Below are 70916 nucleotides of genomic sequence, written 5' to 3'. Positions count from 1 at the left end.
AGGTGATCCACCTGCCTCGGCCACCTAAAGTGCTGGGATTACAGGTGTGAACCACCATGCCCAGCCTACTTGAATTTCTTTCTTTCCTCTTTCTTTCTTTCTTTCTTTCTTTCTTCCTTCCTTCCTTCCTTCCTTCCTTCCTTCCCTCCCTCCCTCCCTCCCTCCCTCCCTTCCTTCCTTCCTTTCTTTCGATGAAGTTTTGCTCTTAGTACCCAGACTGGAGTGCAATGGCATGATCTCGGCTCACTGCAATCTCCGCCCCCCGAGTTCAAGCGATTCTCCTGCCTCAGCCTCCCAAGCAGCTGGGATTACAGGTGCCGGCCACCATGCCCAGCTAATTCTTTGTATTTTTAGTAGAGATGGGGTTTCACCATGTTGGCCAGCCTGGTCTTGAACTCCAGACCTCAGGTGATTCACCTGCCTCGGCCTCCCAAAGTGCTGGGATTACAGGCGTGAGCCACCGCGCCTGGCCTAATCACTTTCTTAACCATATCTGACTCTAAATACCATGGCACTGATATTTTTCTGAAAAATGCATTATTTTTAAAGATAGATTTATTATTTTTAATTTTTTGTAAAATTTCCTGCAATCCTCTTTAAAGTTGCATTTTAAAGTTAATAGATTTGACATTTTTGACACTTAAAGACTCTTCCCCATAGAACGTAATCTGAAATCAGAATTTACCCTCTGTGTAAGTGCTAAGATATCTGGTAAGAAGCTCAGAGAAAATTCTGCTAAATAGAGGATATTCTCAATTCTAATTTTTAAATTTAATTTAATTTTTATTTTTTGAGACAGAGTCTTGCTCTGTCGCTCAGGCTGGAGTGCAGTGGCTTAATTCAGCTCACTGCAACCTCCACCTCCCGGGTTCAAGCGATTCTCATGCCTCAGCCTCTGGAGTAGCTGGGATTACAGGCATGCACCAGCACGCCTGGCTAATTTTTGTATTTTTGTAGAGATGTGGTTTCACCATGTTGGCCAGGCTGGTCTTGAACTCCTGTCCTTAAGTGATCTGTCTGCCTTGGCTTCCCGAAGTGCTGGTGTTACAGGAGTGAGCCACCATGCCCAGCCTCAATTCTAATTTTTTATATTGCAACTTATAAATCTTTCATGGGCTCTGAGTTTCTTGTTTTTCTTGTATTTTTGTAGACACGAGGTTTCACTCTGTTGCCCAGGCTGGTCTCAAAGTCCTGGCCTCAAGCAATCCTCCCACTTCAGCCTCCCAAAGCGCTGGGGTTCCAGGCATGAGCCACCTCCCCCAGCATGCTCTGAGTTTCTGAAAGAACATTTAGCAGCTGGGAGGGGTGCAGCAGTGAAAGTACGGGCCTTTGTCGGCTGTGTGACCTTGGCAGGGAGCTTCATCCCTCTGAGCTTTAATCCCCTCCTCTGGGTCGACTCCACCCAGCCTGCTTGCATGGTGAGGGTTTAAGGACAATGGACGCAGCAGATCCCACACAGTCTTGATACTTACAGATTCTCAATGCCTCAGTGTTACTATCGTTCCCATGTGCCAGCCTGAACTTAGCATCCACTGCTGACTTCCTCCTTCCCACTCTCGGAATGGATCCATTGGATCCTGCCTCCATAGAGGCCACAGAAAGCTTCTAGGTTTCACACAGCCAGTCACAATTCACGTGTCTGGGGTTTATCCTGTGCGGAGTGCTGTCCTAAACACTACATGGATTAACAAACTTCATTCTCATAACAGCCTCTAGGATCAATATGATTATTGCTGGGTTCCAGATCTTGATGCCTAAGGAAACCCAGGTAGTGAATGCTAGAGCTGGGCTGTGCACCCAGGCAGGCTGGCCCCTCGCCCACAGGCCCTACCAGAGGTCATCCCTCCTCTCTTCCAGCTTTGTGCCCTGTAGGAGCTGCTGTGTGCACTGCATGGACGCCACCCTTGCCCTCTGGCCCCCTTTTGGTCATGGCCAGTGAGGAACCCAGCGGAGATCAAAGGGAGGGAAGGGGTGGGGAGTCTGTATTCATTCCCCTGCAGTCCTCCCCGCAGAGTCGCCCAGGCTGGGCTGGACCTAAAAGGAAGGTCACGGCCCCTCTCAGGCAGACTCTGTCCCACGGGGTGTTCCTCTTGCTCCCGTCCACCCCTCGTTGCTGCACAATCCCTACTTCTCCTACGCCCCTCACGGCTTTATAAATAGTGTCTTTGTAAATGAGCCAGCCACTCCCCCATGCTGCCTGTCAGCTACAGGCTGAGCAAGGCTTAGCTTGTCCTTGGGCCTTACCTGCTTACTGCTTCTTGTATGTTTAATTTCATTTACTTATTTTTTGAAAAGATTTCAATGTGTACAAAAGGATATGCAGTGAAAAGCCTCTCTCCCTCTCTCAAACATCCAGTTCTTCCCACAGGCAACTGTCAAAATAGTTTTTGGTGGGTTTTTAAAAATTGTGGTTAAATATACATAGCATAAAAGTTACCATTTTAGCCATTTTTCTTTTTCTTTTTTTCAGACAGAGTTTTGCTCTTGATGCCCCACACTGGAGTGCTGTGGTGCAATCTCAGCTCACTGCAACCTCTGCCTCCTGGGTTCAAGCGATTCTCCTGTCTCAGCCTCCCGAGTAGCTGGGGTTACAGGTATCTGCCACCAAGCCCGGCTAATTTTTGTATTTTTAGTAGAGACAGGTTTCACCCTGTTGGTCAGGCTAGTCTCAAACTCCTGACCTTAGGTGATCCACCCTCCTCAGCCTCCCAAAGTGCTGGGATTACAGGCATGAGCCACCGCACCCAGCCCATTTTAGCCTTTTTTTTTTTTTTTAATTTATTTTTTTGAGACCGCGTCTCTCTCTGTCACCCAGGCTGGAGTGCAGTGGCGCGATCTCGGCTCACTGCAAGCTTCACCTCCCGGGTTCATGCCATTCTCCTGCCTCAGCCTCCCGAGTAGCTGGGACTACAGGCGCCCTCCACCACGCCTGGCTAATTTTTTGTATTTTTAGTAGAGATGGGGTTTCACTGTGTTAGCCAGGATGGTCTTGATCTCCTGACCTCGTGATCTGCCCACCTCAGCCTCCCAAAGTGCTGGGATTACAGGTGTTAGCCACTGCGCCCAGCCCCCATTTTAGCCATTTTTAAGTGTGCAGTCCAGTGGCATTAATTCTATTCGCATTGTATGCAACCATCGCCAACATCCATGTCCAGAACTTTCTCATCTTCCCCAATTGAGTCTACCTGTTAAATAAACACTGTCTGAAATGGGTTTTTGTGAATCCTTCCAGAGGCATTTTATGCACATTCAAGCAAATACGTAAATATTCTTCCTTTTTAAAAGCATGCAAATTATTATTTAAAAAAGTATTGTGGGGTGGGGGCCGGGCCTGGTGCCTGCTGCCTGTAATCCCAGCACTTTGGGAGGCTGATGCAGGAGGATCACTTGAACCCAGGAGTTCAAGACCTGCCTGGGCAACATAAGGAGACCTCGTCTCTATAAAAAATTTAAAAATTAGCCGGGTGTAGTTCCAGCTACTTGGGAGGCTGAGGTGGGAGGATCGCTTGAACCTGGGAGGTCAAGGCTGCAGTGAGCCATGAACACGCCACTGCACTGCAGCTTGAGTGACAAAGGGAGATCTTGTCTCAAAAAAACAAACAAACAAAAAAATTGAAACAACCCTACCAACAAGAAAAATTTTATTTAACTTGGATATCGTTTCACATCAATACATAATGCAAATTGTCATCTTTCTGTTCAGCCTCCTCATCGTGTGGATACTCGTAGTATTTAGCCTTTCCCACACTGATGGAAAGTGAGGGTGTTTGCAACGTTTTGCTATGCTGATAGCCCCACAGTCAATGTGGTTTACTTCTAACCTCCTGCTTCCTCTCCTGGCTCATGCTCATGGCCTGCGTCTTCTCGCGTTTCCTCCGCTCAGCCTCCCTGCAAGGTAGACCCCCAGCCATGACTTCAGGGCCTTGGGCCCTCAGGCTTTCCTGACCCTCTGCTGCCAGACTTGCCGTCCCCTTTCAGGAGACTCCTTGTTCCTTCATTTCTCGCTCTGCAGGTGGCCCAGCACATGTCTCCCTGGGGCCCTGCCTCCTGGGCTATTGGCCTGTGTTCCAGATGTGACAAGCCAGAGCAACACAGACAAGTGAAGAGGGCACCAATTGCCCGTGTATCCTTGGGTGCGGTCAGAGACTCCTGGGAGCGCCCACAGGGCATCTGCAGAGGTGGGGCTGGTCTCTTGTCCACAGAGACGAGGAGTCCAGCACTAGGTTTCCAAACTTTATTCCTTCACAACTGAATTTGCTGCCACCTACCCTGGGAGTCCAGGCTGCTGATCGCCGATTTATCTTTCCTTTCACACCCTATTCTGTTTTCCTCTCCAACACTGCAGCCATCATCCTCACCTTCTAATTAAAAAAAGAATTACATTCCTTCTGGTAAGAGACAGAAAAAAAAAAGAATTACATTAAAAAGAGAGAGAGAATGGGCTAGGCTTGGTGGCTCATGCCTGTAATCCTAGCACTTTGGGAGGCTGAGGCAGGCAGATCATGAGGTCAGGAGTTCAAGACCAGCCTGGCCAACATGGTGGAACCCCATCTCTACTATAAAAAAAAAAAAAAAAAAAAACAACAACAACAAAAAACTAATTAGCCGGGCCTGGTGGCGGGTGCCTGTAATCCCATCTACTCAAGCGGCTGAGGTGGGAGAATTGCTTCAACCCGGGAGACGGAGGTTGCAGTGAGCCAAGATTGAGCCACTGCACTCCAGCCTGGCAACACAGCAAGACTCCATCTCAGAAAAAAATTAAAAATAAAAACAAATAAATAAAGGGAGAAAATTGTAGAGAAAACCCCCGTCCCCCCAAGAAATATTAGACTCGAGATTTGTGCTAGATGAGGCAGGATCAATGACAATGAATAATGCTTTTCATGTAATAGTAACAATAATTGATAGCACATATGCTTTATTTTTTTATTTTTTTTTTTTTGAGATGGAGTTTTGCTCAGGCTGGAGTGCAATGGTGTGATCTCAGCTCACTGCAACCTCCAACTCTTGGGTTCAAGTGATTCTCCTGCCTCAGCCTCCTGAGTAGCTGGGATTATAGGCATGTGCCACCACGCCCAGCTAATTTTGTAATTTTAGTAGAGACTGGGTTTCTCCATATTGTTCAGGCTGGTCTCGAACTCCCAACCTCAGATGATCTGCCTACCTTGGCCTCCCAAAGTGCTGGGATTACAGGCGTGAGCCATCGCGCCTGGCCACGCATACACATTTTTTTTAAAGAGAGAGAAAAATCTTGCTCTGTCGCCCAGGCTGGAGTTCAGTGGTGCAATCATAGCTCACTGCAGACTCAAACTCTGAGACTCAAGCAATCCTGCTGCCTCAGTCTCTCGAGTAGCTAGGACTACAAGCATGTGCCACCACACCCAGATAATTTTATTATTATGATTATTATTTATAGGCATGGGGGTCTCACTTTGTTGTCCAGACTGATCTCAAACTCTTGGGCTCAAGCAATCCTCCTGCCTCAGCCTCCCAAACTGTTGGGATTACAGGCTCGTGCCTCTGTGCCTGGCCAGCACATATGTTTTATAAATATGATCATGATGCCCATGGAGCTTGCCACCCTGTGAAGTTGATACTGTTTTTTTTTTTTTTTTCAGTATTTTACTGATGAAGAAAGTGGCTCAGAGAAGCCAAGGGACCAGTCAGTCAGTGCCAGAAATGGGACTGGATCTGCCTCCTGATCCCAAAGCTTCACGAATTCATATACTTCAGAGATGTGTTTGGCCAGAGTCCCCTAAGACAGGCCTGCTGGTGGAGCTCCAAGATACCACTGAGAAGAGAAGATTAACTGAATAGTTAGAGGAAGAACTAAGAACTGAAAAGTTCTTAGAGGAATCAGAACTGAAGGCAGCAAGGTCCTGGGAGTAATCAGCACAGAGGCAAGGATGGGGCCCACACAACTAGGTCAGGCTGCAGAGTGAGCTCACGGGGGATGCTGGAGGAGACAGTTAGAAGTGATTGGAGATAAGGAGACAAGCTGTACGGAGAGCTGGCCCTGCTCAGGAAGAGAAAAGGGCACCTGCACTGCAATCGCCACTTTCAGGAAATGTGGGACCTCATGGAAAGAACCTAGTCCCTTAGAACTAAAAGGCTTGGAGGTGGAGCTTTGATTCTATGGGAGGCAGCGCAAAGGATGAACCAGGGAGTGTGGTTCCTTCCTCATGGGACAAACACACTGTGAGGAAGGAATTCGGTTGTGTCTGTAACCTAATGCCGAGTGCCTCCCCTACAGCTTCCTTCCTGTGCACACAGGAGTCTGAGGCCACTGGTGCCAGTGGGGCCATTTTACACTCTCCAGCCTTCTGGCCCAAAGAAACCCAGCAAAACAGGAGTGGAGGCTAGGGAGCAATGCACTGGGCTGGGGAGGCCTCATCCACAGAGAAGAGCGCTTTCTGGAGAAAACTCTTTCCCCTCACTGGTTCCTTGAGAGTGAACTCACGAAACTCTCTGGAAGGAAGCAGAAGCCTCAGAGGCCTTTTAAGGGACACTTTGAGGCCCCTGCCTTCCAGGCCTTCGCGGAGAGCACCAAGGACAAGTACAGCCTGGCTGTTAAACCCGCGGGCACCTGCATGCTACGCACCTGACCGAGGGCCCAGATGTGCAGGCTCACCGTCCGATGCCAAGCAGGAGAACAGGGCTGGCCAGCACCCCGTCAAGACCTTCCAGGGAAGCAGCACAGCAAGTGCACAGCCCACCGAGGCCCCAGGACCGCCGCCCCAGGCCCTCATGCCTGGCTGGGCTCTCCTCCCTTACATCCTTCCAGCTTTGGCCTGTCCCCTCCCCAGGAATCACATATACAGACACACACACTCACACATACACACACACTCTGACACATACACGCACACTCATACACTCACACACACATACACTCACACGCACATACGCACACACACGCACTCACACACATACACTCACATACATACGCTCTCACAGATATGCTCACACATACACGCACTCGCACACATACACTCACACACATATGCACTCACACGCACACACTCTCAGACACACACATGCACATACACTAGTCACACACTCTCAGGCTCACACATATGTGCACTCACACATACACTCACACATGTACTTATGCACATACACTCTGAGACACACATACATACACACACATGTGCACACACACTGACACACAGGCACACACACACACACACGCACACGTACATGTGCTTGCTCTTCTGGCCATTCCCTGCCTTAGGGAAGAGATATGAGGGTAGACAGAAGAGAAAAGGATAGAAAGTCTTCTGGAACTCTGGGTGTCTGAATCCTGACTCCTTAGACGGGTGTAAAAGACGCAGAAACAGATTCCGGAAGCTGCTTGATGAGAAATAGTGAGGTTTCCCAGTCTCTGCAACTAGAGAGAGGCCCTGGGCTTGGGAGGAGGGCAGAGCGGGGGTGTCATGAGAATGGGGCCCTGACTGAGTTTCCTGGGAAGAGCCGGGTGAGTGGCAAAAGTCTAGGTGAGAAATGGCCGTGTAGTGTGTCCAGGCAGACAGAGCTCTGCATCACTGCAGGCTGCAGAAAGAGTCCTGTGTCTTCGGAAGTGAATGCACATGGACCAAATCTGTGGTCCCAGCAACTCCGGAGGCTGAGGCAGGAAGATCACTTGAGCCCAGGAGTTTGAGAACAGCCTGGCCAGCGTAGGGAGACCCTGTCTCTAAAAAAATAAAAATACAAATAACTTCTTAACACATGATACACATTTCTCAACCATAATTTAGAAATGCAAATTAAAACCACAGTGAGATACCGTTTTTCACTGATCATAAGGGCAAAGGTTTACCATTTAATGCTGGTGAGAGGGCAGGGAAGCAGCTTCTTCTGATGGCTGTTGACGGGAGGATGAGCTGGCACAGCCTCTTTGGAGAGCCATTTGGCAATATCTTTCCAAATTAAAATACACATTTCCTTTGACGCTGCCATTCCAGTTCTACCCTGCAGGTACATCCCACATGTCCACAAGGATGTTTGTCCAAGTCACATTGTTTGTAATGGCAAAAAAAGAGAAACAACTCAAATATCCATTAATAGGGGACTGGATAATAAATAAGTATAGTCATTCCCCTATTCTTGGGGGAGTGGTTCCTGGAAACCCCTGGCCCCTAGCCCTGTAGTCACCAACATCCACGATGCTCAAGTCTCTGATATAAAATGGTGTAATATTTACATATAACCCATGCACAACCTCCTCCACACTTTAAATCACCTCTAGATTACTTATAATACATAATAAGGTATAAATGCTATGTAGATACTTGTTATATTATATTATTGTTTTAATTTATATTATTTGTTGTTGTATTGTTATTTGTGTGTGTCTGTGTGTGGTGTGTGTGTCTGTGTGTGTGTTTACAGACAGGGTCTTGCTGTGTTGCCTAGGCTGGTCTCAAAAGAGTTTGGGTTTGGTTTGGTTTTGTTTGAGACGGAGTCTCACTCTCACCCAGGCTGGGTGCAGTGGTACGATCTCAGCTCACTGAAACCTCTGCCTCCTGGGTTCAAGTGATTCTTCTGCCTCAGCCTCCTGAGTAGCTGGAACTACAGGCACTCACCACCATGCCAGGCTAGTTTTTTGTATTTTCAGTAGAGACGGAGTTTCACCATGTTGGCAAGGCTGGTCTCAAATCCCTGACCTTAGGCGATTCACCCTCCCAAAGTGCTGCGATTACAAGCGTGAGCCACCACCTGGCCTAAATAATATTTTCTTTTTTTTTTTTTTTTTTGAGACGGAGTCTCGCTCTGTCACCCAGGCTGGAGTGCTGTGGCGGGATCTCAGCTCACTGCAAGCTCTGCCTCCCGGGTTCACGCCATTCTCCTGCCTCAGCCTCCCGAGTAGCTGGGACTACAGGTGACTGCCACCTTGCCCGGCTAGTTTTTTGTAGTTTTTAGTAGAGACGGGGTTTCACCGTGTTAGCCAGGATGGTCTGGATCTCCTGACCTCGTGATCCGCCCGTCTCGGCCTCCCAAAGTGCTGGGATTACAGGCTTGAGCCACCACGCCCGGCCTATATAATATTTTCTATCCTGCAGTTGATTGAATCCTTGGATGGAGAACCAGCAGGTGTGGAGGGCTGACTGTAATGACACATTAGTGGAATATATGTGGCCATTTCAAATGAAGTAGATCGCATAGGCTGAAATGGACAGATCCCTGAGGAACATTACTATTTTTTTAAAGTGAGGTGTAGAATACTATGTATAGTTGTTTTCCATTTGCATTTTTAAAAAATAATTTATGGCCGGGCGCGGTGGCTCAAGCCTGTAATCCCAGCACTTTGGGAGGCCGAGACGGGCGGATCACGAGGTCAGGAGATCGAGACCATCCTGGCTAACACAGTGAAACCCCGTCTCTACTAAAAAATACAAAAAACTAGCCGGGCGAGGTGGTGGGCGCCTGTAGTCCCAGCTACTCGGGAGGCTGAGGCAGGAGAATGGCGTAAAACCCGAGAGGCGGAGCTTGCAGTGAGCCGAGATCTGGCCACTGCACTCCAGCCTGGGCGATAGAGCAAGACTCCGCCTCAAAAAAAAAAAAAAAAAAAAATTTATATACAAATATGCACAAGGTTTTTTTTTTTTTTTTTTGAGACAGAGTCTCTCTCTGTTGCCCAGGCTGGAGTGCAGTGGCACAATCTCAGCTCACTGCAACCTCTGCTTCCCAGGTTCAAGCGATTTTCCTGCCTCAGCCTCGCGAGTAGTTGGGATTACAGGCACATGCTGCTACACCCGGCTAAGTTTTTGTGTTTCTGGTTGAGACGGTTTTCACATGTTGGCCAGGCTAGTCTCGAACTCCTGACCTCAAGTGATCCACCCGCCTTGGCCTCCTAAAGTGCTGGGATTGCAGACGGGCGCCACTGCGCCCGGCATGACAAATGTTTCTAAAAGATCTCAGATGTTTAAAAATCTATACCTAGGCTGGGTGTGGTAATCTGAAGCATTCTGGGAGGCTAAGGCAGGAGGAGGCTTGAGCCTAGGAGTTCCAGACTAGCCTGGCAATAGAATGAGATCCTGTCTCTAAAAATAAAATAACAGGCTGGGCACGGTGGCTCACGCCTGTAATCCCAGCACTTTGGGAGGCCGAGATGGGAGAATCACTTGAGGTCAGGAGTTTGAGACCGGCCTGGCCAAAATGGCGAAACCCCGTCTGCAAAAAATACAAAAACAAGCCGGGTGTGGAGTGCACGCCTGTAGTCCCAGCTACCCGGGAGACTGAGACGCGAGAATCACTTGAACCCGGGAGGCAGAGGTTGCAGTGAGCTGAGATTGCGCCATTGCACTCCAGCCTGGGTGACATAGCAAGACCCTGTCTCCAAAGAAGAAAGAAAGAAAGAAAACAGCCCAGCATGGTGGTACGCGCCTGTAGTCCTAGCTACTCAAGAGGCTGAAGTGGGAGGATCATTTGAGCCCAGGAGTTGGAGGCTGCAAGGAGCCAAGATCACACCACTGGCACTCCAGCATGGGTGACAGAGCAAGACCCAGTCTCTAAAATCTGTCTCTCTCTGTTCTCATGGAGTGACGTAGTGCTGTTTGAATGGGTTAGCATCTATGACTATTCTGTCTTTCTGATGGCACAAAAAGGACGGGAATAAGCAGCAGCAGACACACACTGGGAGGAAAGCACAGCAAGCCCTTCTGCAGATCCAGAGCCAGGGCTGGGGGCAGGTTTGTGAGGGGAATTGACACTTTCCATGTGGACAGCCTTAGACATCAGGGGCTGAGTCATAGCCACCCTAGAGGCTGTGACAAAAGTCCACAAGTTTCCAAAGGCTGATGTGTTCTAGGACAGTTTATCCTTAAGGAAGGAGCACTTAGGAGGCTCCAGGTGGGGCTGGGAGGGGCGGAGACGGAGGTGTCCATAGGGAGAGGCAGAGAATCAGCCCTCTTGTCACTGGCTGCGTTGTTGTCACCCTGCCAGGTACCACAGGGATCATGACAGCGATTCCAGATAGATCCACACTGCTCCGGAAATGAAAACTCCTATTTCTCAACAAAATCTACATAAGCGCAAAGGTGAAATCAACAGAGTTTTAAAGATCATTTTGGATTATTATGAAGAAAGATGCAAATAACTGCACAAGACTGAAAAAGAAATTCAAAGCTCGGTAACATATGAGTAATGAGGAAACTAAAATCACAAATTCAAAAAGAACCAATTCACATTCAAACAAGGAGATCCCATTTTCCACTTATCAGATTAGCAAAAATGTTAAGGACTGTTACCATTCAATGTTAGTGAGGGTGTGGGAAAACAGGCGTTCTCAAGCTCCCCATGTGTCATAGAGGAGTGAAAATCAGCCCAAGCTTTTTGGAGAACAATTAGTCAGTAATAACATGTCAAATGTGGATTCACTCTGATTCAAAAATTCTGTTTCTGAGAATACACCCTCTGACATTGTCACACAAGGCATATGCAAGGATGTTCGCCACGGTGTTGATTATCTAGTAAAATGCTGGAAACAACTTAGCTATCAATTAGAGACCGGATAAATAACGTACAGTATATCCACACTGTGGAACCCTTAAGAGACTGAGGTAGATTTATCTACAGTGACATGGAAAATCTCTACAACACGTTGACAAGTGAAATTAACAAGTCAAAATATAACACATTAGAATAATTTTATGTATACGTATGTATTTAAAGTGCCTCCCAAATCCTAAGTCTATCTCATTCATAGGAACAGGTCTGGAGTCTGGGTGCAGTGGCTCATGCTTGTAATTCCGACATTTTGGGAGGCTGAGGTGGGAGGATCGCTTGAGACCAGGAGTTCTAGTCCAGCTTGGGCAATATAGCAAGACCCCATCTCTCCATTTCCAAAAAAATAAATCCATGAAACAATGTAAGAAGAAAAAACAGGTCTGGAAGGAGATACACACATGATGAAGAGTAGTTACCTCAAAGGCGAAAGGAGAATTGGAAGGAGGTGATAGAGGGAGATTATAAATTTTACTCCATATATTTCTGTGTTGGATTTTTAATTTTATCTTATTTATCTATTTTTCATTTCTTTGAGACAAGATCTGAGCTCTGTCGCCCAGGCTGGAGTGCAGTGGCATGATCATGGCTCACTGCAGCCTCAACCTCCTGGGCTCAAGTGATCCTCCCACCTCAGCCCCTGAGTAGCTGGAACTACAGGCGCACACCACTATGCCTGACTAATATTTTTAATTTTTGTAAAGATGAAGTCTTACTATGTTGCCCAGGCTGGTCTTGAACTCCTAGGCTCAAGGGATCCACCTGCCTCAGCCTCCCAAAGTGCTGGGATTAGCCGCTGCACCCGGTCTATCTTTGTTTTTAAACAATGAACGTGCATTCATGCATTACTTAGCGGCAGTATGCACGGTCATGGTGTTCCGTGTAGACCCTAGCTTCATTAGTTAGTAGGTGTGTAAGAAGTAAAGAAGAAAAAAAAAACTCAATGTGCCTTACTCTTTTTCTACAAAAATAGAGCTAATATAGGCTTGTTGTGAAGATTAAATAAATTGATAGAAGCAAAATGCTTGAAATAAGTGTTCCAATTATTATGATTTGTGTAATTAAACATAAGCAGTCACAAATAGGCTGTGTTGGCTTGGATGAAGAATCCCACACTAGTAAGGCCAAGGCTCACATGAGCACGAGCTTGAGAAGAGAGGGAAACGCTCGCTGTCCGTGTCGGCATCGGGATGAGATGCACATCCTCCAGCAGGGTAGGAAGCCAGGCTGGGAAGACACAGAGGAACCACTCTCCAGTCAGTACTGGGCTCTTCTGTGGGACATCATCACACGGATGTGAATTCACATTGAGCTTTGCTGATGCTGTCTGAGGTGGCTGGCATCACTGACCACAGCAGGTGAAGCCCGTCGGCTCCTAGGCACAGTTCTAGGAAGACACTGAGGCACATGTGACTTTGGAGGGTGGACAAATGTGTTCAGGCCCCTCCTGTAGGTTCTGGTCCAGAGCCTCTACCACCCAGCACCAGGAAAGAGATGCTGGGAGCAAAGTCAGCCAGGCCTGGACCAAGAGAGTGGCTCACAGAACTCGTGTGCTTTGGTGACCCATATAGACTGCTGTGCTCCATCAATAACACATTCCAATGACAACTTTAAGGACATTTCTAGTTGTTTGTAAAATTTGATGGCAAAATTTTCTCTTTCCATTGATAGAAATTAAGCACAATGTTTTTTTTCCTCCTCACAAACAAAATACTTCTGGAAAGAAAGTTCTTCAATAGGGGTGTAGCCCTCCCTGGAATAAGGATTTAGAAATACATGCAGAGTTGGGGTGAGAAAGATAAGCAACAGAAGGAGGATAGAAGGGTCCATGTGATGATGAATTAGACTTGGAGGAATTGGTAAGAACTCATACTTAGCTTAATATAGACAAAAATGAGGCTGGGCAAGGTGGCTCACACCTGTAATCCCAGCACTTTGGGAGGCCGAGGTGGGCAGATCACTTGAGCCCAGGAGTTCGAGACCAGCCTGGGCAACATGGTGAAATCCTGTCTCTACTGAAAATATAAAAATTAGCCAGGTTTGGTGGCGCTGGACCCAGCTACTCAGGAGGCTGAGGTGGGAGGATCACTTGACTCCAGGAGGTTGAGGCTGCAGTGAGCCAAGATTGTGCCACTGCACTCCAGTCTGGGTGATAGAGTGAGACCCTGTCTCAAAAATATACATGTATATGGACAAAGATGGCTTCATATAGAAATGTGTATAGATATACACATATTATATTAAATATAATATAAAATTATATATAATATGTAAAACTATATTATATTTAATGTAATATTATATATATATATATTCTGAAAGTGCCAGGACATTGTTTGAGTATATGAGTATATATGCATATACATGTTAGTAAATGCATATGTATTTCTTTACTCCGTCACCCAAGAGGCTGAGAAATGTCACCCTAGTAGCAATGAGCACATCTAGCACCCAGATCTTGGGTTTGTAACACCATTCTCCAAAGGTACCAGTCTCCTTTGAGAACTGGCTGAATCAAGAACTGGAGCAGAAAATGTACGAGATGAGCCTGGGGTATCTTGTGGTGCCAGAAGGTAAGAAAAATTGCTCAACAAATAAAGACACTGATGCAGTATGTCAGAGGGGCACAGCAATAGAATAAAAGAGGCATACCTTCTGTGCAGAACAATTTATAAACAGAAATGCATGCAAAGTTCAGAAATGCTCAAAACAATGTCCTGGCACTTTCAGAATATATAATATATATATATATAAAATATTACATTAAATATAATATAGTTTTATATATTATATATAATTTTATATTATATTTAATATAATATGCTGAGTAATATATTTTAACATGTTAAATATATAAATACATGTGTGATCTGGTTTGGCTCTGTCCCCCCACCCAAATCTCATGTGGAATTGTAATCCCCACGTGTCATAGAGAAGCCTGGTGGGAGGTGATTGGATCATGGGGGTGGATTTCCCCCTTGCTGTTCTTGTGATAGTGAGTTCTCATGAAATCTGATGGTTTGAAAGCGCGTGGCGCTTCCCCCTTCTCTCTCTCTCTTTTTCCTGCCACTATGTGAAGAAGGTGCTTGATTCTCCTTCACTTCCACCATGATCCTAAGTTTCCTGAGGCCTCCCAGTCATGTTTCTTATTAAGCCTGAGAGGCAATTAAACCTCTTTTCTCCATATATTACCCAGTTTCAGGTAGTTCTTCTTTTTTTTAGACGGAGTCGCATTCACTCTGTTGCCCAGGCTGGAGTGCTGTGGTGCGATCTTGGGTCACTGCAACCTCCACCTCCCAGGTTCAAGTAAGTCTCCTGCCTCAGCCTCCTGAGTAGCTGGGATTACAGGCATCTGCCACCAAGTCCAGCTAATTTTTGTATTTTTAGTAGAAACGGGTTTCACCATGTTGGCCAGGCTGGTCTCAAACTCCTGTCCTCAGGTGATCTGCCCACCTCGGCCTTCCAAAGTGCTGGGATTACAGGTGTGAGCCACCTTGCCCAGCCTTAGGTAGTTCTTTATAGCAATGTGAGAATGGACTAATACAATGTGTTTGTGTGTGAATACACACACACACACACACACACACAGATCTGTGATGCTAAACACCTGATGGAAAAAATATTCTTAGTTCCAGTTATTCAGGAGGCTGACATGTGAGAATCACTTGAGCCTTGGGAGCAGAAGTTGCAGTGAGGTGAGATCACATCACTGCATTCCAGCCTGGGAAACTGAGCAAGACCCTGTCTCAGAAAAAAACAAAAGAAAGAAAAAGAAAAAATGTTCCGTGACTGTTGGTATGACGTTCTGTAGCACCACTTTAAAAAGTCTCCATCCCAGCACTTTGGGAGGCCGAGGCGGGCGGATCACAAGGTTAGGAGATCGAGACCATCTTGGCTAACATGGTGAAACCCTGTCTCTGCTAAAAATACAAAAAATTAGGCAGGCGCGTTGGCAGGCGCCTGTAGTCCCAGCTACTCGGGAGGCTGAGACAGGAGAATGGCGTGAACCCGGGAGGCGGAGCTTGCAGTGAGCCGAGATCGCGCCACTGCACTCCAGCCTGGGTGATGAGCAAGACTCCATCTCAAAAAAAAAAAAAAAAAGTCTCCTAAGGACCAGTGACCCTGGATTCAAACTCGAACAGTGTCTGCCCAGGTCTCAGTCTCCATTGATGTCTAACGAAAACCATCCCACAACTCATACATCCTATTCAAAGTTTCCCTTTCTATCACATAGCCACCCATATGACTATCTCAAGTGAGTGCAAGAAAGCCCCTTTGTACCTTTATATGAAGTGCAGGATTTTAAAAGGTCAAGCAGTACTCAGAAAATAGCTGCTTAAAAAGCAAAACAGGGCCAGGCATGATGGCTCACGCCTGTAATCCCAACACCTTGGGAGGCTGAGCCAGGTGAATCCCTTGAGGCCAGGAATTTAAGACCAGCCTGGGCAACACAGGAAGACCTCATCTCTATTTTCTTTTACAAAAGCAAAAGGGTTTTTCAGGGAGATGCTTGGATTTTATCTGGAGAACCCAAGAATCTAGACACCCACACAGCTGGTCTAGTTTACTTCCAGCCCTGTTCAGGAAAAGGGGGCTGAGCAAGAGACCTTCATGATTTGGTGGGAAGTTGAAGTGGGGCTGGGACCAGGGCTGTCATCCCAAAGTTACCGCCTGAGGCAGCCCTGCCTTGTAAAAAGAGGGCGGGCACAGATGGAGCTGGCAGCGTTCTAGTGGCCACATTTTACAAATAGGTGAAACAGGCCGGGCGCAGTGGCTCACGCCTATAGTCCCAGCATTTTGGGAGTCTGAGATGGGTGGATCACCTGAGGTCAGGAGTTCGAGACCAGCCTGACCAACATGGTGAAACCCTGTCTCTACTAAAATACAAAAATTAGCCAGGTGTGGTGGTAGGCGCCTATAATCTCAGCTACTGGGAAGGCTGAGGCAGGAGAATCGCTTGAACCCAGGAGGCAGAGGTTGCAGTGAGCCAAGATCATGCTATTGCACTCCAGCCTGGGTAAGAAAGTGAGACTCCCTCTCAAAAAATGAAAAATAAATAAGAAACAGGTGAAATGAATTATAATCTGTTTTGTTTAATAAAAAATCATTAAAAGATTATTTCAACATGTAATTGATGACAATGACTGTTACTTATTTTACAGTCCCTTTTCCTCACTGAGCCTTTGAAACCCAGTGTCTATTTTACATTTACCGTGAATCCTATTTCAGACCATCCACATTTCAGTGCCCGCTAGCATTATGTGGGCATTGAACAGCACAGATCTAGAACTTTTATATCTCCTTTCATTTTATTGTTTCTTTCTTTTTTTGTTTTTTGACGGTTTTGCTCTTGTCACCCAGGCTGGAGTGCAATGGTGCAATCTTGGCTCACCACAACCTCCGCCTCCCGGGTTCAAGCGATTCTCCTGCCTCAGCCTCCCAAGTAGCTGAGATTACAGGCACGTGCCACAACACCCAGCTAATTTTTTTTTTTTTTTTTTGTATTTTTAGTAGAGGTGGGGTTTCACCATGTTGGTCAGGCTGGTCTCGAGTTCCTGACCTCAGGTGATCCACCCACCTTGGCCTCCCAAAGTGCTGGGATTACAGGCGTGAGCCACCGTGCTCAGGCTTCTTTTATTTTTTCTTTACTTTTCCCTTTTTCCCCTTCCTTCCTTCTTCCCTCCTTCCCTTCTTTCTCCTTTTTTAGAAAATCAGATCATTCTTTAGAAATTGAGACAGATGTCTACCTGCCAACAACATTCACCCAGGCAGATAATGCTGAGAAACCTTATTTTCCAGAATTCTCTGCTTTCCTGTCGCTGCTCCCTCCAGGCTAACTGCAGGCAGTTCTTTGGGCGTCTGGCAGGCTGCTGGTTAGCTGGGCACAAAGATCTCCCCTGGGCACATTCAGCTTCCCACGGGCTCATCCTGCATGGTTGTGGGCGACCAAGGTGAACCTTCTGTCTCCATGGAATGGTGGGGGCAGGCTCATGTGGGGCCTTCCTTCTTTTCCAGCAATGGCTTCAGTATTTGCCAAGACTCCCCAGGTCTTTTTCGTGCCTGGAGTTTCACTTTGCATGGGTGGCTGGTAGCCAGAAGGCCTTTCTACCTTGGAGAGTCCCTGCATCCATCTCTGGGCTTGAGGACAGCTGTGAGCCCCAAAATCAGGCTCTCATGGAAGTAATTCCATTGTCACATGTCCTGCAGCAATCCTGGAACACCGCTCTGGGAAATAAACTCCCGGAAAAAAAAATCGGGGAGGAATTTTGAGGAGGTGTGTGGGCTAGAGAGATTTGGAATGAAGTCATCTTTTAAGCATAAATTTACCAGAAGCCAGTACTTCTTTATTTGCATTTCTTTTCATTATTAAGTAAAGTAACACACACACATGCACAGGCACACACGCGCGCACACAGACACACGTGCACACACACGGACATGCGCACACATATGCACATGCATATGGACACACGCAGACACGCTTGCACACACGCAGACCCACACGTGCGCGCGCACACACACACTCTTGCACACACACACTCTTGCACACACACACGCACCCTGCTCGCAGTTATGCAATAGTTTGTGCAGTTGCTGTGAGCCCAGAAGCACTTGTCTGAGTGTGCACATCCCTGGCTTCCTGCACTGAGGGCAACGGGAGGCAGTGGGAATTTCTCAAATGTTCACAAGAATGTCGAGAGGGCGTTCTGAGTAATCACAACTCCTTGAACTTGTGGGAAAATGCAGTCCCAATTTCCTTTTCGAGACAATGGTCTTTGAAAGCTGTATGCCACGACAGTTTTCATTTGTTTATGGTTAGAGAATATGGTAAAATGAACATCTGTGGAAGGCCCCAGGAGTGAGAAATCCTGCCACAGGGATGACACGGCCCTAAGTGCAGGGCAAACTTGGATTCTCCAGCTGGCACTAGAGCCTGCTGCATCGCTGACCCACTCAGCTTCAGTGTTTTGGCCATTAGTGTGATCAGCCTAACAAAACTGTTATGTCATTCTCGTTATACTTTTCTCTCTTAGGAAGCCAACCCTCAGTGTCTTCCTCTGCTTCTGTTCTCTCATGCCCCTCAGTGGAAGCTTCCAGATGGACGCTCAGACACGGGAGGTCCAGGGAGATGAATGGATCTATTGCCATGTGGGTGGGCCAAGCTCTTGCCTCCACTGGAAGTCTCTGTCCGGTGCCACATCCTCCCTGGGTTCCAGTCCCCACCTGCCAGGTTGACAATTAGGCAATTTGATTTACTAAGCAGAAGACAAAGAAAGAAAAGGAGAAATGTTTCAAGAAAAAAAGACTGTGAAAAAGAAAAAGTGAAATAATAGGGAATATAGAAAACAAAAACCCCAATCAGGAGAGAGAAATAAAGAATTCCAGGATGTTGAGTCTGGCTGGAGAAAGGCTCTGCTTCCCCACTCCAGAAGTCTGAGTCAAGTGGACTCCTTAGCACTAAGGGAAGTGTCTCTATAGAGGACTGAACATGTCTTGTGAGGGGTGGGACAGGTGGGATGGGGGCGGGGCGGAGTGCTGTCCCAGTTAAGCCTTTAGGTACTAGGTACCCAAGAGGTCTCATTAACTCTGGAATCATTTTGGAATTTTAGGTACGCTCAAGGATGAGCTGTGTGCTGTTTATCTTGCTGTGCTATGTGGTCCAGGTTCCAGATTCCAGAGCCTTTAGGCAAGTCCAGAACTGTCCCCACAATCTCTGGGTGATAGCTGCCCCAACCATGGCTGCCCAACCTGCAGGAACAACTAAACGTGGGATTCCCAGCCAGGGAGGAGATGCTGTAGGGTGGCGGAACCTGCAGCATGGATAGCCACCTCCTCCATCTACTCTGTCAGGACAGCCTGACCGAGGCCCACGAGTGGCTGCTCACTCCTCCCAGCCTGACCGCACCGGTCTAGACTGGGCTCTTAACATCTGTCACCAGGCCTTTGTTGTTTTAAGGAGCACAATAATAATAACAATAATTTTAAAAAATACTCTTTTGGCCGGGTGTGGTGGCTCACGCCTGTTATCCCAGCACTTTGGGAGGCCAAGGTGGGCAGATCACTTGAGGCCAGGAGTTTGAGACCAACCTGGCCAACATGGTGAAACCCTGTCTCTACTAAAAATACAAAAATTAGCTGGGTGTAGAGACAGACACCTATAATCCCAGCTACTTGGGAGGCTGAGGCACACAAATCGCTTGAACCTGGGAGGTGGAGGTTGCAGTGAGCTAAGATCGAGCCACTGCACTCTACCCTGGATGACAGAGTGAGATTCTGTCTCAAAAAAAAAAAAAAAAAAAAGCCAGGTGCAGCGGTGCACAACCATAGACCGTAGTCCCAGCTACTCAGAAGGCTGAGGCACAAGAATCGTTTGAACCCAGAAGGCAGAGATTGCAATGAGCCAAGATCGCACCACTGCACTCTAGCCTAGATGACAGAGCTAGACTCTGTCTCAAAAAATAAACGAATAAATATTAAATTTAAATAAAAAACTATTTTGAGCCAGGCATAGTGGCTCATGCCTGTAATTCGAGCACTTTGGGAGGCTGAGGTGGGAGGATCACTTGAAGCCAAGAGTTTGAGAAAATCCTGGGCAACATAGTGAGACTCTGTCTCAATAAATAAAAGTTAAATAAATAAATGAAACTCCTTTGAGGATCTCAACCAACATGAGCTATTTGTAATTCCAGAAATAGCCCGGACACTGAGTGGCCCTATCCCCTCAAAGGATTCCAGGACAGCTCCCACCTTCTTTGAGGGATGTGGAGGGAGAGCCAGCCCTGGCATGTGAATTCTGTGCCCTCAGCTGCTGTTGGCTCACTCTGAGGAGGTCCAGCCTCCCTCCCATGGGTCACACAATCATCCCTCCTCTTCCCTAGGAGCAAGAACACAGGCAATATCTACGTCTAAAGGAGGAGCTTTAGGGTTTTGTGCCAGCTTCACTTCATTTCTTCTGTTGTTCGTTCATTCATCTAACAGAATTTATTGAAGTGGGGACACAGAACTGAACTCTCCTGGTCAGGGGCCCCTGCCTGAAAGGCTTGAACGGGGGAGGGCCAGGCCCACCTCCCGTGCAGCCCCAGTTTCTCCTCTGGGAGGTGGGCAGCCTCACTCGGAAAAGTGCTTGCAGAGCAGTTTCGTCCCTTTGTGAATGAGCTTTGGCATGCACAGGGGTGAGTCACGGCCTTGGTGACACAGAACACATGACTTCAAATTGCCCAGAAGTATGACTGGTGCCCTGGCCTGTGCTTCCCGACCCTGAGGGACTCGGGGGAGCCACTGTCAGCTCAGAACAAGGGATCCAAAGATGACTTTTCTTGTTTTCCAAAGGTCTGCTGTCAGCTGAGGCCTTTCAAGGCCCTGTATATCCATGGTGAATTCCTGGAAGGCAGCTTGCATGGGTTTGGTTTCTTTTTTCTTTTTCTTTTTAAATTATCTAAGCAAAGCACCTTTCTCCAAAAAGAGCAAATTCACTTGTGGGTCTCCTGTGTGAAGGTGGAAAATGTTCTTACTTGGGAATGGATGGGGAGAGCAGGCCCAGTTCCAATAGCCTGCTGGTGCCACCGAGATTCCTGAGCCTGGAGGATCCTGGCTGACTTGCTCCAGAGCTGGTGGAGGATCTGTCTCAGTCACGGTTCTCCCCACTGACGACCCAGAACCGGTTCCAGTTCCTGATATGCTCTGGGTCCAGAGTGACCCACAGTCAGCCTGGCCCATCCCCTCGGCGGGCACACCTTTCCTAGGGTAGGATGAAGCAGAAATGGTGGAAGCCAGTGGGCGCCGCTCCTGTGTCCACCGAGTCAGCTGGGAGCCATGCAGCTGGTGGCTTCTCAGTGGCAGGCCAAAACCTGAGTCATGTCCCCGTCACAGCCTTCGGTGGAGGGCTGACCCACAGAGGAAATTACACAGCACTCTGTGGCCCATGATGGAGGCAGGGGCTTTTCCAAGGGCATCAACTGGGAAGGCAGAAAGAAGTAATCACCTATGCTGAAGTCTAAGGCTTGCGGACCCCCACTTACTGCAGGGGAGAAGGCCTGGTGACCTCAGGGACAGCGAGGCCTGTGCAAACCTCTTCCACAGCCCTCCACTGGCCAGGAGGGTGCCCACAGTCCTGACCCCTCTGTGACAGTGCTGCATGCTCACTGAGCCAGCCTCGCCCCACACGGTTCCTTGGGCTGCAACCAGAAGTCCATCTCCAGCTTTTACCCAGATCCACACTAGCCCCAACCCTCAGTCAGAAAACACAGCACCACCAATGGAGCCAGAAGCCACCCCTCTCAGATAGCTGTGTGACTCTGGCAACTAAATTCAACTTTGTGGGCCTCAGTCTCTTCATCTGTAAAATGGGTCTTGAACACCTACCTGACCAAGTTGTGGTGAAGATGAAATGAGACTATGCAAAGGCCTGGCATAGAGCTGGAACACAGTGGGTGCTCTGTACGTGGTCCTCGCTCTCAACCTGCTCTGATGCAAAATCCAGGTTGGCACCACCCCCCAGGGCTCAGCCCTCAGCATTATCCCTTTCCTTCCCCATACCCAGTCTCCCAACCCTTCGTGCGAGTGTGTGGTGGAGGAGACTGAAGCTCCACATCCAAATGGAGGGGTTGACTCCTCTGGTTAGTGAGGAGTCAGCCTAGCTTGAGTCACTGGAAGACTGTCTTCCAGCCTCCCCTTGTCCACCCCAACCGGACACCACAGGGCCACCCTGCAGGGAGCCTGAGGTGAAGGGGCCTGGCTGCCTGTCTGCAAATGTGGAGCGAGGGAGGTTGGTTGGCAGAAAGGAAGGAGAACTGATGAGGTGCCCCAGGCCCTGTGCCTGGAGTCAGAGGGGCCAGCTCTGGGAGAACCTTCACCCCCTGTGGAGACGTTGCAGCAGAATGTTTGCCTGAAACCCAGCCCGCCAGGGCTGACACCTGAGGCCGAGGCTGCCATGCTCCTTCCACGCCAGGGGCTCTGCACTGGGATTGCTGTGGTCAGTTACGGGGAGGGGGGAACCAAGGTCATGCCTCTCAAGGAGCAGCCAGATGAATACATCAAGTAGATGTGCATTTCAGCTTGTGGTGGGGCCAGACACAGCTCTGTGTGTGTGTGTGTGCGTGTGTGTGTGTCTGTGTGTGTAAGGGGAGCAACATTCACTGTGCATCTACCATGTGGCAAGCTAGTGCTAGGCCCTGCACTTATACTATTTCATTTAATGAGTTTAATTTGCATGGCTGCTTCTGTGACATTCCAGAGCGGCTTTTCACACATTCTTAGGCTGGGGTGGGGGTGGGGAGAACTCTATTTCTATTTTTATCTTCCCATGGTGGGGTGCTCTACTCATGGGGCCCCTATCTCCCCTGGCACTTTCACCTACATCCGGCTGCAACTAGAAGCTTTCAGTGTGCAAAGGGGACTTGCAGCTTCATATCAGCCACCTCACCCGCCTCCTCCCAGCCCCACATGGAGGTCAGGCCACCTCTTCCCCAGTAGGACCCTTTTTCTCTTCTGGGCTGGATGGAGGCAGGATCTGTGCTTCTTCCTGGAGCCTGGGAACCAACTGGGAGGGACATCTTCTCCCTTCACCCCCTTCCCCCAGCAGCTCAGGGGTTCATTTGGATGAATGGGCCCTCCCTGTAGCAGCCTGGTATGGGGGCAAACCAGGACTCCACGTGGCTAAGGAGCTCCCCGGAGCCCCGGCACTCCACTGGGTTGACTTATTTTAACCCATTGCACTCCCAGCTGAGCATTAGAGGGTGAGGTTTGGGGTTAGCAGGTAGCCTTGGGGTTGGAGGTGCAGTGGGGACTCCGCATAGTGACTTGACATCTAGGAAGAGCTGATTGTTCTGTATGTGATCTTTATAACCACCCTGAGGCTGGTCTCTAAAGCTATGCTCTGGAAATGAGTCCAAGTGTCCCCAGTCTGTTTCCTCATTCCTCTGCTTACAAACAAAGGTGCACTTTTACTTGCTAGGTACAGTTGTGGGTAGTTGATTTTGTGAAAGCAAAACTCTTTGTAATATTTTATGATGTTGGGATGCAAAGTGTGTTTACTCTCATTTCTTTTTCTTTTGTTTCTCCCCTCATCCCAGAGAGGTGAATAGTCTCATTTTTAAGCAATGTGCAGCTACTGGTGCCTTCCTTCAGCTGGAACTGTGTACAAAAGTGGCCTGGAGAAGGATCAATGACAGGCAGCTTAAATTTCTAAGGGGTGTCAGGATGGAACGTGTGATTCAGAGCTTGCACCCACTCCAGGGGCTTTCCTGGACAGAGGGGCTGGCCTGCCCAAGCCTCCCGGTGACCGCGAGGGATAGGAGAGCAAATGCCTGGGGACGCCCGCCCAGACTCTGCCAGAAAGAAGCCCGCAAACCCAGCGCGGGGCAGGGCAGCTGGGGTGAGATTTTTTAACTCTTGTGATATCGGAATGCAGCTATTTTTCATTCGGTTATCTCTAAATTGCAAAGACAAAAGAAAACCACTTAAACGTCAGCTAGCTGTGCCAGACATTTGTTCTTCTGGCCATGTCTTGGGGACAGCGGCGCTGCAGCTCTGGCCCGTGGGATCCCGGTTGGGCTCAGCCCGGGGGAAACCGGCGGAGATGGGCGGCGGAGATGGGCGGCGGAGATGAGATGGGCGGCGGAGGGCGAGCCGAGGTCGGGGTTTATTCCGTGGACTCCCTGCGGGCTCTTCACGGGCGTTGCGGGTCACCTGAGGGCCGCACCGCGCTCGCGCCCGCACCCCACTTTCTTTATCTCATTGGGTTGCTTCTGGGTTCAGGCTCCCGCCAGGGCCAGGCAAGGTCGGGGCAGCTGCATGCCCCGGATCCAGCACTAACCCTCGTGGCTGCCCCACGCTGGGCCCTGGCCTTTGTAAACGATTCCTTTATTAAACTCTCTCCAAATACCCTCCGCATGCGTGTGACAGCGGACTCCTTCCTCCCCGTCACCCTGGCGATGTGCACAAAAAGTATCTCAGACCCTCTCCTCACCCCATCTGATCCCGTCAAAAAGGCCTTCATGAACGCCACCCTCCATGCTGGGGTCTCGGGGTCTGGAAGATCCCAGCTCAGTGGATTTGAGGGAACTGATGGGCCTGGAGTCTGGCAGTGTGAATGAATACATTCTGGGAGCAGGCCCCCCGCAAACTCCCGTTTCAGACCTATGGATGTGCCAAGCACATTCCTCCCCTGGTGGGGCCTCCGGAGGCACAGGGGATCATATGTCCATCATGGATCAGACTGAGACCACTGCTGTACCACGCCGGGTGCTGGGGCACCTGGGCACACAGGGCCCTGTAGGTGCGGCCGGGCTGCGGATGAGCCCGTCCTTCCGCACCAGCTCCACCCATGGTAGGGCAGAGATGACACTTTTAGCTCCTCGACCAGACTCCAACAAGCGGACCAGGGACCACACCGGGTCCTAGAAGGAAGAGGGGCGGCTGGAGGTCGGGGCGCACCAGGAGATGCTGCCTTTTTTGGCACACACCGCCCCAGGTTTCTGACAGCCAGTCAGCTTTCGGAGAAACAGGAAACGCTCTCAGGCTGGTCCAGCCTGGCATTCATGTTTTTTTTCCAGGTCTAGAGAGCAGCACGAAACGCATCCTGTTACCATAACATGAGTCAGATGAATCCTGTTGTGTCCTCCAGGTGTCCAGATGTACAGCCTGGGTTGGGGCGGGGACTGGAACGCAAAGGAAACTAGACTTTGCAAGCTAGAGGAGAGGTTGGGGGGCTTCTGACCAATTCTCTAATCACCCGAATTTCACAGACCAGGAAGGGGCCTGGGAGTTGGAGCTTGCTCATGAGTTGCAGAGCGGGACCAGAACCCAGGAATCCCAGCTTGGTGCAGCGCCCTTCCCTCTTAACCCTGCTCTCCTGGCACTCAGCATTCTTTGAGCAGCTTTTCTAAACCCTTTGCCAATAGCCTGGAGTCTCAGACCAAAGGGGCTTAGTTGAAAACTGGTTGTTCAGAAGCTGGGGAGGGATGACCCTTGGCATATTAAGAAAAGTAAATGCCACCTCCTCCTGAAGCTGAAACTGCCTTTGCAAAAAATTTAACAGTGAGGAAATGATAGTGAATGGGATCTGACCTAACCAACTCCATCCTGCCTTCAACCTCCAAAGTGCCCTTGGTCATTCTTAGGTGTGAACCAAGCTAACTCTGGGAGAAATTTAGTTTATAGTTTAAATGATAATAGCTCTTCTCCAAAATTAAACCACATTTGTAAAATGAATGAAAGGCCACCAGGTTAGGAGGACAAGAGGGACTTGAACTCTGCTAAGATGTACACATAGTTCAATGATTACCAGTCATTATTCCAGAAGTCACAAGATTTGTAGCTTCTCCAATTACTTTCTTATATCACATACATCGCTATTGTAGAAACTGAGATTGGCCTTCTGGGATGGCTTTTCAGCCATTTGCATTTCTGAAGACCAGGCCTCTTGATCCAACTTTTCTGTGCCCCGCACCCAGAAATGGACTCAGTGCAAGAGGACCATTTTCCACACCACTATGATTATATCCCCAGCCATTCAGCAGTACCGATTCCCTAGCCCTCTGCCCACCAAGCTATCCTTGAAAAACCCTAGCCTCTGAATTTTCAGACAGGCTGATTTAGTAATAATAAAATTGTGGTCTCTTATTTAGTCAGCTCTTGGTGTGGTAAACTCTTTCTCTATTGCAGTTCCCCTGTCTTGATAAATTGGCTCTATCTGGGCAGCAGGTAAGAAGAACCTGTTGGACGGTTACAAAGCCCTCCCTGATAACCCCTATGGGAGTGGTGACCGGTCCCTTTTCTGAGATCCCATCTCTTGGGATCTTCCAAAGTAGGGTGGAAATATAGCTATCAATACACACTGACTGTGTGATGCCAGTGTTCCTTCTTCCTGCACAGCACACAGATTCCTGAGCAACTTTCCACCTCCCCATTCATGCCTAACCTGAGGAGTGTGTGCTGAATGTGGATGGACGGTCATTCTAGGACAGAAGCCACGGAAATCCAAGTACTTGAGTGAAGAAGATCTAAGTGCTGCATATCTAGGCTATCTGGCTGAGACAAGGTCTTCTGCGGCCCAGGTGGTTTGGGGGGTGGGGGTGGGGAGTGTTGACTCTGATTAGTGAGACCAACTGGGATTATTTTCTGAAACGGGGCAGATAAAAAGTCTTCATAGTCTCCCCACTGCCCTTTTTTTTTTTGAGATGGAGTCTAGCTGTGTCGCCCAGGCTGGAGTGCAGTGGCACGATCTCAGTTCACTGCAACCTCTGCCTCCCGGGTTCAAGCAATTCTTGTGCCTCAGCCTCCTAAGTAGCTGGGATTACCAGCATGCACCACCACGCCTGGCTAATTTTTGTATTTTCAGTTGAGATGGGGTTTCACCATGTTGGCCAGGCTGGTCTCAAACTCCTAACCTCAAGTGATCCACCTGCCTCAGCCTCCCAAAGTGCTAGGATAACAGGTGTGAGCCACTGCACTCGGCCCCAACAAGTAATATTAGCAGTCACATTATTGAGAGCTTACCATGGGTCAGGCGTTTGGGTTACTTCTTTCCATACCATAGGGAGGAACTACAAAACCCTTCAACTGAAAGGTAAGTGAATTGAGGCACAGAAAAGTTAGGAGATGTGCTCAAGGTCCCACGGTTGGCAGGCAGTGAGGCCAGGAGGCCACCATGAACCACTGTGTTCTATTGCCTTCCCAGAAGTGACTCCGTGGTGGCCTCCCTCCCTTGATGGAGTATCCAGGGGTCCTCTGAGCAGGGACTCACAAAGGCTGCCCAGGCAAACTGGGCCCCAAGAGCAAGGAAGTTTTTCTTGGTTATTCACAGTGAGGCCTCCAACAGTTCCATGGCCCTGAACTGTGAGAAGGCCTTGCTCAGACCAGATCCTTGGCTGCCAGTGGGCAAGAGGAGACCACAGGGAATGTGTCCAGCTGAACCCTGGGCCCACCCCTGTTGCTGCCTGCTGGAGGGTGGGTCATGGAATTCTCACCAGGAGCTAGGTTGTTCAGACTGCACAACAATGAGGCTGGGCCAGGCACGGTGGCTCATGCCTGTAATCCCAGCACTTTGGGAGGCAAAGGCAGGAGGATTGCTTGAGCCCAGGAGTTATAGACCAGCCTGGGCAACATAGTGGGACCCTGTGGCTATAAAAAATAAAAAACAGTTAGCCAGGTGTGGTGGCATGCACCTGTAGTCCCAGCTACTCAGGAGACTGAGATAGGAGAATTGCTTGAGCCCGCAAGGTTGAGGCTGCCACAGTAAGATGTGATTGCACCACTGTACTCCAGCCTGGGAGATGGTGTGACCCTGTCTCAAACAAAACAAAAACAATGAGGCTGGAAGGCAAGCCAAGGTGCAGGACTAGCAAGCCAGAAACAGTAGTAAAAGTGCCTTCCCCTCATCAGGATATCAGAGGCCTGGGGCACTGAGCAGTCAGAACTAAAAGTTCCCATTAAGACGAAGTGGCCTTTTGAAGCAGACCATTTGGGTGGAAAGTCAACACTGTGTGTGCAGCTGGCCCCTCTTTTCCCAGGGAAGGATCCCAGCCAGCAGTCTTTCCTGCATCTGTGAGTGGAGCCCTTAGCAAATAGAAAGGGCAGGTTCTGGACCAGGTGTGGTGGCTTGTGCCTGTAATCCCAGAATTTTGGGAGGCCCAGGCAGGAGGACTGCTTGAGACCGAGAGTTCAAGACCAGCCTGGGCAACATAGTGTAGCCCTCATAGCTAAAAAAAAAAAAAAAAGAAAAGAAGAAAAAACAAAAGAAGAGAAAGACAGAAAGAGAGGAAAGAAAGAAAGAAAAAGAAAAGAAAGAAACAAAGAAAGAAGAAAGAAACAAAGAAAGAAGAAAGAAAGAAACAAAGAAAAGAAAAGAATGAAAAAAGAAAAGAAAGAAAGAGAAGGAAGGGAGGGAGGGAGAGGGGCCAGGCGCAGTGACTCACACCTGTAATCCCAGCACTTTGGGAGGCCGAGGCAGGTGGATCATGAAGTGGGCAGATCACGAGGTCAGGAGTTTGAGACCAGCCTGACCAACACGGTGAAACTCCGCTCTACTAAAAATACAAAAATTAGCCTGGCGTGGTGGTGTGCACCTGTAATCCCAGCTACTCAGGAGGCTGAGGCAGGAGAATTGCTTGAACCCGGGAGGCGGAGGTTGCAGTGAGCAGAGATTGTGCCACTGCACTCTAGCCTGGGCAACAGAGTAAGACTCTGTCTCAAAAAAAAAATAGAAAAAAGAAAGAGAGAGAAGCCAGGTGCTGTGGCTCACACCTATAATCCCAGCACTTTGGGAGGCTGAGGCGGGTGGATCACCCGAGGCCAGGAGTTTGAGACCAGCCTGGCCAATATAGTGAAACCCCATTTCTACTAAAAATACAAAAATTAGCCAGGCGTAGTGGCACACACCTGTAATCCCAGCTACTCGGGAATCTGATGCAGGAGAATTGCTTGAACCTGGGAGGTGCAGGTTACAGTGAGCTGAGATCATGCCATTGCACTCCAGCGTGCACAAGAGTGAAACTCCGTCTCAAAAAACAACAACAACAACAACAAAAAAAAGAGAGAGAGAGAAAGAAAGAGGTTCTGTTTCAAAGCCCCCTGCACTGCACCTGAAGGAGTCCCAGCTGTTAACACCTATGTCTTCCTACCTTCTGTGATATTTACTAGGCTACTGTTTTTTTTTTGTTTTTTTTTTTTTGAAACAGGGTCTTGCTCTGTCACCCAGGTTGGAGTGCGGTGGCACAATCTCAACTCATTGCAACCTCTACCTCCCAGGTTCAAGCAATTCTCCTGCATCAGCCTCCCAAGTAGTTGGGACTACAGGCGTGCACCACCCCACCCAGCTAATTCTTTGTATTTTTTGTAGAGATGGGATTTCACCATGTGACCCAGGCTGATTTCGAACACTTGAGCTCAAGTGCTCCTTCCTCTTCGGCCTCCCAAAGTGCTGGGATTACAGGCATGAGCCAACACACCCGGCCTGCACTCATTTCTTAATCAAGGAAAAATGAATATAAAAGGAGTCTTGGGAAATCTAGGAAGCTCATTACAGGAATTCCTCATAGAGGTGACTCAACACTTCATTTCACAAGGAGAACCAGAAGTGTCGCAAACACAGTGTTCTTCCCCCTAAAGAGGCAGATTGAACCAAGATCTCCCTGCGTAACTCTCTGTGGGAGACCCGGACTCAGTTACAAAGGACTCTGGGTTGGCAGAAACAGTGCTCTCACTTTTTCAGAAATGATTGGGTCTGGAACAGTTGAATTACATGATGTGCTTCTGCGAGAGCATGGCAGACTAGCTGGAGCCAGGTAGACAGTTCTACCTGAAACACCCGGAAATAACTATTAGTTCATCTCATGAACCAGAAGCAATACTGCTAACAGAAAATTTGCCTATAAATAGGTCGTAAAATCCCAGCCAAATTGTCGCACACAGCAAGATCAATGATGATGTCCTAGTTTTTTCATTAATATTCATTATTAATTTATTATTAATATTAATTTTAATATTCATTTGAGCTTATAAATGTATATGAACACTATAGTCAAGAAATTGAAAGGATGGAATGTCTTTATGGTAGCTTGTTTTGCCAAATTACTTAAGGGGTTTTTGTTTGTTTGTTTTTGAGGCAGAGTCTTGCTCTCTTGCCAGGCTAGAGAGCTTGATTCACTGCAACCTCTACCTCCTAGGTTCAAGCAATTCTCCTGCTTCAGCCTCCCAAGTAGCTGGGACTACAGATGCATGCCACCATGCCCAGCTCATTTTTGTATTTTTAGTAGAGCTGGGGTTTCACCATGTTGGCCAGGCTGGTCTCGAACTCTTGACCTCGTGATCTGCCCACCTCGGCCTCCCAAAGTGCTGGAATTATAGGCCCCAGCCACCACACCCAGCCAAGTTTTTTTTTTTTTTCTTAAGTACTTTCCAGGCCGGGTGAGGTGGCTCACATCTGTAATCCCAGCACTTTGAGAGGCCAGGGCGGGTGGATCACATGAGGTCAGGAATTCAAGACTAGCTTGGCCAACATGGTGAAACCCCATCTCTACTAAAAATGCAAAAATTAACTGGGTGTGGTAGCACATGCCTATAATCCCAGATACTTGGGAGGCTGAGGCAGGAGAATCACTTGAACCTGGGAGGCAGACGTTGCACTTAGCCGAGATCGTGCCATTGCATTCCAGCCTGAGGAACAAAGAGCGAAACTCAATCTTAAAAAAAAAAAAAAAGAGTACTTTCCCAGATGTCATGCCTTCCTTACCAATGCTGTAATTTTCCTAATTTCACACATGCCTCATATATGGTATATTTCAGCCAGCGAGAGCTCAACCAACTGCAGAACATCCGGCACTGCATGTCACATCGTGTCACCCACTTGCTGAAGGCAAGCCCAGAATGATTTGGTCTGAAGCTGACTTGAAGAGTTGAGAGTTCAAGACTCATCAATGGGTCCCAAAAAGGCCCTGTGAGCCTGGAGGCAGAACCCAGTCCTGTCTCAACCACTAGGCTCAGGACTGAGGGCTTTCCTGAGGATAGAGTCACACGCACACACACATACACACATGCACGTGCGCACACACACACTCATTCTGTTTGATGGTAGAGCTCCTTCCTTATGGAGAGACACTTTTCAATAAAAAGAAGATGTGGGTCGCTTCTCCTGCAAGCTGCACTTGCCTTCCGCTAGCCCCAGAACCTTGCCTTTCCAGGCAGTCCTTCTCTGGGCTGAAAGTCACCAGCACTGTTCTCAAGAGCTCCTTGGCACTACTTTCCCCAACGACTGGAAGTTCTTGACAACAGGAGCTATGACTGGCTTTTTGAAGTTTCTTACAGCACTTTTAAAGAAATATATACTTTAAAAAGTAACCCAATGAGCAGCAGACACTTCATATAATTTTAAAGTAGCTTCTAATCCCGGTTTGTGATATAGGTATGTATTTTTACAAAGTCTCGATTACAATGAACATCTTCCTTTGTATTTTAATTTCTGCCTTAGCATCCTACTGCGTCCACATTCCCATGTGTTTCAGTTACCTATTACCGTGTAATAAACCACCCCAAAACCCAGTGGCTTAAAACAACCTTGATTATTTCTCATGATCCCATGGGTTGGCAGGGAGGTTCTTTGGCTTCACGGGTATTGCTCATGTGCCTGCACTGAGCTAGGAGCTCAGCTGGGCCACTCTGTCTTTCTTCATGTGCTGGCTAGCTAGGACTTCCTTACCGCATGGCAATCGGGCTTGGACGGAGTGCTCTGAGAGAACAGACTTACGGTACAAGTGCTTATCAAGGCTCATCTTGTGTCTTGCCTCCGAAGAGTCCCATTGGCCAAAGCCAGTCACATGACCAAGGCCAGCCTGACCAACCTGGTGAAACCCTGTCTCTAATAAAAACACAAAAAAATTAGCCGGGCATGGTGGCTCATGCCTGTAATCCCAGCTACTTGGGAGGCTGAGGCAGGAGAATCTCTTGAACCCAGGAGGCGGAAGTTGCAGTGAGCCAAGATCGTGCCACTGCACTCCAACCTGGGTGACAGAGTGAGACTCTGTCTCAAAAATGAAACAAAACAAAACAAAAGCTAGTGATGGCTGAAAAGATGCAAGAATAAGGACAAGACACAGAGGGGCTCTCTGTGAAGACATGATGATTTAGGGAGTGAGGAGCTGCAGGAACATTTCCTTATGTGCAAATTTGGAAAGTAGCAAAGGTCTTGAAACATACCTGTTGTAATTGCCAGGAGACTACTGAATTAAGGTAACAAATCTTTTACTGATATTAATAGAATTTAAATAAAAGGGGAAATTGGACTGGGTGCCGTGGCACACACCTGTAATCCCAGCACTTTGGGAAGCTGAGGTGGGAGGACTACTTGAGCCCAGGAGTTCGAGATCAGCCTGGACAACATGGCAAAACCCCAGCTCTTTTTTTAAAAAATGCAAAAATTAGCCAAGCATAGTGGTGTGTGCCTGTAGTCCTAGCTACTCAGGAAGCTGAGTCAGGTGGATCATTTGAGCCCAGGAGGTCGAGTCTGTGATGGGCTGTGATCACACCACTGGACTCCAGCCTGGGCAACAGAATGAGACTCTGTCTCAAACACACAAACAAATAAATATAAAGGGAAAATAATTCACCCAGGGGCACCTCTCACTTCTCCAGATTCTCTTTGTTTTTGTTTGTTTGTTGTTGTTTTAAAGAGTTGAGGTCTCTCTATGTTGCCCAGGCTGGTCTTGACCTCCTGGGCTCAAAGGATTCTCCCACTTCAGCCTCTGAAGTAGCTGGGGCTACAGGATCATGCCACCTTGTCCAGCTCAGATTCCCTCTCTGAACACCTCTCAAAGGAGACAGCCGCCCACCTGCCCTGCAGCAGCAGTCAGGAATTTACTTTTACAAGCCTGCCGCTTGTGTCTTTGTTCCAATTCTGTGGTCATACCCCTGCATGATTTTATATAACTGTAAGCATAGAGTAGGTACATTTTATATTCACATCTGTAATCCACCTGTAATCCCAGCACTTTGGGAAACCAAGATGGGAAAATCACTTGAGGCCAGGTGTTTGAAACCCGCCTAGGCAATAGAGGAGACCCCATCTCTATTAAAAAAAAATTTAGTTGGCCGGGCGTGGTGGCAGGCGCCTGTAATCCCAGCTACTCGGGAGTCTGAAGCAGAAGAATCGCTTAAATCCAGGTGGTGGAGGTTGCAGTGAGCTGAGATCATGCCATTATTGCCCTCCAGCCTGGGCAACAAGAGTGAAACTCCGTCGCAAAATAAAAAGTAGCCAAGCGTGGTGGCATGCACCTGTAGTTCCAGCTACTCAAGAGGCTGAGGTGGAAGAATCACTTGAATCCAGGAGTTTCAGACTGCGGTGAGCTACGATCATACCACTGCACTCTAGCCAGGGCAACAAAGCGAGACTCCGTCTCTCAAAAAAAAAAAAAAAAAGAAGAAGAAGAAAAGAAAAAGCATAATATACACATTTCCTTCTCCTGTCTATGTTTGCTTAACTTTCCCCCAATGGTGGGTATATGGGCTTTCCAAACTGTTGCTATTGTAAATAGTGTTGCTATGAAAATCTTTGCAGGTCTTTTATGTTGGATTATTTCCTTGAAGATATAACCTCTAAAGTGGGCCAGGGACTATAAATATATTTCTTGTTGCAAATTTCCAAACAGTTCCTAGATCCACCCCATCAGAATAAACTCCAGATGGATTGGACTTAGGTGTAAAAAAAAAATAAACCAAAAACCATAAAATTTGGGCTGGACGCGGTGGCTCATGCCTGTAATCCCAGCACTTTGGGAGGCCAAGGTGGGCGGATCACTTGAGGTCAGGAGTTAGTTTGAGACCAGTGTGGCCAGCATGGTAAAACCTCGTCTCTACTAAAAATACAAAAATTAGCCAGGCGTGGTGGCGGGTGCCTGTAATCCCAGTTACTGAGAAGGCTGAGGCACGAGAATCGCTTGAAGCTGGGCAGTGGAGGTTGCGTAAGCTGAGATCGTGCCACTGCATTACAGCCTGGGCAACTGAGTAAGACTCAAAAAAAGTGAGTCTAAAAAAAAAAAAAACCATAAAATCTAAAGACAAATGAAGGAAAATAAGCAATGCAGTCACTAGAGACAAGAGGACTTTCTAATTATATAAGAAAAGATTGATAGATTTGATTATAAAGCATTCTGAGCCACATTGAGCTAAGAAAAGACTACTCCCTAAGGCAGTGAGGGAAACTGACCTGTAAGCAGATGCCTCTGCCTCTGCGTTGCACTAAGGTGTGAACAATAAAATCTCTCAGGAGTAACACAGGAGTAGTGTATACCGTATGGAACAAAATATCCTCTGCTTGGAAAATAGCAAAATGAGGTGTACTATCATGACTAAATGTTTCAATTAAGTCAAATATTGTGATTATAAATGTTTACTTATTTATTTATTTATTTATTTAGAGACAGGCTTTCGCTCTGTTGTCCAGGCTGGAGTGCAGTGGCATGATCATAGCTCACTGTAGCCTGGAACTCCTTGGCTCAAGTGATCCTCCCATCTCAGCCTCCCAAAGTGGTGGGATTACAGAGCCACCAAGCCCAGCATAAAGTTGTTAAAAATTAAAAGACTCGGCTGGGCGCAGTGGCTCATGCCTATAATCCCAGCACTTTGGGAGGCAGAGGCGGGAGGATCACTTGAGGTCAGGAGTTTGAGACCAGTCTGGCCAACATGGTGAAACACATCCCTACTAAAAATACAAAAAATTAGCTGGGCATGGTGGCGGGCACCAGCTACTCGGTGTAATTCCAGCTACTCGGGAGGCTGAGGCAGGAGAATTTCTTGAACCCGGGAGGTGTATGTTGCTGTAAGCCAAGATCGTGCCACTGCACTGCAGCCTGGGCAATAGAGTAAGACTCCATCTCAAAACAAACAAACAAACAAACAAAATCATTAAAAGACTCTGGGCCAAGCACGGTAGCTCATACCTGTAATTCCAGCACTTTGGGAGGCTGAGGTGGGAGAATCGCTTGGACCTGGGAGTTCAAGACCAGCCTAGGCAACATGATGAGATCTCATCTCTATGAAAAATTTAAAAAATTAGCCGGGCGTGGTGGCACATGCCTGTAGCCCCAACTACTCAGGAGACTGAGGTGGAAGGATCACTTGAGCCTGGGAGGTCAAGGTTACAGTGAGCTGTGACTGCACCACTGCACTCCAGCCTGGGCAACAAGAACAAGACTCTATCTTGGGGGAAAATAAAAGAAAGAAAAGAAGAGAAAATCTGGTAAAAGATATTGACAGACAAGATGATAAAGAGCTGAAATTCTTACTATACGATTAAATTCTAAAGAAAAATAATATTACTCCAAGAGTAATCACACACAAAAAAACACAATTGATTATGAAACCATTGAAAACAATATAATCAGGTCAGGTATGGTGGCTCACACCTGTAATCCCAGCACTTTGGGAGTCAGAGGCAGGTGGATCACATGAAGCCAGGAGTTTGAGACCAGCCTGGCCAACCTGGTGAAACTCCATCTCTACTAAAATACAAAAATTAGCTGGGTGTGATGGCACGCCTATAATCCCAGCTACTCAGGAGGCTGAGACAGGAGAATCACTTGAACCCAGGAGGCGGAGGTTGAAGTGAGCCGAGATTGTGCCACTGTACTCCAGCCTGGACAACAGAGCAAGACTCTGTCTCAAAACAAAAAAACAAAACAAAACAAAACCCAAAACAAAACAACAGCAAAAACAAAAAAAAGAAAAAATATAATCAAAGAAATACACACTTAAAATAAGATATATTTTCTATCTATCAGATTAACTGACTTTAACAATGTATAGCATCCAGGGTTACAGAAAATGCTGTTGTAGAACACGTGTCCTCACTAAGCCACTGCTGGGAGGAGGGAGACTCGCTTGCTTGTGTAAGGTGAACTGATTTCTCAATGTGTGTAAGGAACCTTAGCAACCTCATGCCCTTTGGCCCAGTAAGTGCTCTTGTAAACTCCATTCTAAAGCTATAACCTTCAGCTGGGCATGGTGGTTCATGCCTGTAATCCCAGCACTTTAGAAGGCTGAGGCGGGTGGATTACCTGAGGTCAGGAGTTGGAGACCAGCCTGGCCAATGTGGTGAAACCCTGTTTCTACTAAAAATGCAAAAATTAGCCAGGCATGGTGGTAGGCACCTGTAATCCCAGCTGCCAGGGAGGCTGAAGTAGGAGAATCGCTTGAACCCAGGAGGCGGAAGTTGCAGTGAGCCGAGATCATGCCACCACACTCCAGCCAAGGTGACAGAGCAAGATTCCATCTCAAAAAAAACAAGCTATAACCTTAAATACACAAGATGCTCTATAATCAACATTATCTCTAATCCAAAAAAATGGAAGTGGAAATAAACAAAATATCTAATAGAGAAGTGATCAGATAAATTACTAAATTAACTTGGCTGTTATGCAGCCATTAAGACTTATGCTTAATTAACTTTTATAATATGCTTCAATAACTTTTATAATATGGAAGCTGCTTATATTATAATGTTACATATAAAAATGTCTGCAGCAATACCTAGTAGTCACTTCATTACCTGGGACTTGCCATTTGATTTATTCCTGTTGGCAGAAGGGGGTCATTTATGGTCATTTCATTATATATATATATATATATATATATACACACACACACACACACACACATACATACATATATATACACACACATATACTTTTTTTGAGATTGAGGCTGGCTGTATTTTGGGGGCGTCCAGTGCCCCATCCGAAGAGCACCCTGACCTCCTTGGAGGAGATCGCCTTACACCTGCTTCCCTCAAGGAGAGCCAAAGGGGTCACATCCTTCCCAGCCAGCTCCAGCCTAGGACAGGAATGTGGCTTCCCCTGGCCAATTGGCTGTTCTTGCCTAGGACTTTGGCTCCTGAGTGAGTGAACTGAGGACACTGGGGGTAAGAGGTCCTTTATAAAAGCAGGTGAGGCAGGGGTGGCTGCCGCCCCGGGGTCCTGGCCACGACTGGCTTCCGCCCCCAGTGCCCTCACTTCCTGACTTTCCCAAGCCTGGTCTCCCCCTGTCTATTGTCCATTCTGTGAGCTCTCCCCACTGTGGACTTCCAATAAATTCCCCTCTGCTTAAACTAGCTAGAGTCAGTTTCCTGCTCCCAGACACAAGCATGGGCCTGAGTCAGCCGCTCATCTGACGGCCGTGGAGTCAGCCGGAGTCTCTGCAGTTTGCTCCTCACAATGCATCTTGAATCTGATTCATTCCCCTGACTTCTCCAGAGATCTGCATTTTCTTACTCCTGGGCAGCTGCAGCTGCTTCCAGCCTGGGCTTCCTCCCAGCTCTCTACGTCCTAAGTTCTCTTAAGTACCACTGCTGGACTTTTATCCTGCGACACCCCTGCTCAAGATGTTCTTGTGGCTCCCCGCCGCCCAGAGGTCAAGTCTAGCATCCATAACCTTCTGTAGCCCGGCCCTGCCCCTGCCCTGTGACTGGAGAAGCCCTGTGTTCTCCTTGAGGGGCTCCAAGCAGGTCGCCTTGCAGCCTTCTCCCGATGGAAAGCCTGTCTTCAGCTTGGTGAGAGTTTGGGGTGGGGGGTTGGCTCTCTGGATCTATGTCAGTGCTACAGGCAACTGCCTTAGTTTTGGGCAGTCACTGACCTCCCCCCGCCGGGGTTGCTGCCATCTACAGAAGGCCTGGGCTGGGTCAGGTGGCCACTGGCCGTTCCTCACAGTGGGACGGATGCTCTGCAAAGGCCCTCCTGACTTTTGTTCACTTCATCCCTTTGTGAGGCCCCAGCCCTGGCAGTGGTCATGAAGGGACCATCCAAAGGCCCCCTTTCTCCACCTTCATCATTGCAATCCCATGAGCCAGGTGGGCACAGGTGGCTTGCACTGTGGAACCTCAGGAAAAAGGAGACAGGCATTGATGCCAGCCCCACAGAGGCACAGAGCTCTTCCTTGGCGCCTCCTGTGTGGACAAAGGCCTGGCCAGTGTGCGGAGTCTGGAGTTCACAGGCCCTGCCTCTGTGTGAGCTGCTGCCTGCAGGGCCTCCCTCACCCTACAGTCTCATCACCTGACCACTGGTCTACCAACCAAGCTCTTGTGTGAGGTGGGCACCCCCTGGGCTGTCTCTCCAGCTTACAAGAATGGCCCTCTTTCAGGTCATTGCCTTGAGCTGTCGAGACCCATCCAGGGTTTTAGCACAGGGCTCTCAGGAGTTAAACATGCTGTGAAACATGCCCCACTTCCCAGGATATAATTAGACCAGAGTCCTCTCCCTGGGAGTGTGTGCATAAAGAGAGGGAGGGAGGGACTCGGAGATTGGCTGAGGGCCTGTCTCTGGTTCCGGGCCTGTCACCCATGAGCAGCTTGGCTCCCCGCCGAGCTCTCTCGCCTCTTGCCATTGGCAAGACACACGGAGGAAGGCTCCTGCAGAGAAGACAGACAGGCAAAGCTCCTCAGAGTGGAGCTGGCCAGGAGGCCCAGGCCTCACCCACCCCGTCACTGTCTTGGCTCTGAGGCCCTCCACACCCCTCTCTGCGGGGGCTTACCCATCCCCACTGGGTTAGGCTGCGTCCCCGACTGGCCTTTTTCCTCTGGGTATTTGGGGCATGCTCACCTGTGGATGAATGTTTTGAGAACAAATTTTAAATGTTAATAGCCTTATTTTTTTTTCTGATAAAGTAATAGAGGAAAACATTAAAAAGAGAGTAAGTCTCCCTGCTTTGTTTTGCTCTGTCGCCCAGGCTGGAGTGCAGTGGCGTGATCTCAGCTCACTGCAGCCTTGACCTCCTGGGCTCAAGGGATCCTCCCACCTCAACCTCTGGGGTTAAAGACGTGTGCCACGACACTCAGTTAATTTTGTTCAGTTTTCGTAGAGATGAGGCCTCACTATGTTATCCAGGCTGGTCTCAAACTCCTGGGCTCAAGCAATCCTCCCACCTTGGCCTCCCAAAGTTCTGAGATTACAGGCAGGAACCAAGGTACCTGGCCTATTGTTAGTTTTTTAAAGTGTGATTGTAGTATTAAGTTATAGTTTTATTTTTGTTTTTTAAAGAAGGTGGGGGGAGGGAAAGTGAGGAAAGGGGTAAAGGTTATATTTTTAAAGCGTAGTCCTTCTCTTTCAGGGATAAGTACTAAAATAGGGATGACCATATGATAGGACGACTGCTGCTTACTTTTGAAGCAGCTATGTTGTCTACGGTACATACTCTGGGGTTCTTTGTCTGGTGCCTGGAGAATTTAGGACACGGACACACACGAGGAGTTTAGGAATGGAGGTTTAATAAACAGAAGAGAAGAGAAAGAGAAACAGTTCTCTACGAGAGAGAGAGAGGTCTCCCAGAGGAAAAGACAAGCAGGCAGCAGATGTGCCACATTTTACAGGCAGGTTTGAGGAAACGGTGTCTGATTTACACAGGGCTCACAGATTCGTTCAATCAAGTATGACATTTACATAGCACGGGGAATGCTGGACACCCTGCCCTAATCTTATTATGTAAATGAACTCTCCTGTTGACCGCGCCGTTGTCTGCTCCTTACTGTCAACCTGGCTGATAAAGAGAAGGGAAGATGGAGCCGCCATCTTGAACATGACTGGCACAATTGCTGGCATCTATGTCCCTGCAGCTAGATTTTACAGGCTGCTCTTTGTTAGAAAGGAAAATAATTTGGCGCTGCTTTTCATTAAAAGAAATATTTTACCGAGGACTTCCCTACCCTCACTATCTGCCTAAGTAATTTCTTCTTTTTTTTTGAGACGGAGTCTCACTCTGTCGCCGGGGCTGGAGTGCAATGGCCGGATCTCAGCTCACTGCAAGCTCCGCCTCCCGGGTTTACGCCATTCTCCTGCCTCAGCCTCCCGAGTAGCTGGGACTACAGGCGACTGCCACCTCGCCCGGCTAGTTTTTTGTATTTTTTAGTAGAGATGGGGTTTCACCGTGTTAGCCAGGATGGTCTCGATCTCCTGACCTCGTGATCCGCCCGTCTCGGCCTCCCAAAGTGCTGGGATTACAGGCTTGAGCCACCGCGCCCGGCCAGTAATTTCTTCTTAACTCCTGTATCACTTTGAAATGGGGAGAGGGAGACGGATAAAAGTATAAATGAAATAAAATTGCTCTGAGGATACAGGAAAAAAACAAACCGAAGTGCTCTCCCTATTTTCTTACTAAACAACACAGATACTTCAGTGACCAGATGTGTGGGGGTATCTCCCCATACACCAAGCAAGTAGCAGAATTCAGCTCAATTCTGACACTGTCTACCTGGAAAACAGCCTCAGATCCCACTTGTTGGGGACTTAGTCCTATTAAGACTTCAGACGCCAATCGCAAGGCCCAGGTTGTTTTGCTTGTGCTTCTGACGGACAGCTGTAAATCTGGGTTCCCAATACCCTCTCCTTGAGTTCAATTAATTTGCTAGAGTGGCTCACAGAACTCAGATACTTATATTATTGGTTTATGATAAAGGATATTACAAAGGATACAGATAAAGAGATGTACAGGGCCAGGCATGGGGAAAGGGGCATGGAGTTTCCATGCCCTCCCCCGCACATCAACCTCCAGAAACCTCCATGTGTTCAGCTACTTGGAGGTTCCCTGAATCCCATCTTTTTGGTTTGTATGGAAGTGTCGTTATGTAGGCAATGCTTGATTAAACCATGGCTATTGTGACCTTTAGCCCCTCTCCCTTCCCTGGAGGTTAGGCAGGGGTGGGACTGAAAGTCCAACCCTCTCATCCTTCTTTGGTCTTTCCAGTGACTGGCAAGCTGCTAGGGGTGGCCAACCAGCAGTTAACTCATTAGTATACAGAAAACGGCATGTTACTTTAGAGATTCTAGGATTTTAGGAGTTGTATGCCAGGAAACCAGATGAAGACCAAAGATGTATATACATTTTTGTTCAAAAAAAAAAAAAAAGAAGTAAGCCTTTATTCCCTTGTTTCGCAAATAAAGCTGGCTGAGTTGGTTGCTTTTTGGTGGTCAAAGAGACCAAATCCCATATCCTCGTCCAACTCCTCCAACTCCTCGTCTTCAAACTTATTTGGGGCTGCCGCAGCAGCAGAAGCAGCCGTGGCGGTAGTGGCCACAGGGGCAGTAGCCACAAAGGCAGATGGATCAGCCAAGAAGGTCATGATCTTTTCAGCAGGTGGGAAGGTGTAATCAGTCTCCACAGACAGAGCCAGACCTCCTTTGTACCCACTGATGATAGAATGGGGTACTGATGTAACAGGTGAGTAGCCAGTGTGCTGACACACTGGCAACACTGCAGACACCCTCCAGGAAGCCAGAATACAGAGTTTCTTCTGTGATGTCAAGCACTTCAGGGTTGTAGATGCTACCATTGTTGAACACCTGCTGGATGACCAGCCCAAAGGAGAAGGAAGAGATGTTCAGCATGTTCAGCAGTGTGGCTTCGCTGGCTCCCACTCTGTCTCCAGTCTTGATCAGCTGCACATCACTCAGGATTTCAGTGGTGCCCCTGGAAATTTTAGTGGTAATGCCTAAAGCCTGGAAAAAGGAAATCTTCTCGGGCCCCAGACCAGTGTTCTGGGCCGGTACAGTGACTTCACATGGGCCAATGGCACCAGCACGGGCGGCAGCTGGCACCTTATTGGCCAGCAGCAGGTCCCTGATCTCAGTGAAGTCCTCTTTGGTGAACGCAAAGCCCACATTCCCCTGGAGAGGAGGCAACAGTTTCTCCAGAGCTGGGCTGTTTTCCAGGGGTCCTTGGGTGGCCTTGCCCATCATGGTGTTCCTGCCCGTCGGCACCACGGCCTTCCCTTGGAGGGAAGAGTGGATCTACTGTGTCTGCTTGGAGCCCACAGTGTCTGCTCCGAGCCCACAGTGTCTGCTCCCATGATGAAACATTTTGGATAATTATCCAAAAGCTGGATGATCTTAAGGAAGTAGTTGGACTTCCAGGTTGCCCTGTCTTCCCTGGGCATCACAGCAGTGGGTCAGGGATTGCTACGCAGGGTTTAAACATCATGTCACTTCCACAAGGACACCTGGTGAGAGAAGGCCCAAATATATATCTTCACAATATCACGATTGCCCGTGAGCTGATAACAAAGCTGGAGGTGGCATCTATTTTAATATTGTGTCTACATTTGTGTATATTTGAATTTCTAAATAATACTTTTTTAAAATGCCATAGAACACAACCACCCAGCAATAACCACTGTTGACATCTTGGGACATTTGTCACTCAAATTTGTCATCTGGACCCATTTCCTATGTTTAGGGGATGCACTGACTTGAAGCACAAATGCAAGGCACTCATTTTCCCAGCCTGCCTTGTGTGGCATCTGACGGAGGTTGCCCAGACCTCGAATCAGAGGCTAACAATGGGAAAACCTGTATGCATTCCAGGCACAGCATGAGGGGTTGCGGGAGGTCGGCTGTAGGAGTGAGCTCAGCGGATCTCTCTTGCTCTCCAGGTCACCTGGAGATTCTTAAGGCTCCCCGAGATCCTTTTCACAAATCTCTCTTTCTCTCTCTCTCTTTTTTTGTTGTTGTTGTTGTTGTTGTTGTTGAGATGGAGTCTCATGCACAATCTTGGCTCACTGCAACCTCCACCTCCTGGGTTCAAGTGATTCTCCTGCCTCAGCCTCCCTCCTGAGTAACTGGGGTTACAGGTGCCCGCCACCACACCAGATAGTTTTTTGTATTTTTAGTAGAGATGGGTTTTGCCATGTTGGCCAGGATGATCTTGAACTCCTGACCTTAAGTGATCCACCCACCTCGGTCCCCCAAAGTCCTGGGATTACAGGCATGAACCACCATGCTTGACCCACAAATCTCCTTTCTGTCCAAAGTGTCCAGCATTAGTTTCTTTGGCTTATAACCAAGAATCTTGGTGGGGAGAACACTTTGGCGTGGTTTTGTGTTTATTGGTAGGATTGCACTATTCTTTTATTTATTTATTTATTTATTGTTCTTTTGAAAAGGAGTCTCGCTCGGTCACCCAAGCTGCAGTGCAGTGGCACGATCTCAGCTCACTGTAATTTCTGCCTCCTGGGTTCAAACCATTCTCCTGCCTCAGCCTCCCAAGTAGCTGGACTACAGGCGTGCACCACCATGCCGGGCTAATGTTTGTATTTTTGGCAGAGACGGAGTTTCACTGTGTTGGCCAGGCTGGTCTCAAACTCCTGACCTCAGGTGATCCACCCGCCTTGGCCTCCCAAAGTGCTGGGATTACAGGGGTGAGCCACCAGGCCCAGCCAGGATTGCACCATTCTAACGGTGTCCAGCTTTCCCCTTCCGCTGAATAGCAAAGCACAAGGAGGGGCGTTTGGGGGGATGCAGCCTTCCTCCCTCCCTCTTTCTCTTCCAGCTAGTGCTGCCACTGGAGGAGGCTCTCTCCTTCCCCAACTTTCCCACCACTGGTAGAAGAAAAGGAAAGTGTTTATAATAAAAGCCCACTTTCTGCACTACAGAGGCAGGATGTGGAGGGCTGAGGACCCAAGGTTCTGCCTGATTTGTTGCCCCCCTCACAAAGGGCTCCAGGCAAGGCCCCAGGAGGGGGTGTTCATCTCTCTCTTTAACCAGGTCCGGCTTCCCTACTGAGTCGTATCCCCGTTACCGTCAGCAATCTGCCACCTGGCCCACTGCTGACCACAGGAGCAGAGGCTTCTCTCACCTTCCATGACTTGAGGAGACTCCCAGAGGTCCAGGGCCTTCCAGGCTTGCACCTGGGGTAGGCCCATGACAGCCCTCAGTTTCATGCCTCCGCCTGGTGGGTCATGCCCCTCAGTCTCAAGCAGCTCCTGTGGGTCAGGGCTGCACTGAGCAGGTATTGGAGGCTGGGAAGGGCCTGGTGAAGGGGGCTCCCCCGTGGCAAGGGACAAGTTTAGGGAGGGTCAAGAGGGAAGACTAGATGTTCCAGTTTATCCTTAGAGTATCTAGTTCCTCAGGTCCTGGCTACCCTATGAGTAGGGGAACAGGAAGTGCTGGCTTGCAGGGAACAACATGCCTACAGGGAGGGCTGTCAGAGCTCTTCACATTAGTGTAATTAATCATCCTAATCAAAGCTGTCACCTACTGAGTGCCTACTATGTATCAGGCACTTTGCCAGAGCTTTACAGACATCATGAGTGATAACTAAGCCTCACAGCCACTCTGCAAGGCAGTTGCGGTCACCCTGCTTTAAAGATGAGGAATTGAGTCTCAGAGAGGTTAAGCCACTAGTCCAGGGTTATATGGTATAGAGAGTAGGGCCTCCAGTGGGAGCCAGGTTGGTCTGAACCGCAAATGGAGAATGATTGATTGCTCTGAAAGCTGCCTGTCATGAGAGCCACCCGGGGTGTTCCTGGTTGTTGGCCTTCCCAGGTCCCAGGGCTTCCCAGGACCTGGCCTTCCCAGGTCAGACAGGCCTTGCAGGCGTCTTCATTCTATACCCATCTCCACCCCAGTGGGTCAGCTGGAAATGGGCTCAAAACTTAATCACACAATTACCTCAGCCATGGCTTCCCTACAGCCTCTGAGGAGGCAGAGTTTTTTTCTCCTTTGCTGGTGGGTTTCTGCTGTCAAAAACCATCCCAGGGCTGGGAGCAGTTGCTCATGCCTGTAATCCCAGCACATTGGGAGGCCAAAGCAGGAGGATCACTTGAGGTCAGGAGTTCGAGGCCAGCCTGGCTAACATGGTGAAACCCCACTTCTACTAAAAAACCAAAAATTAGCTACACATGTTGGTGCATGCCTGTAATCCCAGCTACTCAGGAGACTGAGGCAGGAGGATTGCTTGAACCTGGGAGGTGGAAGTTGCAGTGAGCCAAGATTGCGCCACTGCACTCCAGCCTGGGCAACAGAGTGAGACAGTTTCTCAAAAAAAAAAAAAAAAAAATTAGCTAGGCTTGGTGACATGCACCTAGAATCCCATGCATTTGGGAGGCTGAGGTGGGAGGATCATTTAAGCCCAGGAGACTGAGGCTGCAGTCAGCCATGATCATGCCACTGCACTCCAGCCTAGGTGACACAGTGAGACTTTGTCTCCAAAAAGAAAAAATACCCTCCTGGGATAGTATCCTGAGCTGGGACCAGAGCTGGCTGGAGCCTCTTTGCCAGCAGCAAGGAGGCCTTTCCTCTACTAAAGCCTAGTGTGCCAAGACTGCATCCAAGGCTACTGCAATGAACTGAATGTTAGCGTCCCTTCAAAATCCCTATGTTGAAATCTTAATCCCCAAGGTGATGGTGTCAGGTGGGGCCTTGGGAAGTGATTAAGTCATAAGGATGGAGCCCTCATGAATGGGATTAGTGCCCTTATGGAAGGAAGAAGCCCCAGCAAGCTAGCTGGCCCTTTCCACCACGTACAGACACACCAAGAAGGGATCATCTTCAAATACAAAGCTGGCCCTCTCCAGACAGAATCTGCTAGCATCTTGATCTTGGACTTCGCAACTTGTGACAAAATAAAAATTTTTTTTTTCACCCTGTCGCCCAGGCTGGAGTGCAATGGCATGATCTTGCTCACTTCAGCCTCCACCTCCCACGTTCAAGTGATTCTCCTGCTTCCGCCTCCTCAGCAGCTAGGATTGTAGGTGTGTGCCACCATGCCCGGCTAATTTTTTGTATCTTTAGTAGAGACGGGGTTTCACCATGTTGGCCAGGCTGGTCTTGAACCACCGACCTTGTGATCTGCCCGCCTCAGCCTCCCAAAGTGCTGGGATTACAAGTGCAAGCCACCACACCCAGCCAGACAAATAAATTTCTATTGTTCATAAGCAACCCAGTCTATGGAATTCGGCTGTAGCTGCCTGAAGAGTCTAACACAGCTATGCTCATGCTGTTTCCTATGGACTTACAGCATCTTTCACTTTTCACACACTCCTATAGTGTCCCAGAATTGGTAGGTTCTTGGTCTCACTGACTTTAAGAATGAAGCTGCGGACTCTCGCAGTGAGTGTTACAGTTCTTAAAGATAGTGTGTCCGGAGTTTGTTCCTTCAGACATTCAGATGTGTCTGGAGCTTCTTCCTTCCAGTGGGTTCGTGGTCTCGCTGTCAGGAGTGAACCTGCAGACCTTCGTGGTGACTATCACAGCTCTTAAAGGCAGCGCATCTGGAGTTATTCATTCTTCCTGGTGCATTCGTGGTCTCACTGGTTTCAGGAGTTGAGCTGCAGACCTTTGCCAGTGAGTGCTATAGCTCATAAAAGCAACGTGAACCCGCTGAGCAACAAGTTATTGCAAGGAGCAAAACAACCAAGCTCCTACAGTACACAAGAGGACCCAACCATGTTGCCCCTGGCTGGGGCTGGCAGCCTGCTTTTATTCCCTTATCTGGCCCCACCCATATCCGGCTGATTGGTCCATTTTACAAAGAGCTGATTGGGCCACTTTCCAGAGAGCTGATTGGTCCGTTTTGACAGAGTGCTGATTGGTGTGTTTACAATCCTTGAGCTAGACACAAGAGTCACAGAGTGCTAGTCCTCCAAGTCTCCAGTAGGTTAGCTATATACAGAGTACCAATTGGTGTATTTACAAACCTTGAGCTAGACACAGAGTACTGATTGGTGTATTTACAAACCCTGAGCTAAACACAGAGTGCTGATTGGTGTATTTACAATCCCTTAGCTAGACATAAAGGCTCTCCAAGTCCCCACTAGACTCAGGAGCCCAGCTGGCTTCACGTAGTGGCTCCTGCACAGGGGTGCAGGCGGAGCTGCCTGCCAGTCCCGAGCCATGCCTGCACTCCTCAGCCCTTTGGCTGTCCATGGGACTGGGCGCTATGGAGCAGGGGGTGGTGCCCGTTGGGGAGGCTTGGGCTGCGGTAGGGGGAGGGGTAGGGGGAGGGGGGAGGGGGAGGGGGGAGGGGAGGGGGGGGGGGAGGGGGGAGGGGGGAGGGGAGGGGGAGGGGGGAGGGGAGGGGAAGGGGGAGGGGGGAGGGGAGGAGGGGGGGGGAGGGGGGAGGGGGGAAGGGGGAGGGGAGGGGGAGGGGGGAAGGGGGGAGGGGAGGGGGGGGTAGGGGGAGGGGGGAGGGGAGGGGAAGGGGAGGGGGAGGGGGGAGGGGGAGGGGGAGGGGGAGGGGGGAAGGGGGGAGGGGAGGGGGAGGGGTAGGGGGAGGGGGGAGGGGGAGGGGTAGGGGGAGGGGGGAGGGGAGGGGGAGGGGGGAGGGGGAGGGGGAGGGAGGGGGGAGGGGAGAGGGGAGGGGGAGGGGGAGGGGGAGGGACTTGGAGCAACCTGTGCAGCAGCTGGCCTGGGTGCTAAGCCCCTTACTGCCCTGGACCTGCGGCGCTGGGGGGCGGTTTGGTGTGCAGGGCCCCCGAGCCCATGCCCGTGCTCTCCAGAACTCGCGCTGGCACGTGGGCACAGCGCGCAGCCCCGGTTCCCGCCCGCGCATCTCTCTCCACACCTCCCCGCAAGCAGAGGGAGGAGGCTCCAGCCTCAGCCAGCCCAGAGAGGGGCTCCCACAGTGCGGTGGCCGGCTGAGGGGCTCCTCAAGCGCCGCCAGAGTGGACGGCAAGGCCGAGGAGGCGCAGAGAGTGAGGGCTGCTAGCACATTGTCACCTCTCTCTATGAGGTAAATTTTCAGTGTTTCCTATGAGAAAATTTTATACAATAGAAACAGTAGCAAATGACTTCTCAGAGTAAAATAAGTTTATTTGGTGGCCAGGGCCATGTAAGATTAACACAAGGCACAGTGGAAAATGGCAGCTGTTGAGAAGCCTTGAACATCTTCAGCAAAATGAGGAGGCCCACCCTGACCAGTCTGGGAACAAAGAGCTTTGGAGCCAAAGGGAGCAGGTTTGAGTCCCAGGACGGCCACTTTTCTTGATTTCATCACCTCAGACAAATCACTAAGCCTCTTTGAACCTTGGTTTCCTCAATAATGCCCCCCGTGATGATCACATATGCCTGGCATATAGTCATTGTTTCATAAATGGCACCTACCACCATTATTGTTCACCCATAGCTGGATTACCTGGGTCCTCTGCATCACGCAATTAGTGTGATGGGATTGGAACTAAGGCTTGTCAGTGATAGGTGAGATTCTAAAACAGGTAAGGCTTGTTTTTTTGTTTGGTTTTTGAGACCGAGTCTTGCTCTGTCGCCAAGGCTGGAGTGCAGTGGTGTGATCTCGGCTGAGTACAACCTCCGCCTCCTGGGTTCAAGTGATTCTCCTGCCTCAGCCTCCCAAGTGGCTGGGACTACAGGTGCGTGCCACCACCATGCCCAGCTAATTTGTTGTATTTTTTAAGTAGAGGTGGGGTTTTACCACGTTAGCCAGGATGGTCTCGATCTCCTGACCTCGTGATCTGCCTGCCCCAGCCTCCCAAAGTGCTGGGATTACAGGTGTGAACCACTGAGCCTGGCCCAAGGCTTGTTTTTTAATGCACCCCTCCTCCATGCTCCCTGTCCTGTTTAGCAGACCCCAACATTGCCATGGGTCCACTTCCTGAATTTTTAACCTTTTTAATTTATTGAAATATATTTGACATGTGTCCTAGTCCTCAGGTCTTTAGACCTAATGACTAGTCAGATTGAGGCAGAAACTATCCCCTTCTACCCCCAGGTTTATTGTCTGCATTACCATGACTTTTTTCTCCCACTGTCTTTGGTACAATAACTTTACTATTCCAAGAGACTCTTTCCCAGGCAAATAACTTGATTGTTTATTACAGGAATTTCCCAAGAGGCCCATCAACTCTTTAATAGGTGAGTTTTATTTAATAGAAGCATCAACAGACATTTCACACCTAAGACATTTCAAACCCCTTGCCTAGCTATTTCTACCAACCTGAAACTACTGTATCATGATCTCCCCCAATCCCAAGCAAGCCCCTGCATTGAAAGGTCCTCTTTAAACCAATCTTGAAATTCTCAGTGAGATCCTAGCCTCTCCACTTCCCCTGGTAGCTGCGATGTAGGCTCGGTGCAGGGGCTATTCTCTCTCCTCCACAAGCAGTGAACTCAGCTCTGCCTTCCACCATCTTCTCAGAACAGAAAATCTGGTGCCCTCCTTCCAGAAAGTCCTTTTGGTATGACTGACCCAATCTGAGGAGCCGTGAAAGCCAGGAGGGGAGGCCCCAGGGCCAGGCTGGCTCTGGGTGTCCTTTCCATCCTTCCCTGTGTGTGGAGCTGGTCCCGCTGTGGGGACCATGGGTGGAGGGCCACGTGCACAGAGTCCTTTGAGGACATCCTTGCTGCGCACATTTCAAGCCTGGGAAGTTGTGCACACACCTACAGAGCTCTTCATGGTTTGTCTGCTGGGATACTGTTATTCCCTCTGTTCTAGCCTCTAAGAAATGAAAGCTTCCACTCCCGTTTGACATGTAGATTGCAGGATATTTGTGTATCTAAAGCTTGAGTCTCTCTTTCAAACCAGAGGTTTACTCTGTTTTGAGAAAAGAGTGATTGAATTTATGTACACAGAAGAGTCTATAGAGCCAGCTGCCCAGTAGCTAGGCAACATACAGTGGGCCACGTGGCAAGGTCCTGCCTTGGGAAATTGCCTCTCAATGACGTAGGTGGGAAGGCCTATGAAGGAGAATGTTAAAAATCAACTTAAAACCGAGTTGGTACTAAAACACGTCACCTGAAGGAAGTTACTCATTGATCCTTAAAAAGTTGCATTTGTGGCAGGACGCAGTGGCTCAGGCCTGTAGCGTTTTGGGAGGCCGAAGCAGGCGGATCATGAGGTCAGGAGATGGAGACCATCCTGGCGAACACAGTGAAACCCCATCTCTACTAAAAATACAAAAAAATTAGCCAGGCGTGGTGGCGGGCACCCGTAGTCCCAGCTACTCGGGAGGCTGAGGCAGGAGAATGGCCTGAACCTGGGAGACAGACCTTGCAGTGAGCCGAGACCGCGCTACTGCGCTCCAGCCTAGGCGACAGAGCAAGACTCCATTAAAAAAAAAAAAGTTGCATTTGCTTGTTTGTTTGGGGCATCCCCAGAGATGAATATTAAAATACTGTGAAGTTTTAAAAAGTCTGACCAAAATGTTTAATGTGGTGACTTTGGGTAGACCTGAGCCTTGGTGAGAACCAAACCCAGACTGCACAACTGGAAACTCCTGGAAGCAGACGCGCCTCACTTCCTTTATTTAGCACCATATGAAACAATAGTAAAGATTTCAGCTGGGCATGGTGGCTCACGCCTGTAATCCCAGCACTTTGGATGGCCGAGGCAGGCGGATCACGAGGTTGGGATATCGAAACCATCCTGGCTAACACAGTGAAACATCGTCTCTACTAAAAATTTAAAAAAATTAGCCTGGCATGGCGGCAGGCGCCTGTAGTCCCAGCTATTCGGGAGGCTGAGGCAGGAGAATGGCGTGAACCCGGGAGGTGGAGCTTGCAGTGAGCCGAGATCACGCTACTGCACTCCAGTCTGGGCGACAGAGCAAGACACTATCTCAAAAGAAAAAAAAGATTTCAGAGGAGATGAAGTAGGATATCTGAGTCCCACAGGATTGTTCAGTTTACTGCGGTCTCCTGAGATCTCAGATCTTGCATTTTCTGCATTATTATATAGTTTCCATGAGACAGTTTTCTGTTAACATAAAACATCAGAAATTCAGACCATCCTTTGTAATATTTGCCCAATTTTGGTAGGATAGCAACGGATACATAAGGAACATTTTTTTTTTTTTTTTTTTTTTTTTGAGACAGAGTCTCGCTCTGCCGCGCAGTGGCCGGATCTCAGCTCACTGCAAGCTCCGCCTCCCGGGTTTACGCCATTCTCCTGCCTCAGCCTCCGAGTAGCTGGGACTACAGGCGCCCGCCACATCGCCCGGCTAGTTTTTTGTATTTTTTAGTAGAGAAGGGGTTTCACCGTGTTAGCCAGGATGGTCTCGATCTCCTGACCTCGTGATCCGCCCATCTCGGCCTCCCAAAGTGCTGGGATTACAGGCTTGAGCCACCGCGCCCGGCCTGGATAGCAACGGATACATAAGGAACATATTGACGATTGATGACCTGAAAACACTTTTGTTAGTGGGAATTCCTGTGCGTGCTTGGAAACTGCTTTTTTTTTTCTTTCTTTCTTTCTTTTTTATCTGACAAGGTTTCGCCCAGCTAAATTTTTTGTATTTTTGTAGAGATGGGGTTTCACTGTGTTGTCCAGGCTGGTCTCGAACTGCTGGGCTCAAGCAATCGCTCCTTCTTTCTTTCTTTCTCTCTCTCCTCTCTTTCCTTTCTTTCTTTCCTTTCTCTCTCTTTCCTTTCTTTCCTTCCTTCCTTTCTTCCTTTCTTTCCTTCCTTCCTTTCTTCCTTTCTTTCCTTTCTTCCTTCCTTTCTTCCTTCCTTCCTTCCTTTCTTCCTTTCTTTCTTCCTTTCTTCCTTCCTTCCTTCCTTTCTTCCCTTACTTCCTTTCTTCCCTTCCTTCCCTTCCTTCCTTTCCTTCCTGTAGGGGTCCGCGTGTTTCCTAAACAAAGGAATGAACACACAAGACAACACAAGACAAGACAAACATGGCGGCCACCCCGAACGACATGCTCCGCTTTATTTTATACAGTCGTTTGTGGAATGTTGCCAAGTCACAAGACACATTGTTGCTTTTCTGACCTTTCCCTGACTTTCTGGATTTTCAAGATGTTTACACATAAACAAGCCCCCAGGGTCTGCTGTTTGCAGCTGGCTCCTATCAGAACGCCCTGCTTCCTTTGCAAGAGCAGGACTTATTTATGGGGAACGCCCTGCTTCGCCCTGCTTCGTTTACAAGAGCAGGACTTATCAGGAACGTCTCGTTTGGGAGCACGTAGTCCTCTACACTTTCCCTTCCTTTCCTTCCTTTCTTTTCTTTCTTCTTTCTTTTTTTGAGACAGAGTTTCACTCTTGTTGCCCAGGCTGGAGTGGCACCATCTCCACTCCCTGCAACCTCCGCCTTCTGGATTCAGGTGATTCTCTTGCCTCAGTCTCCCGAGTAGCTGGGATTACAGGCTGCCACCATCACACTCGGCTAATTTTTGTATTTTTAGTAGAGATGGGGTTTCACCATGTTGGCCAGGCTGATCTCGAACTCCTGACCTCAGGTGATCCACCCGCCTCGGCCTCCCAAAGTGCTGGGATTACAGGTGGGAGTGACTGTGCCCGACCTTTATTTATATTATTAAATAAATATTAATATTTAATATTTAATACATATTAAATAAATACAGGCCGGGAGCGGTGTTTGCTGCCTGTAATCCCAGCACTTTGGGAGTCCAAGGCAGGTGGATCATTAGGTCAGGAGATCGAGACCATCCTGGTGAACAAGGGGAAACCCCGTCTCTACTAAAAATACAAAAAAATGAGCCAGGCATGGTGGCAGGCACCTGTAGTCCCAGCTTCTCAGGAGGCTGAGGCAGGAGAATGGCATGAACCCGGGGGGTGCAGCTTGCAGTGAGCAGACATTGTGCCACTGCACTCCAGCCTGGGTGACATAGCGAGACTCTGTCTCAAAAAATAAATAAATAAAAAGAAAGAAAGAAAGAAATAAGTAGAGACAGTCTCACTGCATTGCTAGGCTGGTCTCGAACTCCTGGGCTCAAGCAGTCCTCTGGCCTCAGCCTCCCAAAGTGGGATTACAGGCTTGAGCCACCTCGCACAGTCAGTTGAAAAGTTTTTTAAAAGTTGACCTTGAAGTCCAGTCGTAATGGCTCATACTACTGGAGTCCTTTGGGAGGCTGAGGTGGGAGGATAGCTTGAGTTCAGGAGTTGGAGACCAGCCAGGGCAACATGGCAAGACCCCCTCTCCACAAAATATGCAAAAAGTAGCCCTGTGTGTTGGCACACGTCTGTAATCCCAGCTAGTTGGGAGGCTGAGGTAAGAGGATCACCTGAGCCTGGGAGGTTGAGGCTGCAGTTAGCCGTGATTGTGACACCGCACCTCAGCCTGGGTGACAAAGTGAGACTCTATCTCAAAAAAATAAGTAAATAAAATAAAAACTTACTTTTAAGTAGCTGACTATTTTTCATATAGGTTATACTTAAGAAATTGTAAAAATATATGGAATGGGCCGGGCGCGGTGGCTCAAGCCTGTAATCCCAGCACTTTGGGAGGCCGAGACGGGCGGATCACGAGGTCAGGAGATCGAGACCATCCTGGCTAACACGGTGAAACCCCGTCTCTACTAAAAAAAACTACAAAAAACTAGCCGGGCGAGGTGGCGGCGCCTGTAGTCCCAGCTACTCGGGAGGCTGAGGCAGGAGAATGGCGTAAACCCGGGAGGCGGAGCTTGCAGTGAGCTGAGATCCGGCCACAGCACTCCAGCCTGGGTGACAGAGCGAGACTCCGTCTCAAAAAAAATATATGGAATGACAGCAATATTAAAGGGGAAATTATTATTTAATATTTTCTCTGATGCTTTTCAGTGAACTGCTTGTTAAGACTTCTCATATTCCAGCATGGGCAGTGGGGACTCGGTCACAGAGAGGGAGCAGCTGCCTCTCCACTCCTTCCAGTTCCAATGCTTAGTTAGGGGTCAGCCTGCACACCGCAGCAATCTCCTACCACAGGTACAAATAAGCTCATTTTAAAACCAGGTTTCCGGCCGGGCGCGGTGGCTCATGCCTTGTAATCCCAGCACTTTGGGAGGCTGTGGCAGGCGGATCACCTGAGGTAGGGAGAGAGAGACCAGCTTGACCAACATGGAGAAATGCCGTATCTAGTAAAACTACAAAATTAGCCAGGTGTGATGGTGCGTGCCTGTAATCCCAGCTACTCAGGAGGCTGAGGCAGGAGAATTGCTTGAACCCAGGCAGCGGAGGTTGTGGTGAGCTGAGATCGTGCCATTTGCACTCCAGCCTGGGCAACAAGAGCGAAACTTCATCTAAAAAAAAAAAAAAAAAAAAAACCAGATTTCCATCCTTCAAGTACATTTCCTTCAAGATTTTACTCTTTTCTTGGAGCCCTGATGATTATGCCTTTGGCCTTGTGCTGTGTCAGCCATCTCCCCTATTACACTTAGCTGGGGTTTTTTTGCTGTTTTCTTTTTAAAGTTTATATATATATACACACACACATATGATATATGTTTATATGTGTGTGTGTGTGTGTGTGTGTATATACACATTTTTTTTTTTTAAATTTTTGAGACAGAGTCTCGCTCTGTTGCCCAGGCTGGAGTGCAGTGGCGTGATCTCAGCTCACTGCAGCCTCCCTCTCCTGGGTTGAAGCGATTCTCCTGCTTCAGCCTCCCGAGTAGCTGGGATTACAGGCGTGCACCGCCATGCCAGCTAGTTTTTGTATTTTTAGTAGAGATAGGGTTTCACCATGTTGGTCAGGCTGGTCTCAAACTTCTGGCCTCAAGTGATCCGCCTGCCTCGGCCTCCCAAAGTGCTGGGATTACAGGTGTGAGTCACCACGTCAGGCCTTAATATATTTTTTTTTTTGTAGAGATGGGCTCTCCCTGTATTGCCCAGACTGGTCTTGACCTCCTGGGCTCAAATGATCCTCCTGCCTCAGTTTCTCAAAGTGCTGGAATTATAGGCATGAGCCCCCACACCTGGTCACACTTACCTGGATTGCTGGCCAGTTTGTGGTCCTTGGACCTGTTTTCATGTCAGTGTTTAGGGTCCAGTCCTACTTTTCAGTGACTCAAATTGGCTGAAGCTGGGTCATACTTCCTGCCCCCTGTGAAAAGGGTGCCTGCCACAGTCACTTGGGGCATGGGAAAAGATAATATAGTACTGGGCCGGGCGCGGTGGCTCAAGCCTGTAATCCCAGCACTTTGGGAGGCCGAGGCGGGCGGATCACGAGGTCAGGAGATCGAGACCATCCTGGCTAACACGGTGAAACCGCTGTCTCTACTAAAAAATACAAAAAACTAGCCGGGTGAGGTGGGGGGCGCCTGTAGTCCCAGCTACTCGGAGGCTGAGGCAGGAGAATGGCGTGACCCCGGGAGGCGGAGCTTGCAGTGAGCTGAGATCTCCCCACTGCACTCCAGCCTGGGCGACAGAGCGAGACTCCGTCTCAAAAAAAAAAAAAAAAAAGATAATATAGTACTGGCAGGTAAATAGCTGACTGGCATATGAGCTCTGGACCGGTCTCTCCCACTCCCACTCCGCGCTGGCGCCTGGGCTCAGCTCTCGTGCTGTGGCCTCTCATCTCACCGTGCCTTTCCATGTGCTTGGCTGTCTCCCTCTCCACCTAAGCAAGGAGCTCTTTGGGGGCAGAGGCCACGGCTTATTCCTCCTTGGTGGGAGGCCTGGAGAATCGTTCTTTTTGAGGCAAATGAAGGAATGGGATGGAGATTTGCAGTTCTCTAGGAGGGAAACACAGGTGAGGTCCAGTTTCAGTTTCTGTAATGCTCTCTTTCAGTGGGGAAACAGCCTGGGATATTCTTATCCAGGCACCAGAGGTTGGGGAATGTTTCTTGGGCATGTTCCAGACTGGAGTTCCACAACTCAGACTTTTCTTGCCAAATGAAATTTCAGCTACACTTAAGGCAAATTAATGAAAATCTGGCAGAAAGCCGGGGTGGGGTGGGGGTGGGGGGATGGGAAGTGGGGGGGGAAGGAAGACCCATCTCACAGACTCAATTCTGTCACCACTTAATCACTTCCAGTAGCAATTGAACTTTCCATGCAAATCCACCCAAGCTCGCAGCCTTCTGAATTTCCAGGCCCCAGGGGAAGGTCTTCAGATTGCTCAGACTCGTTTGTTCCCTCTTTAAAGAAAAAATCCTTACTTTCTGGAAGGGCTTGGTACACGTGGCCTCTACAGGAAATGTATCCTCATGGATGAGGCAGGCAGAAGGAATCAAGGAACCGAATTCAAGGAAGTTGCTGATGTGACGTATTATTTCCCCCTCATATCACTTCCCTCTCTCTAGGCACTCTTAGTCCTACTTGTCCCCACATGATCTGTAACTTCTTGGAGGAAATCAAAGTGCATTAAAGAAGGCTCTCCGTCTGCTGGCCTGTTTGCTTTGAGATCTTTTGCTCTTGTTTGCTTAGGAATTTGAAGATTTTCTACAGACTAGAATGTTTCCTTCCTAAAATTTTCCTTTAGGGAACTCCAGGCTCCAGTCACCCAAGCAACAGGCAGGACAGAAAGATAATACATTTAAAACAAAAAGAAAAGAAAAGCAGGGAGGGCTGGGTGTGGTGGGTCACACCTGTTATCCCAGGACCGTGGGAGGCCAAAGCGGGCGGATCACTTGCGGTCGGGAGTTCGAGACAAGCCTAGCCAACACGGTGAAACCCCATCTCTGCTAAAAATATATAAATTGGCCGGGTGTAGTGGTGTGCACCTGTAGTCCCAGCTACTCGGGAGGCTGAGGCAGGAGAATTGCTTGAACCCAGGAGGTGGAAGTTACAGTGAGCCAAGATCACACCACTGCACTCCAACCTGGGCAAGAGAGTGAGACCCTATCACAAAAAAAAAAAAAAAGAAAAGAAAAGAGGATGAGAAATGGGGAGAAGAACTAGAGAGTAAGGAACCGGGGCAGCCTTCAGTGCTTAACTGGGCCCAGCTACCTCAAGATTTATGCAGATGACAGAACCTTTTCTGAGGTTTAGAACCTAGAAAGAAGAAAAGCTGAAGCCTAGAAAGGTGGGAGACTGGGCCCAAGTAGGTGAGAAGGGGCCCACCCTTGCTTGACCATGGAGGGTGGCACCCCTATGCAAGAGCTGGAAGCTAAGGAGGCTGGGGATGAGGGGGTGGCACACAGTTTTGTCCTGTTTCTCCAACCTATCTAGAGACAGTGTATGGGTGAATTGGCACAAATTTAACCCCTTTACAGAGGGAAGAAGAGTCACGTTTGACTGAGTAGAAAGCACTAAGGTGATCGTTCCAAAATTGGGGAGCCAAGTTTCCAACCTTTGTTCTTTTGAGAATGAGGGTGGGGATATCGCCCCCACTCCCATCTTACCTCTCCCACTTAGCTGAGAGCTGAACCTAACTGACCTAATTCCTGTGGTAGGTCATTTAACACCTGTGTTGAGGTGCTTGGGGAGGGACAAGGAATTTCAGTGAAGAACCTGAGCACTTTGACAGAGAATAAGACTGGTAGAGGGACCGCCAGTGCTGGGTTCCAGATGGACTGAGGCTACAGAAATGGGGCAGAGCTGGGCGCGGTGGCTCATGCCTGTAATCCCAGAACTTTGAGAGGCTGAGGCAGGCGGATCACCTGAGGTCAGGAGTTCAAGACCAGCCTGGGCAATATGGTGAAACCCTGGCCTCTACTAAAAATACAAAAGTAGCTAGGTGTGGTGTCAGGCACCTGTAATCCCAGCTATTTGGGAGGCTGAGGCAGGGAGAATCGCTTGAACCCGGGAGGTGGAGCTAGCAGTGAGCAGAGATCACGCCATTACACTCCAGCCTGGATGACAGAGCGGGACTCCGTCTCAAAAAAAAAAAAAAAAAAAAAGAACTGGGGCAGAACTGGCTTTAACCAGTCTGTAGTAACACTCCTTATATGTGGAAGACCACTAAATATTGGCTCCTTTTTGGTCCAAGGTGACCATATTCTTTTGACTTTGACATCGTTTGTGGATCAGGAAAGGGATAATGTAATAATTTTTTCTTAGGTATAAGTCAAAGACATAAATTGCAATTATACACTACGTTGCATTTTCTAGAATGCAGTAACTTTACTTTTTCTCTAAAATATTTTGGCTTGGTGTGGTGGCTCAGACGTGTAATCCCAGTGCTTTGGGAGGCCATAGTGGGTGGATCTCTTGAGCCCAGGAGTTTGAGACCAGCCTGGGCAACATAGAGAAACCCTGTCTCTACAAATAAAATTAGCCAGGCATGGTGGTGCATGCTTGTAGTCCCAGCTACTCAGGAGGCTGAGTTGGGAGGATCGCTTGAGCCCAGGAGTTTGAGGCTGCAGTGAGCTGTGATTGCACTACTGCACCCCAGCCTGGACAACAAAGTGAGACCCTGTCTCCAAAAATTTTTTTAATAAAAATGTTCACAGGGTACAAATGGATTTTTTATATTGTACAGCAGTAAAGTCTGAGCTTTTAGTGTACCCATCTTTATTCTTCTTTCTACCTAGGCAAGAGAGCCATTTTAGGGATGAAAACCTCAAGATAGAGCATCTAAGTCAAGTTTCACATTACTGATTTCTTGCGACATTTGCTTCTGCAGAATCATTCAGTACAGTCAGTAGACTGAACTGATAAGAGACCCTTCAAGTCTTTATTACTTTTCTACTACAGCCAGTAACAAAACACATAAAGAGATGGAATGCTCTTAAAAGAAGTTTACCCCAAAATAAGTGCGTGTTAAGTATGTTAATCACCTACCTCTCGTGCAAGGTGACCGTGGACAGGACATGCTCTCTGTACTTGTTTCTCCTGGTATGACATAAAGGATGTTGTGTAACAGCTTGTTTTTCTTTAGCACTACATGCCTGCCACTCTGCTATGCATTTTACGTGGATTGTCTTATCTAATTTTCACAACAGCCCAGCTAATGAGAAAACTGAGGCTCAGAGGTGAGCATCTGCTAACAAATGTCAGTACAGTCCCATTTCTGAGCCTATGTCCTTAAGAACTTCCTGTATTAGTGAGATCTTTCCCAGCTCTATATGAATTCAGCATATTCTTCTTGGCCAAAATAATTTCCTCAAGTGGCAGTTAGGGTCCAGCAACAGTTTAAATCAAAGGATAACTGAATGACAATGGAGACCTCTCCAACCACAGGCCAAGCAGCACACTTCCACCCCAAGCCTGAGACTGGTATTTCCTATAACCTTGCAACAGCCTCCCTCCCACACACTGGGCCCAGGGTGCCTGCAAAGCTTTGCTGGAGGCTGGGTGTCAGGTGTGAGAAGCTGCTGGGAGTTCCCTGCTCCCCTACAATGCTCCACCTCCACCTCTGCCGGAGGATGGAACTTCAGAACAAGAAGAAAAAGATCAGGATAACTCATTTGTAAAAATCTGTTTAATAAATATACATAATAAAAGTACCAAAATAATTACCAACAATACACTATATACATCCATTTACAGAAGGGTAACACAAACCTTGACAGGTAGTAACTTTTCACCCCACATCACTGAAAGGTCTAACACTCCTGGCAGTTACATGCCACAGGATACCACGGGGTCAGTCACTCGAAGCACAATAAATATAAAATGTGGTCCTTCCATGAATTTTTGATAACGTCCAAAAACCCCACAAAGGTGAGGTTTAAAAGAAGTTTTCTTGGAATTTCAATGATCTTTCTTGTCCTCTACAAAAAGTTCACAAAAGCAACACAATGAGGGCTGATCCCACTACAATAAAACGTTTTAGGCCAGGCAGTGTGCAGTGTGGCTATAAGTACACCCTTTACATTTTTTTTTCTTTTTTCTTTTTTTAGAAAAATAAAACTTTTTTTTTTTGTACAAATATACAAGTCCATGTTCTTTCAGCCCCTTTGCGCTCATAATGTCAGACGCTGGCCTCCAAACACACAGTCATCATAGGGCAGCTGAAAACAAGGGGAAAGAAGACACGTTAAACTTTCAGAGCTCTGCCAACCTACTGGGATGGGGAGGCCGCTACTGGAAATAACCCTTGGACTCCATTCTCCATAGCCCAAATACAATGAACTTTACAGGCTGAGGGAGTTTGCCTTTAACTCCCATTTTAAAAATGTTTAAAAAAATGCTTTTCTTTAAAAAAGGGTAAGCTATTAAAAAAAAAAAAAGGTACATTATTGGGATACTGGTTATGCACAGAAATTTGACAGACTCATTATACAGATACCCCTCTGATAAGGAGCAGTTCTAGGGGCCCGGGAGGGTGAAGGGAATGGTCCCTCGTTAGTTAGAGAGCCGAAGGAGTTCACAGACTCACCTCATCCTCCGTGAACTCCGTGAACTCTGACTCTGTGTCATAGCTCTCCTCATCCTCACTCTCCGGCAGCATCTGAAGGTTTTCCAGCGTCAGCTGGCCTAGCTGCTGCTGTATCCGGGTGCTTGGGCGGCCCCAGGTGAGCTGGTAGGGAGAATAGCCCTGGTAGGTAACTCTGTTGACATCAGCCCCACACTTCAACAGGAGCGACACCAGGTCAGGATTCTGCAGGTCCACTGCGAGGTGAAGGGCAGTCCGGCCATTACAGGGCTCCTGAAACCAAAAGGAATTTGAGATGCTTATGGCTGCGTTTGGAATTTCTGCTCACAACATGAGCACGAGGAACTTGACTCAGTGCATCAGAGGCAGGAAGCACTAACCTGAGCATTGACATCAGCACCCAAGGACACCAAAAGCTCCACGATGCCCAGGTAGCCATGGATAGAGGCTAGGTGCAGACACGTGTGGCCTGGAAGAACAAAACGAAAAAAGTATAACCACCTGTTTCAACTCTCACTCCTTTCACCTATTCTTTTATGGGACAAATAGTCATATCTTCTGAATTTTAAGAACCCACAGTCTGGATTCTGAAGGAACTTTATAAAGGCATCCAACAGGCACTTTGCACACATATTTTCTCAACCTTTCAAATGCTGGGAGTTTTAAGTTCTTGCCTTGACTCCTTCAGTTGGCCCACCTGCCCCTTCTCCAATCACCTGCCACCTGAAGGGGTGGGGCAGGGCAGGGAGGCAGACATACCATTGTAGTTGGTAGCCTTCAGGATGGAGTGGAGGTGCAGGGTGGTGCAGGACTGAGTCAGGACTCCCACGCTGGCCAAGCAGCCCTGCTCACAGGCAAGGTGTAGGGGGGTATTTCCTCGAAAGTCTCGGAGCTCAGGATCACAGCCAGCTCCCAGAAGTGCCTCAGCAATTTCTGGCTGGTTGGTTATCACAGCCAAGTGGAGTGGAGTCTACGAATGCAGGAGAGACCAGAGAAAGTAAGCCACGGACCAAACCCACACCCTGAGTTCCCCTGAACCCGTGTCTCCTGGTTGGGTGCTGCTTCTCCTAGACAGGCGGGTGGGGAGGACTGGCAAATAGCAGAGACTCCAGGTGGGTCATAAAGACCTCACCAAATCAGTGGAATTTCCTTCACTCTCTAGGATGTGGGCTGACGTGAAGTAAAAGGTGAGTGTGAATAATGACCAGTGGCCCTGAATTCAGAAAGGATCTGGGGTGACTTTGCTACATCCCAGAGTTAGAGAGCCCGGGCCAGGCAAGCGGCGCACCTGCTGCAGGTTGTTCTGGAAGTTGAGGAAGGCCAGGTCTCCCTTCACCTGGCGGATCACTTCCATGGTCAGTGCCTTTTCTTCATGGATGATGGCCAAGTGCAGAAACCTGTGGGGAAGAGAGGGAAAAACCCCAGGGGTGGTGAGTGCACCGCGTGGGGCCCAGGGAGGCGCGGGCTGCGGGGGATTGCGCAAGGCCGGGGTTTCTGGAGGCCGAGGCCGCGGTGTTTTCCGCGAGGTTATTATGAGCTGAGTGTTCCTGGCAGGCGCCCAGGGACTTTCCGCCCCCCTCCCCCCGCGGCCCCGGCGGGCGCCGGCCAGACCGCCCCGCCCTCCCGCCAGCTCGGAACGCCCTGTACTTCCCCTCCCGGCTGCTCGGCGCCCGCCAGCGGCCAGAAACTCCCGCCCCGCCTTATGCAACCCGGGACTTCGCGTCCCAGCTGCCGCCCCGCCCCCGGCCTAGAGGACAGGCCTGGGGGGAGGGGGCGTGTGGCGACGCTGCCCTCCACCAGGGCCCAGCCGCTGCCCCTCCGAGTAGGGCCGGTGCCCCGCGCGGCCCTGCAGCCCTGCAGCGTTCGGGGCGGTGCAGGAGCCCCAGGGCGCCGCGGCGCCAGCCCGGCTGCATCGCTAGTTCCCCAGCTCGGCCTCCAGGCCCGGCGCCTCCCACTCCCCGGCCGCGCGCATCCGGCCCTCCCGACGACCCCCGGCTCCGGGTCTGCGCCACTTACGAGTCCCCGTCCTCGGTGAGCTGCTGCTTCCAGGGCTCCGCGCCGCGCGGCACCTCCTGCGGCTCGAGGCGGATCTCCTGCAGCTCCTTGACCATCTGCTCGTAGTCCTCATCCTTCATGGAGTCCAGGCCGCTGTCGTGGCGGTCGTCCAGCAGTCGCTCCTTCTTCAGCCCGTCGCGGGGACCCTCCATGGCCCACTCCTGGGGGCGCTCGGCCGCCTGGAACATGGCGCGGGCGAGCTGCGGGCGCTGCTGCGGGTGCGCTGGGCCGCGGGCTGCGCGCTGCTTCCTCGCTGGGGCGCTGGCGGGCGGGACGGCGGCACGGGCTGGTATGGGCTCTGCAGCGCCGCCGCTGCGCCCTATAAACGCTGGCGGGGGATTTCTCTGGGGCGGGGTCAGGCGCGGGGAATTTCCAAGCCAGTCAGACCAGAAAAGAGAACTGGCTTCGTCCTTTGCTAGGGGGAAAAAGAAGCCTAAACCCTGAGCTGGGGTTCATCGGAGAAACTCCCTGCGATGAGCCACTGGGGTCACGGACAGGGAACTTTTTGATGAGTGCCAAGTGGCTGGAAAGTCCTTCCGACCAGGCCCCCTTCCCCCCGGTACTTCCCTGCAGCCTGCACCCTGTAATCCTGTCTCTCTGCAAGTGAACCTTCTTTCCCTGGGGTTTCCCACGATCGATTTGAATTGGGGTCGTCGGCTGCTGAGATCCCAAGGACGCCGAGCTGATGGGCGGTCCCTCTTTGGGGTTTGCCAACCTGCCGGTCCTTTCCGTTTTTTGATCTTTCGAAAACGCAAGAGTGGAAATGATGGCTGGGCGTAGGGATTTGTTTTCCCCAGACTTCTAAGGGGAAGGACGCACTGTGGTTATGGGGTCGCAGGCCGCTCCTCTGTTTCTGCCAGTATCAGGCTCATTGCAGTACGGGCACGTTTAGCTTCGCGCCCTTCCTCCCCTACCCCCCACGCACCTCTGCCAGGTAGAACTGTGAAAGCTTTGGAGGAGTGGAAAGCCTAAATCCTTGGAGAACTCTCAAATCACTTCCTAGGGATGAACAGCCCTGTTGACTGGGGGAGGGGCAAACTCTCCCTGTATGGGGAAACTGCTGAATAGGACCATGATTTTTTTTTCCCAAGTAAAGCAAGGTGTTAATCTTTGTAGTGGTGGTTGTGGATACCTTGCAATAACAGAGTGGCTATTGTGTTCATAAGTAGCTATTGCGTTCATGCTATCTGACCTACATTGTGCTGCCGCAGAGAATGGATCCTGAGCCTACTTCTGGGCATCCAAACTGAGCAATTCGAGGAGCACTTAGAGAAGGAGGCTGAAGAATGAGTTTAGTTAGTGCCTTAACCGAGACTGGACCTTAAGGACCGCTAAGAAAGTAGTTGCCAGGCATCCTGCAGGAGGCTCAAGGCAGCTCCATCCTCCCATCCTGCCCACCCCTCCTTGCTCCCTCGTCCTGGGGGATAGTAGCAGTTGGACCCATTCATGCCACCCAGGTAGAAAGGGGTTTCAGCTCACTATGCTCTGGTTTCACCTGCAGAAATGTAATTTATGCTCTCCATCCCACCTCTACCTCCAAGCCTGCAAGCCATGGACTGAATTCATCTACTTGATAGAATTGGTACAGGCAAAATAAAGCACACTTCGGTCAGAGCTCTTCAGAATTAGTCCCAGGAGCCCTCTGTAGTTCTGCAGAGATTTCTGGTGATGATTGCAATCATCTTTACCTTGACTGGCCGTGTACTAACCAATCCTTCCCCTCTTCAAATCTCCACCCCTCCCCTAATGTTAGAATGTAAGAAATCTGACTCAATAGAGAGAGACCAAGTATGAAGGGAAAAATTAAAATCAGATAGAACCTTCAGGGTAGTAATGATCATATATTACAATGAAAACTTCCCAGGGATAGATACCACTGTCTCTGTAGGCTTATGATATGCAATTCTACAATGATTGAGGCAAGGTGAAACAGGGACTGCAGGGGGCCATCTCAAGTGCAGTCTTAACTGTACACTAGTTGGAGAGGTCAGTTAACTTTTTTGTGGTATACTTACTTTTATAATAAGATTAGCTTGAATGTTACTTAAGGTCTTTTGTAGCTTAAAAGTCATAGTGTCTACAAATGCATGGCTAATTCTCCTTTGTAAGGGTGACCATGGCTTTTGGAAATGTCAGGGTATAAATTTTTGAAAGAATTCCAGTGCCTTAGGTACCACATTGTTAGTTCTCAGAACTAATCTTGTAAGATAGATATTGTTCCTACTTCCCTAAAAAGAAACTGAAATGCATAGAAATTTACCCAGGAACCCCTTGGCAGTATATGAATCATTTGGCCAAAGCAGTCTTAGTATTAACACATTTGAAAACACACTGCGAAAATCAGACTGACTACACTATAATTTGGAATATACTCAAAACTATTTTCTACTCCAACTGTTAGGGAAAATAAAGGGTGGGTGTCCACCCACCCCCATCTGGGGAAATTCACTTCTTTTAAACATGTACAGAAACATCAAACTCTAAATGTCCCAATTATAGAGGATACATCAGAAGAAGATATTTGGCTTCTGGTATAAAAATGGTTATGAAAAATAAAAATATCTGAGGAATAAGGTTTTGCACCACCTTCTATGGTTTTATATTTCTGGTAGCCTTCAGGACCTGGTTGTCTTTATTCCTGATTGTTTCGTGTGACACCTAGTGGTAAGAGTAAGGCACAGGCGTTCCTTGATTTGTCATAGTGCCTTTTGAAAAAATTGGGAGGTGCTGAGCCTTGATGACTTGTGCCTGCAATGGAGATTCCCAAGGAGGTACCTTTTGTTTTCCTGCAACTCTGGGAAACAGTTTTGAATAATGTGATCCAACAGGTTTTTTCCCCATCATCTATATGGTTTAAGTCAACAAACATTACAACGTGGGTGAAAAAGAATATACACTTGGAAATTAGAACCATGAGCAGACTGGGCAGAAGACAACAAAAGGGTCTGGTTTTGATTTAGAAAGACCTTTATGGGCCAGGAGTTGTGGCTCACTCCTGTAATTTTAGCACTTTGGGTTGCCGAGGCAGGAGGATTGCTTGCCACCCAGGAGTTGGAGACCATCCTGGGCAACAAGCCGAAACCCTGTCTCTACAAAAAATACAATTAGCAGAGTGTGGTGGCAGGAGTCTGTAGTCCCAGCTACTCCGGAGGCAGAAGTGGGAGAATCACTTGAGCCTGGGAGGTAGAGTTTGTAGTGGGCCATGATGGCAGCACTGCACTCCAGCTTCAGCAACAGACTGAGACCCTGTCTCAAAAAAAAAAGACCTTTATGGACCCTTCAGCACTCAGATTTTTCTCCTCATTGTCAAACATTCTAGCTAACCATAAACATTTTTTAAAATGTTAAAACTGTAGGCTGTTTGCAGTGGCTCACACTTGTAATCTCAGCACTTTGGGAGGCTGAGGTGGGTGGATCATCAGGTCAGGAGTTCGAGACCAGCCTGGCCAACATGGTGAAACCCCATCTCTACTAAAGATACAAAAAATTAGCCAGGCGTGGTGGCGCGCATTTGTAATCCCAGCTGCTTAGGAGGCTGAGGCAGGAGAATCACTTGAACCCAGGAGGCAGAGGTTGCAGTGAGCCAAGATCGCACCATTGCACTGCAGCCTGGGTGACAGGGTAAGACTCTGTCTCAAAAAACAAAACAAAACAAAAAACTTTAGATAACTCATTTTTAATGTTATTTGGCCTTTTTAATGCATAAGGAAAAAAATAATAAGTTACATCTCAAAGCTGCTTGTATTTTGGCCCAGGACGCAGCCATAGGAAATGACAGCATGGCCGGTGATGCTCCAGGAGCACCCTCTTGGGAAAAGGAGCATCACCAGGGCCTGGTTTGGCTGTAAGCACTTCAGGCACTCCTCCTGCATGGAACAAGCACAGTATGGACAAAACCTATTGCCTGAAGTGCCATGGAGAGAGTCTACAAGTTCAACCAGGTGGTCCAAAATCCTCAGCTTTTCTTGATGATACGAGCAGGGTGGCCTGTGTCAACTGGCCTGGCCAACTAAAACTAAATTGTTTTGGCTCCAGCAAAGTCAACTCTGGAATCAGGGTACCCATTGCTCAGTGCAGCTAGGCTGGAAGAGAGATGAGCCATGACAGAGTTCCTGAAGAGCAAGGCAGGTGCACTCCCGACTGGCAGCCCCACTGTGAAATTCTGACCTTACATTCTACTTTCAGTCTCGTGTTGTCTTCTTCCCTGCTAGACTGGTAGCAACTGTCTGCATCCTCTTCAGAACATGGAGCCCCCAAGCTATGGATCTTTTCCCATAGAAAAACAAGGCTGGGGGCAGTGGCTCACACCTGTAATCCCAGCACTTTGGGAGGCTGAGGCAGGTGGATCACCTGAGGTCAGGAGTTCGAGACCAGCCTGGCCAACATGGTGAAACCCCGTATCTACTCAGAATACAAAAATTAGCCAGGCGTGATGGTGGGTGCCTGTAATCCCAGCTACTCAGGGGGCTGAGGCAGGAGAATCATTTGAACCTGGCAGGTGGAGGTTGCAGTGAGCCGAGATTGTGCCGTTGCACTCCAGCCTGAGCAGCAGAGAGAGACTACGTGTCAATAAAAAAATAAATAAATAAATAAACCCGGAAAAACAGCTGTCAGGACCTTCATTTGTAGTGAAGTGAAAATAAGACTGTCAAATCCTTAATGTGTTTCCTTTGCTAAAAATTCTGCAATTTAATGGAGATTAAAGCTTTAAAGGATCTCAAACTCAAATATGCATCGGGAGCAGGCAGGTTTCACAGATGAGTGAAGCAGACCATTTGAGTCCGAAAGGAGTGGGATCTCCAGCAGCTTAGGTCAGGGAGAATACTTCCCTCATACTTCGCTCAGGCAACTTTTGGCATGTAGCACTTTCGGTTCAGTAGTGACCTTCTATTGTTAAAGAAATAAAAAAATTGTCCCAGCTCCGTGGCTCATGCCTGCAATTCCAACACTTTGAGAGGGTGAGGCAGGAGGATCACTTGCATGAAGGAGTTTGAGACCAGCCTGGGCAACATAGTGAGACCCCATCGCTATAAAAATAAAAATAAAAAATTAACCAGGCATGGTGGCATACACCTGTAGTCTCACCTACTTGGGAGACTGAGGTGGGAGGATCGCTTAATCCTGGGACGTTGAAGATACAGTGGGCCGTGATTGTGTCACTGAGCTCCAGCCTCAGCAACAGAGTGAGACCTTGACTTAAACAAACATAAAAACATGAAAACTAAACACAAGACATTTCTGCATCTATTGGTTAAATAGAGCCTATAAGCTCCGAGTTTACAACCTCTCTTTTAGCCACAGTATGATGTTTTAATTGTGCTTTGCGGGAGGCACAACCTTCTGCTCTTGGCATCATGGGGTCTCTGCTCCTGTGTAACAGGAGACTGGGACAAAGTGTGTCTATCCATGATGTGCAGGGCTGCTTCTGCCAGGCAGGGTTGGAATTAGGGGGCTCTAACCTCTGAAAAGTGAATTTTTCCTCCCTCAAACCAATTATTTATTGTTTGTTTGTTTGTTTTTGAGACAGAGTTTTGCTGGAGTGCAATGATAATGATCTTGGCTCACTGCATCCTCTGCCTCCCGGGTTCAAGTGATTCTCCTGCCTCAGCCTCCTGAGTAGCTGGGATTGCAGGCGCCTGCCACCATGCCCGGCTCATTTTTTGTATTTTGAGTAGAGACAGGGTTTCACTGTGTTGGCCAGGCTGTTCTCAAACTCTTGATCTCAGGTGATCCACCCGCCTTGGCCTCCCAAAGTGCTGGGATTACAGGTATGAGCCACCATGCCCAGCCTGTTTGTTTGTTTTTTTGAGACAAAGTCTTGCTGTGTCACCTAGGCTGGAGAGCTGTGGCATGATCACAGCTCACTGTAGCCTTAATCTCCTGGGCTCAAGCAATTCTCCCACCTCAGCCTCCCATGCAGTGGCACCACAGGCACATGCCACTGTGCCTGGCTAATTTTTTTTTGAGACAGAATTTCATTCTTGTCACCCAGGCTGGAGTGCAATGGTGCAATCTTGGCTCACTGCAACCTCTGCCTACCAGGTTCAGGCGATTCTCCTGTCTTAGCCCCCCCAAGTAGCAGGGATTATAGGAGCCCACCATCACGTGCAGCTCATTTTTTGTATTTTTAGCAGAGACAGGGTTTCACTGTGTTGACCAGACTGGTCTCGAACTCTTTACCTCAAGTGAGCCCCCACCTCGGCTTCCCGAAGTGCTGGGATTACAGGAGTGAGCCACCACACCTGGCAGTGCCTGGCTAATTTTTTAATTTTTTTGTAGAGATGGGTCTCCCTGTGTTGCCCAGGCTGGTTTTGAGCTCCTGGGTCCAAGTGATCCGCCCACCTTCACTTTCCAAAGTGCTGGGATTATAGGTGTGAGCCACTGCACCCTACCCCAAAGCAATTTTTAAATACTACACTATAAAATAAGCATAATAAGTCCAACAAAGTTCTGATTTTTCTCGCAATAACTACTTACGTTGTTTTAAGGAATCAGATGACTTCAGTAAACATCTCCTGAGGTGTGCCTGCTCTGCTGGTGCCCTAACTGCATGCCAATCTGGCTCTTGGGTAACCTGCTGTGAGGGAAGGAGGAGGCCTGCACGTGTCACCCCTGGCCAAAATTCCTGGCTCTCCCTTTTCATGGTTTGTTGGCGGTAACCAAGTAATATTTATAGGTGTGTAGCATTGTTCATGGTCTGTTGTGTTCAGGGAGAAGTAGTTGGATCAGGAAGGTGGTAGAGGCTTAAGGAAGTTTCCCCTGCATGCCAATGTATTTGCTATTTTGTCTTGGATGTAAATGCATTCTGAGTTTAGTCAGGGTATGAGGATACTTAGCACTAGGGAACTTCCACACAAGAGCCTGGTACTTGGCAGGGGATGAGACATAAATGATATGGGGCCCTTGTTCTTTGGCACTGAAATCAGGTGAAGAACTCATGATCCTTCTCAGAGGGAGCCTAAGCTGTATCCACCAGTGGAAACCATATGGAGACGTAGACCCTTTCCCCGCTATAGTCTAAGGTCTTGGGAATTGCTTAGGAAAAAGCAAAACAGAATCAGAGCTGCTAACAGATAGATTCATATTAGTGAGTAAGGATTTAGGAAGCTTATTCCTGAGCCCTTTCTTGTAAGCACTAAAATAAGGCCTTTCCCAGACTTCCTTTTAGAACCTCTATTATCTGGAGTAAAACCCCAGGGTGCTTGGATGAGTATTAGAAATTGAGATTTGTCTCTGAGGCTATTAGTGGGGAAGGGTACCACAAAAATATAGTTTCTGAAAGTTTTTCTTAGGTTTTTTTTTTGAGATAGGATCTTACTCTGTTATCCAGGATGGGGTACAGTGGCATGATTACGGCTCACTGCAGTCTGACCTCCTGGGCCCAAGCAATCCTCCTGCCTCAGCCTCCCATGTAGCTGGGATTACAGACACATGCTACCACACCTGGCTAATTTTTGTATTTTTAGTAGACACAGGATTTCGCCATGTTGGCCAGCTGGTCTCCAACTCCTGATCTCAGGTGATCCACCTGCCTCAGCTTCCCAAAGTGCTGGGATTATAGGTGTAAGCCACCATACCTGGCCTGGCCAGGTTTGTTTGTTTGTTTGTTTATTTATTTTGAAACAGAGTCTCGCTCTGTTGCCCAGGCTAGAGTGCAGTGGTGTGATCTTGGCTCACTGCAACCTCCGCCTCCTGGGTTCAAGTGATTCTCATGTCTCAGCCTCCCTAGTAACTGGGACTACAGGCACCTGTCACCACGTCTGGCTTATTTTTTGTATTATTTGTAGAGATGGGGTTTTGCCATATTGGCCAGGCTGGTCTTGAACTCCTGACCTCAAGTGATCCGCCCACCTTGGCCTCCCAAAGTGGTGGGATTACAGGCATGAGCCACCATGCTCAGTCTATTTTTTTCTTTTCTTTTTCCTTTTTTTTTTTTTGGAGATGTTGTCTTGCTCTGTTGCCAAGCTGGAGTGCAGTGGTGTGATCTCGACTCACTGCAATCTCCGCCTCCCAGGTTCAAGTGGTTCTCCTGCTTCAGCCTCCTGAATAGCTGGGATTACAGGCACATACCAGCACAGTTGGCTAATTTTTGTATTTTTAGTAGAGACAGGGTTTCACCATGTTAGCCAGGATGGTCTTGAACTCCTGACCTCATGATCCACGCGCCTCAGCCTCTCAAAGTGTTGGGATTATAGGCGTGAGCCACCGCGCTCGGCCACCCAGCCTATTTTTAAACACTGAAAGCAAATGAGAAACAGAGTGAGACGGATCACAAATAGAAGCCATGAGCAGAAAAAAAGGGGAGAAATTGGTCTGGAACATTTTTTCTTTGTTACCAGGTGTTAGCTGTCAGAGTCCAGTCCCATGACTGGATAAGCCACTTAGCTTGATTTAGGAATATTCATTATTTCTTATATCCCAGGGCTGTTCATAGGCTAACGTGTAGTGATTATTTTGCCAAAAACACTGATATTTTCAGAAAGTGAAGCAGATTAATGCATCACCCAATCTTTAAATGCTAATATTTGAAAATTGGGTCAGTTTGGAAGAGTGTGAGAAAAGAGGGAATGGGATGCCCCTGTACTCATTGATTGAAACTCAAGAGGCTAGGTGGAAATAGGTGAGGTTGACAGCACAGGTATGGGTTTTGCTAGAAATCTCAATGTACCTCATGAATAGAGAGCAGAGAAGCACACAGATAACACCGTCTCAATGTTGGCTCTTCCACCTTTCGGGGTCAGGTCCACCTCCACGTTGTCAGGGCACGAGGAAAGCACCTCACTGGATTTCAGGGCAGGAGGATGGGAGTCACAGAGTAAAGGGAAGAGGCTACACACAGAGCAGGAGCGGGGGCTATGGGAGTTAGGGAGGGAGGCAAGGGGGAATTTTCCCTTCACAAATGGCAAGGCGGAACACTAACACGAGGAACACGGTATATGCATGGTGCTGTCTGCAGTGACATCTTCTGGCCATTTGTGGAAGAAGTTTTCTCTGAGGCATCACCGATTCTTGAGAAGAGGAATTTAGGAAAGTTGAGTTGAGGATGTGCACTGAGACTGGATATGAAGTTGTGATTGTGGTGCATCACTTAACACAGTCCCAAGGGAAAGACCCCACTTTATCTGTGAGTGTTACTTTTCCTTCAGTGCCTGTTGCCGGTCAGCTCAGTGCATCCTGCT

At 48.7% G+C, this 70916-nt stretch overlaps 1 protein-coding gene, 1 long non-coding RNA gene and 1 pseudogene across 2 annotated transcripts; all 3 read right to left on the bottom strand.

The window, feature by feature from the left end:
- Positions 1-40873: 40873 nt before the first annotated feature.
- Positions 40874-41911, bottom strand: LOC117071324 (annotated as a pseudogene).
- Positions 41912-47327: 5416 nt separating this feature from the next.
- LOC117069811 lies at positions 47328-66070 on the bottom strand. The gene is made up of 3 exons (XR_004431674.1): positions 66044-66070; positions 48699-48702; positions 47328-47475 (listed from the first exon to the last, which is right to left on the bottom strand). It is a non-coding gene; the product is annotated as an uncharacterized LOC117069811 (long non-coding RNA).
- Positions 58768-62671, bottom strand: NFKBIA (NFKB inhibitor alpha). Its single transcript, XM_033188267.1, has 6 exons — positions 61699-62671; positions 60971-61079; positions 60442-60652; positions 60063-60151; positions 59686-59955; positions 58768-59317 (listed from the first exon to the last, which is right to left on the bottom strand). The coding sequence occupies exons 1-6, from the start codon at positions 61923-61925 to the stop codon at positions 59270-59272; spliced, it is 954 nt and encodes a 317-aa protein (XP_033044158.1). The 5' UTR covers positions 61926-62671; the 3' UTR covers positions 58768-59269.
- Positions 66071-70916: the final 4846 nt, after the last annotated feature.

This window comes from Trachypithecus francoisi, unplaced genomic scaffold, assembly GCF_009764315.1.
Source record: "Trachypithecus francoisi isolate TF-2019V2 unplaced genomic scaffold, Tfra_2.0 Lachesis_group3, whole genome shotgun sequence".
Lineage (NCBI taxonomy): Eukaryota > Metazoa > Chordata > Mammalia > Primates > Cercopithecidae > Trachypithecus > Trachypithecus francoisi.
The sequence above is the reverse complement of the archived record's forward strand: the minus strand, read 5'-3'. Positions and strand labels throughout refer to the sequence as shown.

Bases quoted from the DNA above. Each gene is read 5' to 3' on its own strand.
- NFKBIA (XM_033188267.1), bottom strand. From the start codon at position 61,925: ATGTTCCAGGCGGCCGAGCGCCCCCAGGAGTGGGCCATGGAGGGTCCC. The intron at 60,653-60,970 runs GTGCGCCGCTTG...CTGCATTCGTAG, and splicing joins TCCAGAACAACCTGCAGCAG to ACTCCACTCCACTTGGCTGT. The intron at 60,152-60,441 runs GTATGTCTGCCT...TTGTTCTTCCAG, and splicing joins GAAGGCTACCAACTACAATG to GCCACACGTGTCTGCACCTA.